Below are 50,612 nucleotides of genomic sequence, written 5' to 3' on the forward strand. Positions count from 1 at the left end.
AATATTCTAAGTATTCCCTAAAAGAATTGGAAGTGTTTCTCAGTCCCAGATTCATATCTTATCATCATTTTTGCAATGAATGACCTTCATGATGGAGACAATATAAGAAGAAAAAGATGGCGTCACGTACGTTGCAACATGTTTTCCCTTCTCTTGATCGTTATCATTTGGTAACCGCATCATTGTCATCACCTAGCTTCATCGAACGTCACCATCTTAATTTGTCACCACATCCATGACATCCACCACCTTGCATTATCACCATATCAAATCATCCTTATCATCCCCAATACACCATCCCACCACATAATTTATTATCACCATGGCATCACATCATCACACAATCTCCAACACCCCCCCCTTCCCCCATCTTCTCCTCACCCTGGAGGAATAAAACAATAAGAATATTTAATTTCTCTCCATGCATGCCTCACCCAACACAGGAGAATGACAAGGCTCCAAAAATCATGAACATTCTTCATCAAAATGATATATACCCACCACATGTTGGCTGTATCGCCAAAGCTGAAAGTCATCAAGCTGGCAATGGTGACCAGTAATCCAAGAACGAGGTGCCATATCATGAACATGGTGTACTTGATGTAGAACTGAGCCACCGGACTCAGTCTGCACAGGGCGTACGACCCGGCCGAGCAAAACACGAAACACGTCAAGAGATTCATTTTAATTTCAGAGGAATATGGGTTTTGTTCACACTGTAGGCCTATTTATTAAGACGAGCTGCTTAGGCTGCATTGTTAGCAGGCACTGCCGTTATGTTGCAACTACTGGGCTTTTGATTAACGGAAAACAGTTAAATGCTACAGCACTGCCACTGACATCACGCCACATCACGCCAGACCGCGGTTTGCGGTTCGTTGCACTTGTCAGTGTTATGTCAACATAAAACCACAAGACAACATAATTTATGCACCACATATAAACAGGTGGACTGTGTGTGCGTACGTGAACCAGTGCAGTGCGCGCATGCAAGCAGCAGGTCGGTCGCGCGGTGATCAGGTCTTTGAAATCATATTCTTCCATAAAAATCGACTGTATGCATATTTCGATGACCGTCGATTTCTTGCAAATTTAATATCATGGAGCTATAAAAAGGATCCACTCAAAATATAACGAAAAAAGACAGATTTTTTTTCTGATTAAATGACCAGCTGGTAACTTGGGTTAAATATAACTTCTGGGGGGAGGCAACCATTTTTCAAGGGGGAGCACTGAAGGCAACTGATATTTATTGTGCATTTCAAGATTTTAAAAGGCGAGGGAAGCTGGGGGGGGGGGGGGGCAGCAGGGGGGCACGGACCTTTTCTCTCTCTCTCCCCCCCCCCCCCTCCTCCTGATGTAGTTGTACGTACCACTGTCAATATAATAACAGAGAATAATTTGGTTGACCCTTCTTTTTAGAAACCAACTAAAAACCCACAGAATTGTTTTCTTTCCTTTTGTTTTTCTTCTTTTGTAACATTTATTTTCTCAGTTTTCAAAATACAAACCAACACATTTACATATTTGTACATGTACATGTAATATTACTTCAGTTTAAAATGAAACAATCAATTTAAACAAAAATAACTTCCATTAAATATTGATTTATAAAAATCCAAACTACGTCCTGTACAAATATGAAAGACAAATTCAAACAAAAAAACAAACATTAAGCATTATTTTGCTTTGATTATTTCCTTACTTTTGTTTCTGGGGAGTACAGAATGGGAAAGTGTATAATTTGTTTTCTGCGATAAAACAACTTTGAAAAAGTTAAGGGGGCTAGCAAGAGGTATTGTTCAGAGAGGGGAAATTGGCTAGACAGCCGTGAAACAGGGTCTGAGAAACTACACACAAACGGGCAGTGTGTGAATGGCCTTAAAGATGCGACCAATTCTGAAAGGCACATATGAACATTGGCAAATTATCCAGAAACCTTATGTACCCTCCTTATGGTTTTGAGCAATTGATTCAAACAAAAAAGCACAAAAAGCAAGTGTTCTCTTCACCTCTAAGGCCCCCCAAAAAAGTCTCCGGTTTCTGGTATGGAGCTTGCCCAAAAAGTGGTGCGGTGACGCGGCTTTTTTTTTTTTTTTTTACCTGATTTTTTTGCCGATGACTGCAAATGGTCCTCGACTAAACTTAGTGCAAATATTATGGGAGTCCAGAGATACCACATAAAGCTTATTCTCGATCACAACCCCCTCTCAAAACACGTTAAAATTGTGCAGCAGCAGGATGCCAGTCAAACCATTAAGTTTGGGGGTTTTGAGACATCATCTTTCATTGAAAAAAAAACTTGTTCATTTTGCCGATGCGCATGATGGCTACAGCGACGCGCACGCATACCAGAAATCGGAGACTTTTTTTTTTTGGCGTAAGAGGAAAGTGAGCATTTTGAGCATGATGAAAAAAGGGATGAATTATTCTTCATAAAAGGTAGTTTTATACACTGTTACTACATATGGGTATACATAGTATTATAGTTCATTCATAAATACCTGGGACAGCTTACCCATTCCTATTGGTCGAGAGCCCTTCAAGTGGGTGGTTTTAAACCACTGATTATACACTGGCTGGTATTCTAAGCCACATAGCGCAGTACACACCGCGTAGATGCCAATCTCCATAAAAGGAGATTTTTTTAGTACTACATGCACGAGGCACATACCATAGACATGGCCAGATGGGTATTTAACAAAACAGGAGTTAAAGCTGTTGAACAAACTAAATCTTTGGAAGATTGTGAACTTTTGACTTGATGTGACTTTTGAAAGATAGGTATTTAGGAATGGGAATAAATATATTGTAATTTATAAAAAAAAATTGGCAGGTATTAAAAAATAATGTTTAAAACCGAACACGGGCCTAGACGTGGATAATGACACTTGCCTTCGGCTCAGGCCATTATCAGCGACCAAGCCCCTAGCGAGTTTTAAACATGCTCGTTTAAAAAAGGCCAAGCACATAGTTATTAAGGGAATAAATGTGTGCTTTGAAGGTTTTAATCACTCTGTTTAAGACCGCTTGGAGTCTGGGTGCTGATAATTACCCAAGCCGAAAGCACATATTTATTCCCATTCATACATACCTTTTCAGTTAAAAAAATCAAAACTTTTCAAAACCCGAATTTGTTCAACAAGTTCAACTCATGTTTTTTGAAACACCCTCTAAATAATAGTGTCCAGCTCACGAATAAGATGTAAACAACTCCTTTTATGGAGACTGGCGCACGCAGAATGCACCTGGGGCGTTGCATTGTGAATTTAGGACTACGAAATACTGACTCACTGGTAGTATTGCGCATGCCTACGTGAGGATTGTGAACTTTCAACCAATAAAACAGTAAGAGGCACTGGATTTGTAGGAGTCCACATCTTATTGTGACACAGGAAAAGTGTTTAAGACCAGCTAGCCATGTCTTTATCATACGTTTAAGACCGGCCACGTGACAGGCTCTCGACCAATGGGAATGGGTAAACTGTCTTAGGTATTTATGAATCCCCTGATGAATACAGTCGAATCTCGTTAGTACAAACTCTATCAATACAAAATTCTGGTTATAACAAACATAAAGCCTTAGTCCCGACTGTGCATTTATGTGCACAATGAATGGGACTGATGTTCCTCTTAATACAAAATTCTGATATAACAAACAATTTGGCTAGGTCCGAACAAGTTTGTTATAACGAGACTCGACTGTACATAAAAACCATTACGCGCTAAGGCAGCAATTGGCGGTTCAGGGAGTAACATGCGGAATTCTAGGCAGTACAGAACTAACAGGTCGATATGTCAGTCGACATTCTGCTACTTCAGCAAGCAACATTAGACTTGTTACTATGTCCCTCCTCACAACAGTTCGCAGGATTTTAGTGCTAAGACAGTTTTTGGGAGGTACAGGGAGTTAACATGTTGTCAAGTCTGGACGGTGTGATTGGTCGTTTTTTCCTTTTCCTTCTATGGGGTCAGCCTCCCCGCTACGTCTTGCCGTTTGTCTTGATGGCTTGCTGCGACTCAGCTATGAGTGCACACGCTTGCTTGTGTTTGGACCAGTGCTGTACCTGACACTCTCTGGTAGCGGAAAAAAAAACAAGAAGAAAATTTTTCAAGTAATGGAATATTCTACTGGTAAAATCTTTTACAGCATCACAAAATAATGTGAACGACACTGAAATGTATTCACAAAATAATACATATAATTGGTAACAAGTTGAGCACAATTTTCAGAATTTTCACCAGAACACATCCATCATCTAGTAATGGTCAAGGAGATTACCGACTAGGAGTTTTGGATCATATGTCTAAATCATTAATTAGATACCATGGTTAATTGGTTCTGTCAGGGACATTACACTGCCTTCCATAATGCTGAAATCGTCCCTCTCAAAACCCTAAGCTCCCAACGAATATCGGGTCATGTCTTTGCAACCCCCTTTATATCATTCTTCATTTGTATTATATTCTTGAAGCACTTGGTTGCCGAAGACTTAGCATATTTTTTGCTTTGCTTACTACTTAAACTCTCTTGGAAAAGTTTTTTAGTTATTTAAAAAATAATGGAGTGGATGCATGAATTTAAGTTTGTAAACTTCAACGGCCACTGGCTAGCTGGCTGATAGAGGCATGGCGACTGAAATCAGTACTGAATCTGATCATGTGAAAGTGATGCGAAATCTTGTGATGATCATGTGATGATCATGTGATGATCATGTGATGATCATGTGCTGATCATGTGCTGATCATGTGCTGATCATGTGCTGATCATGTGCTGATCATGTGCTGATCATGTGCTAGCCATGCATCATCTTACCTTCTGCAGTACCATTCATTCTGGCAGCGTGAGCAGCGTTTGGTGGCAGGCTGTCCACACACTGCACACTTGGGAGGCTCTGTGATGAGAGTCTCCAGTGCGTCCAGACGGTAAGTCTCAGCAAACCTGAACAATTTATCAAAAAAAAGGACAAGAATAATAGTGTTCTGCATTTTCGATTAACTGGTATATTTTTTTCTTAATTGGCCTAATCATCCAAGGAGCAGGGTGATAAGGCCCATTGAGCAGGGTAATAATGATGTAGCGCCTTGAGCACCAATACTGGTGGATACATTCGCTATTATTATAATTATTATTAGATTGTTCAAACATGGAACATTCTGGGAAAACTTCATCTCCCATTAAGACATTCTCTATTCTCATATTTTTAAAAACAAACTCATAACCTTATTCATAAGATGGAATGTTTGCGTCGGGATGATGTAAATCAATATTAGATTTTGCCCCTCACCGACATATAAACACTGTATACTCAGTGTGTTACCTCCTGAGTGACAGTTGGAAAAAAATCACTCGGGTGCGACTCGAACCCACGACCTCCTGCATTTTAGTGGAATTTTTGTGTCGGGGTGATGTAAATCAATATCAGATTTTGCCCCTCACCGACGTATAAACACTGTATACTCAGTGTGCCACCTCCCAAGTGACAGTTGGAAAAAAATCACTCGGGTGCGACTCGAACTCACGACCTCCTGCTTTCTAGTGCAGATGTCTTACCACTCGACCACAGAGCTAACGGGATCGGTTGGCTGGTTCGAATCTGATGTACATAGCAGCGGGTACCGCATTAGCTATTCATAAAATGGATTTTGTTTTGCGTTGGGGTGATGTAAATCAATATTAGGTTTTGCCCTTCACTGATGTAAAAAATTCTAACCTTCTGGCCTGTTCCCGCATGGCTGCTGCGGAAGGATTGAAGACAGTCTTGACTTGGTGCTTGGCGATGGCGGACCATTTGCCCTCGTTGGCTCTCAGGATGCCATCTCGTATCTCAGGGACCTGTTCCAGAACCAGCCCTGTCTTGGAAGAAGGCGGGTCCATCATGGAGAGGTGGCTCAGGTAGCGCTGGAGGTCGCACAGGCTTGGGATCTGGTCCAAGATGACCTCAGAGAGATGCGCTCTCAACTGCACATTTTTGTAAAAGAAAGTAATAATTGCAATTAATGCAGGGAGTCCATAAAGCAGTGTGTTATCATGTAGTGGTTTATCATTTGTACTCATTCAAAATTATTGTTTATCCCAACTCTTGAGGAAATTTTCCAAGAAACCTTTCTAAATCCACTGAATTTTGTTACTTGCACAATCTACTTATTTTGTTCTTTAACTTTCCAGTATCAGTAATTGTGGGCGGACTGTACTTTCTCAAATCCTGCAAAACCTTTCTAACCCTCCCGTTGGATATTGAAAGATCTTCGTGAAAGAAGAGAGATGAGGTTAAGGCACAGATTAGATGTATCTTACAAAACAAAAAAACAAGAATGGAGGAAACTCTTGTTACCTATTGTGTGGCAGATTCTTATTTGTTAAATCTATGGCAAAATGAAATTCAAGAATGTTTTGGAGATACCAAATTTTCTTTACTCAGAAATCAAAACGAATTTAAAATTCTTTCCACATAGAACCCTCTGGTGGAACTGAACCTGGGTCAGTAGATGCTGAGGTGAGGGGTAAGAAAAGAACCAGCGTGCCTACCCTCTTGTTTCAACTGAGTGATCCCTGTTTGCCATTTCCCAGGTTTGCAGCATTGCTAATAATGATATTGCTGGCATCGTGACTTTGAGCGTGATCACTGGCTACATGGCATATGCAGGCTTATGGTTTCTGGCTAGCACCCCTTGAACAAAGACATTGACAAAAACATGGGAACAACCAACATACGGCTGGAAAGCTCAGTTGGTAGAGCACCGGAATAGCAATCCATAGGTCACAGGTTCACATCCCGCTTCAGTAAAAAAAAAACCTGCTAAGATTCTGCAAAGGTAAGAGACTGCACCTTGAGTATCTGTGCTTTGTTGTGGCTGTTGAACTCGTACTTCTCCTGGCAAGACGGTCCTAGCAGGAGGTTGAAGAGAGCGATCCAGACCTGACCCTCAAGCTTGGTTAGTCTCATCCTATCGCTGGGCGGTACCGTGTGCCACTTGCCGTCGATGAACTTCTTCAGCACCCCTGTTGTCATTCAGTAGATAAGAACTGATTTTATAGACAGAGTTTCGTGATGTCCCATTTTGAATTGCATTTGGCTCATGCCTGAGCATTAAAGTATAGTCCATAATTTGTAATTCATGCATTTGTTTGTTTGAAGCAATAAAAGTGCTCAAAATCTAAAGAAGGGTACTGAACAACTAACCTGATGAAGTTTCAGCTCAGCTTCAGCTGTATATTTCGAGAAAAACAGCATTCTAGGATCTCAATTTCAAATCAAAAGTTGCTGAATCATGTTTTGAATTGGGCCTGAATTCAGCGTCCGAGACACGTTCTCACTGAGCCAATTGCAGCTACGCGATGTCGCGCACTGATCCGATGAATTATAGCAACCGCGCGTGCGTGTGCATCATGCCAATGCTTGCACGCACTTCGCCGAATAACAAAACGAACTACTAATTTAAATTTCCTACTGTGCGTCTTAAGAAGCACCGTTGGAAAGGCCTTCTTTCGTTGATTACTTTAAAATGACAGCTTGTCAGAAAGATTAATTTCATAATTTCATGAATTTAGTCCCTTACTATCTTTCACCCAAGTATGTTTTTCAACAACAATTACGCCAGTTACTTTTCGGATAGCTGCAAATGATGGACTATATCTTTAAATCTATATTACTGCACTGCCATAGAACGCAGTGATTAAGATGTCATGAAAAGATCATAGGTGCATATGTCATGTTTACTTAAAGGCATATAAGATCGTTTGCTTTTCATGCATTGTGTTCGTTAATAATAACGCCACTCAAAATCCAAAGAAGATTGTTCAAAACCTAACCTGTTCCACTTTCAGTTCAGTGGATATTACACCTTTTGGAAAAAAGTCTTTACCTACTACAATGGCGACGATGACTTTTGGTACCAAGATTTAGGACCGGGTCAGGTTGGTCCATAGGAGCCCTCTATATTTTGTCAACATGGGTTAATAAAAATATCTCCAACCGGGTTCCCGACTTAGTACTTCACCTCGCAAACACTTTACTTACCATTTCTGTATTTTGTCCACGGAGGATTTTCCATGAGTTGTACCAGCAAACAGGGGAAGTCACTGGTGTTGAGGATTCTGCTTGTGACACTCAGTGACATGCTGAAAATGAAAAACACAATCAGCAACTTATCCATTAGATAATGATTAGAGTGAAAGGTTAGGAAAATGAGATTTGAAATACAGTAAACTCCAGCTAAATCGGCACTCTCGGGACCCGAGAATTGGTGACGACTTACGCGAATGCCGATATACCGTAATTTCCTGCGGATAAGACGCGTCTTATCTGACTTTCTAGACCACAAAAACATTACTGCGCCTTATCTACAGGTGCGCCTTATCTGGTGTCGCTTGAGTTCAAAGTGACGGTCTTTGTGTGAAGAATTCTTTCAATGCCGCAATCAATAATGCGGTCAACCAAGGCTCAACTCTCCAGACATTGTGACCGTATTTTCATTCCAACAATGCCGCGATGTGTTGATCCCCCATGATCGTGCTTTCATTCCAACAATACGCTACTGTAGTCATGCACGGAACATCATGGTCCGGTACCGTACGTAGGCCGTAGTCACTGGTTCCTGGCCCACATCATAGCTTCGATTCTGTAAGCATGCGATGGGAACCAACGAATACTGATGGCACTGCTGCCGCACGGAACATCGTACAGCGGCATGGCTTCGACGACGTGCATCACAAATGCGTCAGAATTACAGGCCTTTTCGTCAAGATTTAGCGTGTCAAGATGAAATAATATCGTGTAAACGATTATGTTGTGCATGCAAATGGCGTGTGTAATATTACTGTGTGTATCGGCGGCTGAAAATGTGATCGGCAATTTGTTTTCTGTGTACGGTGAGTAATTATACTGACACTGTGACAGCTCGGTTACTTCTCCTACGCGGTCTGGGTAAATTTTCCCGTGTCGAAAGTCCAAGTGCGGACAGTGGTCACATTTGACCATTTCTCATTTTACTATCGTCTCGGTAAAACCTTCCAAAAAAAAAAGTCCAGTGCGGACACGGCTTTATTCATCCTCCGAATAGTGTGATCGTTCTAAGGCAACACAATGGCCCCTTTGTGGCGATGTACCGACACCGGGTGACGCCTGGTGTTCTTCTGTGTGCTGTCAAACATGCGTCTTATGCGGCGGTGCGCCTTATCTGTTGGCGTTTGAATTTTTTGGGGTGATTTTAGGGACCTGCGCCTTATCCGCCGCGCGCCTTATCCGCAGGAAATTACGGTATGCTATAAATCGTCATTTTGCCGACTTACATGAATGGTCCTTAGCGCACATGATTCATTGCACTCATTGGCTTTGATTTACCCTGGATTATATCCTTAATGCTTGACTTGAATCCAGCAAAATAATCCTTGAATTGTATCATCACATTTGGGGTATTGATAGTGGAGACCACGATACATATATACGTGCACAGTAACAAATTAAATGCGTGCGTGGTCCGGTATATACCACGCACACATTGACTGCAGCACTAGTCATTCAATAAAACGACCCCCAAAATGGACAGAGTGCATGCGTACAGACTAGAAGGGGGTACTGGTATTGATATGCTCACGATGCATTATGCAATGTTTGCAGCAAAGATCCTATAGCGCCGCGTAGTGGTATGCAGTAGGACACCCTTTTCCGACATCGATGCATGCAGCGATCACTGGCCGTGCGAAACCACTTTTCACTTGACACTTTGCCAACCGCAGCACAGGAAGTCGATGTCAATGCGTGATTTGTTGAATGCCGACTTACACAAAACATTTTGTAATGCTTTTTATGGAAAGAGGACCGAGAATAACACGACGACTTGAGCGAAATGGCGACTTATAAAAGCCGACTTAGAAATAAAAAATTCAATGGAAATGCATTACGGACAATCGCGACTTGAGCGATTTGACGACTTGTACGATGTCGGTTTAGCCGGAGTATACTGTAAATTAATTTTCAGAAATATTTGGGATTTTTTTCAATAGATGGATGCAGAGGCCTTGAAAAACTTATAAGCTCCAGCTAGGACTCCACTGTTACACTCTTCACTTACTTCACTGCTTCCAGCTCCATTACATAACACTCCTTCATCTCTGGAATCCCTGTCTCCTGATAAGGCAGAGCACACTGTCCGAAATGTTAAGGTTCCCCCGGTTCTTTTCAGAACCTCACAAACTCATAGAGAGATTTGTCACATGGTGCTACCGTAAATCTTTATCTTTTAACTTATAAGCTGTCATGTTCAGGTTTGATGTTCGAGAAATTAGTTAAAGAACAATGATACTTTGAAGTTAAAACAGGCCTTTTTTCAGAAGCGAATACAATTTCAAAAGAACATTCCTTCAAGGATGCCATTCATATTTTTACCCTACTCACTCTGAAATGTGATCAGTGATGAATCTGAGAATGGACACGGCCTTGATGCTGACATCAAACTGTAACTTTCTCTCCTGTTTCTTCAACTCCTGTTGATAAAAAAAAAAATATTGATAATAATTTTACATGAATCTTAATGAATGTGCACCAATTTCAGCATTTGCCAATACCCTGCAAAAGTGCGACATCACCTCCTCCCTTACTTCTTGGACAACAGTTCATGCACATTTCACAGCGACGCCTTCTATACATGTACATTTAACACACAAATTCACAAACATTACTTGTAAATTCATGTGGAGCGCTGTGGTCAAGTGGTTACGGTTCTCGACTAACTTGTCGTGGTACGTGAGTTCGAGCCTGACGGGGAACACGGTGCTTGTGTTCTTAGGCAAGACACTTTACTATAATTGCCTCTCTCCATCTTGCTTTATCAGTGGGTACCTGCGAAGGTAGAGACCAGAATGCGCTGATCTCGAGCTGCCGCCAAAACTGGTCTAATATCGGGAGAGTTAATGAATCAGCGCGCACCCATGTCAGAGTGCCCTCTATGGTATCAGCAAACTCCTTAATTCTTCATGGCTAATACTACACCCACCTCCATTCCTCTTTCCTCTTCAAGGCTTGATGCCTTGGTGGGCGTGGCCTCCTCATCCTCATCTTCATCTTCTCCAGATTCCTGTCTACAAAGGCAAAATAAAAAGGAGAAATAAAAGGGAGAAATGTGACACTAGTGAGGAAACGTGTCAACTCATCTCTATCGGCTTATTATTGAAGAGGGACTTTATCATTCTTGAAAGATCTGATGTTCACTTGCAACAGCCATGATACATTCAAGATTGCTCAAATTAGTGAGGTATGGAATTCACCCTCTGCAGTAACAAAAGACATTTTTTTTGCATTTTGAAGGATTTGTCTTTGTTTTTGTCACCATAACGTCGCGTCAGTGCAACAAGGTCTTAAATCTATTCTGCAACAAAGTCGTATCTTGCGCGAATACGCTCTGTGCAACAAGGTGGTATCTCGACGTCCATTGACTTCACATGTACATCCGGGTTATTTTAAGCGAGATAAAACCTTTTGACATTCTGAAACTTGCGTTTTGCATTCATGCTATTTTAGGAGATACAACATTGTTGCATTGACGCGACGGTATGTTCTCACTTAGGTACATTCTCTTCCAAGTTGCTACATGATTGTACGTTTTCAGCTGACAATAAGTTGCACGCACTCAACACCACACATATGCATAACCAATGTACATAAATATTTGATCTTAATTTCTCTTAAGTGTAGGCAAGACAAAAAGAGTAATGCAGAAGTAAACACTAAAAAAGTAAAATAAGGAAACAAGAAATCAAAAAGAACTTGATCAGAAGAAGAGTGACAAGAATATCACTGCAGAAAAGACACAATTAAGACCACAAGACAATTCACATAAGTAAATGAGCAAACAAGACAGAATGTAGAAACAAAGGGATGGGCACACAGACAAGAATGCTGTTATTGTTTTGCCCTAACTATAGCATACTGCAATGGCCCCAACTACAGTTGGAGCAGTTGCTATCTCAACCATTTAGGAACTACCATAAGTATATCCGCTCCGTTCACAAGTACCCCCTCACCGTGAAAGAGAATACAGTTGGGGTGACCGACTGACGCCATCTTGCCTGACTGCAATTCATTTGCCGCGAAGCGCAGCCACTGCGTGTACATAGTACAAATCCCCTGGTGTACGTGCGTCACACACAAGGAACGGTGCGCGTCAACCAGTGAAATGTCCTGCCCATGGGACATCGCTGCTAGGTAAAAGGGCGCCCTCTTTTGTCAAAGCACAGAGCCCATATTTGGGGTAGTTCGAACTATATTTGGGACAATTCAAACGGTGTTGACTGTCCCAACTATAGTTGGGACGCTACTATAGTTGGGGCATAACATTGTCAAGAGGGTTGTATAAGGACAAGTGATGTGGATGTAATGACACAGAAGATGGATCCAAGGTAAGCATCAGGTTGGCGTAGCGGTACTTGCCTCGCCTTCCACCGCTGTGACCTGGGTTCGATACCTGCCTGGGAAAATATGTGGATTGGGTTTTCAGGCCCTACCTGATTCCGTGGGTTTACCTCAGAAAAGTCTTTTCTGGGGTCTTTTCCTCCCACCTTTAAAAACTGTAATTTCATCAAATGTTTTGCTCTTTACTTGGCTCCGCGGGAGACCAGTGGATTCCACTGAATTGGCTACCCAGTCAAAATAAGAAATAAATAATTAAAAAAATTAATAAATAAAAATACAGATTAAGTTACCTTGCAATAAGGTAGGTGATCTTCCTGTAGCAGTAATCAACGATGTCCAAGATACAGTCTCCAGCTGCCTCACACGGCTCCTGATAATTATTACAAACCACAATACAAACAACCATTAGCAACTGAATCAAGGACGACACAATTCTGTTGCCATTTCCTAAACCTTGGCCTCATCAGTGATCTTTACCTTCCACCACACTCCTTTGTTTCTTCCACTTCCCCATCTCCTTGGCTTCATCAGTGATCCTCACCCACCACCACACTCCTGCTGTCCTTCCCCCTACCCTATCCCAATCCTTAGCAGGTGCGATCAAGCTGCCACGCCGGTTAGAGGGCACTATCCAAAAGATGAATGAAATCTAGTCTTCAGAAGTATGACACTGGACTTGAGAAGTTCCGAGCGCACCTCACGCACTCTTCTTTCAGGCAACTGTGCGTGTTTTGGGTATGCTAGGAATTTCTTGGGTCCCAGTGCCAAAGTTCCCAAGACGGTGCCCTCTACCATTGCAGGGGCTTGTCAGGGACCGACTGCAAAAGCTTTATCTCTGTTATGTAGTTTTGTCCAAACCTAATGGATATTCAATTTCGTTTATTCTTGTGATAAATTGGGTAGATTTGTTATATATTTTTCATTGATGGATCTACAGGGGTTTTTAGGGATCTACCAGCCCCCCCCCCCCCACCTTTGGTTGCCAAAAATAGGAAAATCATACAGGACAAAGAAGCACATGGCTTCTACCCCCCCCCCCCCACCCCCTGGCAGCTAACCCATCCCCCCCCCCCTTCAGCTTAAGCTGGATCCGTCCTAACTAGGAATACCCAGCTCTAGGCTCATGGCATGGGCGATTCACCAGTAGAGCTGGAACGATTTATATGACGTAGGTGACAGGCTTTCACTTTGAAGGCCGATATTTCCTGTTTTAGTGAACGTATCAAGTAAACACTCACCAAACTACAGCGCAATCATTAATACACTGTGTACAGCTAAGGATCCACTCAAAATGAGAATACAATTAACTTGAACCAGATAATCTACTGACAAATCTCCCATGTCGAGCTGGGTAATCCAAACTAGATCCGCCCCTGGTATTTCAGATACCTTGTGATAGAGTATCGTCTCCAGCAGGTTCACCAGCGTGGCTTCATGGTAGAGACTCATGTAGAGCGGGACGGTGGTGCGGGGCTCAAAGTCCATTCTCTTGATGATGGAGAAGACCTTCTGTTGCCACACCTCAGTGCACATCAGATCACTGATCAGAACAGGGATCTAGAACAAGGGAGGAAAAAGTAGAGAAGATGTATGCCAGGTATCCGGACACCTGTTTTTGGTGGTTGCATACAAAGTCTACGGGGAGGAGGTGTGACAATTTTCTGGAAGTGTTTGTAAGTCCCAAATTCAGGGTATTTTGTAAACACATTTGCAAATTGGCAATCCATCACTGAGGCTTTACATCGCAAGCAAAAAGGCGCCAGGATACTTCGTTCTACCCAACAATGTAATGGGAAAGATAAGAAAGGCACTTCTGGAGATTATTCTTGTGAAACCTCACGGACCATTAGGCCTGCAACTATTTGTTATTACCTTGTCATGTTGAATCAGCAACTCTTTGATGTATTCATCTTCATTGGCCGCGGCGTGAAGCACTGCCTGCATATTGAGCTTCTCAACATACTCATGTTGTTTTGTCCATCTGTGTCAAAAATGTTGGTTCAAAGCATGTTAAGTCCAGCTCCCACATTTTTTTTTTGTCTTTTCTTGATACCATGACCACAAAAAAATGTATCGTAAACATTTTTCAACAGTTTGCATCTACGCTCTAGCCATTTTTTTTCTTTTATTGGTATTTCCATAGTTTTCCATATATATTTCCATGGTGTAGGAGCGGAACGATAGTATAAGCATGCGTACAAGTGCAAGTACGTACCCCCCGCGGCGCGCTCCGAGCGATCGAACCCGAAAATGACTGCGATCATTCTGCGCGCGTGCTCGTTTCAAGTGTTAGGTTGGCTCAGTGCGGAAAGGGCATATTTTTCATCATTTTTGCCGAAAACAGACAGAATCCACCGATGTTTGTTGGGTGCACATAACGTGAGTATGTCATGAGGTATTGTACGGAGTTTAGGGGCAAACTGTGCAGCGGTTCTGTGGGAAAAAGCTTGGTTGGGATGGACGTTTTTGTACTTAATTAGTTTTTTGTGCTGACAACAATTTTGCGGGGTTCTGAACCTATGAGGCTCCACTACGTGGAGCCTCATAGTTCTAGGAGTACAGTGCGCAGGCGTAAGGTACGTCACAAATCAACCACTAGTCGACTAATGGTCCTTGCCCGAACTTGGCCTTAATTGCTAATGTCAGAATGTACACAACCAAATAGATCATTAAGTATAAACAAGCATTCAATCCCCCCACTGTCCCTCCCCCCCCCCCAAACCATTAACAAACCGTTCAACGTAGCTCCATAAATGTGGCATATTTACTGGACTGCCTCCGTAAACATAGGCCACACATCCACATGTACAAAAAACGTGTCGACTTTGCCAAATTTTGATTTTCACATTTAGGCTTACTTTTTACATTTTTTTTGCTTTAGAAGCATTCTCACCCTCTATATAGGCTAATCAGAAAGTGCTGCCTTTTTCAGATGTCCATTTTTCGTGAAATTTCCAGATACATTTGCACACGTTTGCGTATCAAAATTTCAACATGAAATTTCACAAAAATTAAACATCTGAAAAAGGCAGCACTTTCTGATTAGCCTATATACAGTGTAGAGGGTGAGAATGCTTCTAAAGCAAAAAAAATCTACAAAGTAAGCCTAAATGTGAAAATCAAAATTTGGCAAAGTCGACACGTTTTTTGTACATGTGGATGTGTGGCCTATGTTTACGGAGGCAGTCCAGTAAATAGGCCACATTTAATTATGGGGCTACGTTCAACGATTTATAAACAGTGAAACACGACCAAAAATCAGGAAAAATACAGTTTTCATACCGTGGACTGCCTATATCTTTAATTGGAATGACTTCTAGTGATTCTACATATGCCTCAGCCTCAGATGACAACAAAATGGAGGCTCCATCGGAAGCCATTTCTGGAACACATGAATCAAAACTTTCCGCAGAAGAGAAAAGTGCAGCTGGCCTACCGACGCGTACCCCGTGATCATGGAGACGAGATGTTCATAATCCATCGAGTACAGGTAGATTGTTCGTTCCCCTCTGGTCTTGCTCCCAGAACCATGGTAAGCACACAGCATTTATTTAGTTGTGTCAGTATAAGTAGCAGACTAAGTAATACTAGCCGCCCGCGAGAATTGAGTATTTTGTGGCTATGGCTTCAGATTTTCCTACTGTATGTCCGTCCACAGTGCATCCGTAGCCGTAGACAACAATGTTCGTAATACATCGGTTTTAGTATAAAAACAAAATGGCAGCCCCCGCGGAAGTTGAAGGCGCGAAATCCAAGCGCTCTAAAAACGATGATTTTCTCGACCAGGACTCCGAACAATCAGCTAAAAAACAAAAGATAGATACAACCGGAAGTGGGGATGGTGTGTCTAAAACGCTGGGGAGTTTCGAGGGTTTCGAAATATCAAAAATCCTCTCCCAAAATGCCAAAAATAAATCAGCGATTCTCTGTGGGAAGTTTCAAGGAAGCACCGACAGTGCGGTTGTGTTATTGGAGAAAACACCGTTTCCCGAGCCGGCCCTTCCTTCGCTTTTATCTGCCGATTTAACATTGAACCTGAACCTGCAGAACGATATTTACAGTGTGTATGATGGACTTCCAAAGCAGGAACTGGGTTTCAATGGTAAGATTTTGGCACAATTACTCCAAGATTTTCCCCAGAAACTTTTGTCATGTGTTAGTTACTAGTCCGAGTAACTTGGACCCAACTTATTGCCTTTTTTAACATTTGGACATGGTCTGGCGATATCGCCAGACCATGTCCAAATGTTAAAAAAGGCGATAAGTTGGGTCCAAGTTACTCGGACTAGTTAGTTACTAGTTAGACCATAAGAGCAAATGATTTTGTAACAACATCACGAGATGACATTTCCAGCTTTCTAGGCTCATGACATAGGGAGATTTTTCTGGCGAATCTCCCCATGTCATGAGCCTAGTCCGAGTAACTTGGACCCAACTTATCGCCTTTTTAACATTCGGACATGGTCTGCCGAATGTTAAAAAGGCGAAAAGTTGGGTCCAAGTTACTCGGACTATCATGAGCCTAGAAAGCTGGAAATTTCAAGCTATAACCTAGATTGTGTTATGACTCTATTGCAATTAACCCTAACCTTCCCAAATCCTCCCAAATCCTCCCAAATCCTCTTTGCAAATTGGAGGATTTTTGCAGGATTGAGGCTATATTACTATATAGTATATAGGGCAAAAAATGTGTGGCTGATTTTGGAGGATGCACTATAGTATAAGCTATGTCAAGGTATTCATGGTATTAGGCAGGACCTTTTGTTGTTTATGCTCAGCTGTGCATAAATTGAGGCCAAGATTATACTTGAAATCCTCTGCACTGCTCCAGGATGCCACTACCACTGGCTCTGCCTCAACATATTAACAGTGATTGCTGGATGGTTTTGCAGGATTGAGGCAGTGGTCTACCCTCCAAGGACCACATTTACGAAATAACAGATAATATTGGAGGACTGAGGCTGTACTATTTTTACATGGAGGCAGTTGGAGGATTTTGCAGTAATTAATGTCTATTGAACCAATAATTATCTTTGTGTAGGATTATTAACCATCTATTTATTAAATAATTTAATACCGAAACTTAATTGTGAAATTTGTCAGCTGTTAGTTGTTTCAAGTTAACAGATTCAGAAGAACAAAATGAAAACCCTGATTACAGGTCACAAATTGCAAACACAGGTATTCTCTCTTAATGTGTGAATTGTTAATCAATTGTAATTTTGGGGCTCAGTATTACAATCGGACTGTAAACTTTTTGCTAACTGTTCGTTGAATAGGAATAAAAACAACAGTCATATACCCAGCAACCGATCGTCACATAGAGAAGTACACTGATCAGGATATCACCTTATTGGAAGAAACTTGGGAGGACTACTGCAACGTCACACTGCCATATCTTGAGCAGCAGGTCTTCAAAATTCAGGTATTGGAAAGAAAAAAGACTTGCACTTTAAAAACGTGTGACAGCTAGTTTAAAACTTTTTTTTTTCTTTTAAGGTCTGACTTTTTTTTTGGTCTGACATGAATGACAAATAAATAAAACCAAGCCCCAAAAAACATTGCAAGCACATCAAAATGTCAGCAACAGAAAATGACAGCACATAGATTTTAACACCCCCCCCCCCCGACATCAAATGATGAATAACCCACTGACTAACACTTTTGATTTTGCCCCCCTCCCCCTCCAGACATCAAAAGCTAGATACACTGCTGGATTTTTTGTTTATTAAAATTGTTCTCAAAACTTAAAATTCAGATACTTGCAATACATTGTTTTGTCACTGTAGGCAAATCTGCATAACCATCTTTAAGAAAATGTTAATTATGACAATAAGTTATCCCTTCACATTATTACACATGTAGGTTATTATCAATCGTGGAATTTTACATTTCTTTCTTTCATGAATTATAGCCAGTAATTTTCCTATCCTATCGTTCTCAGTGGGTGTACAATATTCTGGAGAAGAAAGCTGAGGAGGTTGAACGTATCGTCTTTGAGGATCCTGACCCCCAGGATGGCTTTGTCTTGCTCCCTGACATGAAGTGGGACCGGAAACAGATGCAGAACCTTTACTTGGTCGCTATCTGCCACAGGAGGGGCATCAAAAGCCTGCGAGACCTCAACGATACTCATCTGCCATTGCTGAGGAACATCAGAGACAAGTGCCAGGTTGGTCCTCGCTGTCAATATTCAGATTACTAGGATTTCAATTAACAGAATAACCAAATTTATGACTAAGACGAGATAAGTTTGCGGTAGCACCATGTGAATGAATCTCTTTTGTGAGTATGTGTGGTTCCAAGAGATTTATTCACATGGTGCTACCGCAAACTTATCTTGTCTTAGTATCTTTCCACCATGCAAACCTTCAAATCTTAACAAATTTATGACATACATAACTGAGCAGATATATAAATTTGGGCATTACTGAAATGAACTGTTGTCCCATGGTTTCTGGGGCCCTGTTCTTTAATGCTACAGGGTGAACTAAGTTTCAAAGTTACTGGAAGGGATAAGATCCATTATTAAAAATTGATCATATTCTGATAAAGAAAGGGGGCGTCCGAAATTTAAGAAGACATACATCACACTGTACAATATTACCTATGGAAATAGTGCCACCGAAATCTTTATTTTGCTGGAGCCAGTTCTGAAGAATTATATTTAAATTGCCAATTTTAGTCCTTTTTTAACATAATTTTATAAAAGAATCTAACAGTGAAATTTGTTTTAAAATCAAAAGCATCATTTCTGTGAGATACCCATTTGCTTTTTCCCAGGTTTGACAAAATAGGGCCGGATAGCTAAGTTGATAGAGCACTGGAACAGCAATCTGAAAGTCACAGGTTCAAACCCAACTCCTGACCATTCAATTTTCAGCTTAAAAAATGAATAAACAAATAAGTAAATGATTCTTGTAATATTTCATTGTTTTGCAGGAAGCAGTTCTGGAGAAGTACTCCATACGGCCGGACCAACTGAGAATGTACCTCCACTACCAGCCCTCGTACTACCACCTCCATGTCCATGTGACTCATCTGAAGTTCGACGCACCGGGGTCAGGGGTCACCAAGGCCCACCTCCTGTCTGACGTCATCCAGAATATAGAACTCATTCCTGATTACTATCAGAGGAAGACCCTGAGCTTTGTTATTAGGGAGAAAGACGGACTTCTGGCGAGGTTCAGGGAAGTGAGAGGAGAAAAGAAATAGGACTTTCTTGCCAAGTTCTTGTACCCATGAGTTGCACTTTGAGTGCCGTGTGTTTTGTCTGACTCAAGTAAATCCTAAGACACATATCAAGTCTGAGATGCAAGTCACACAACTGACATGAGCCTTAAGAGACATTCAAAAGAAGACTCTTCAGGCAGTTGCCAGTAAATTTGAAAAAAACATACCACTCTTTTTGTGGGATTTGCATTTGTCATCCATAGGCTGACATTTCTTCCCGTTTAGTGTACTTTCTGATCACTGAAATGAGCCAAAAATTTTCCAGCATTTTTAATAAGTGGAGTGCTATCCATGCATTGGGCATGTAGAAAATTAAGTTATAAGTTTGATATAAAACAATTGTTTTTGCCGTACCTGTATACATGTATTCTGGACAAAGCCATAGACAGGGTTTAAAGACAGATTGGGAGGGTTGGGAAAAAAGTCTGGCTGGCCTACTCTCAAGCGCCTTCATGAGCTTCAATATTTGAATATTTATTTATATCCCCAAATTAGGCCTCTTCGTGTGGCATTTTGCTATGTTTTGGTTGCTGGGGCCAAGTAAAAAATAAACCAGTTTCGTTCTCATCCCCGCCCGCTTCCTTTTTTCTAGCTGCCTCTTTTTTTTGGTTAAATTATACATTTGCAATAAATGTTGCACATTATAGTGTCAATACATTGTCTTTTTATTTTTTTTCCCAACAAAATTGTAAGCAATGTAGAAAAAGTTAATGACAGAATTTTGTGTCAACAAAATATTTGAGAAAAGTGAAGAATCCATTCTTGAAAAATCAGCCATCATGGGGACAAAAGAAACGCCCTGCCTCCTTCATTATTTTCAAAAAGGCGGGACATGAAACTACTTTTTTCTGCCTTATAAGGAGATCAGGAGTGTAATAAAAATATATAAACTTTTAAAATATCGTCCGAACACTAATTTTAAAATAGTATATACATTTAGCAAAAGCAGTATTAATGAGTCTATTGGAAATAGACTGATTTAATGATTTGAAATAAACTATACTTATTGCTTTTTAATTGCACTGTTTGCAACGTTTCACATTCGCTATGACATTTCTCACTGTTACTTTATTGGTTGTAATTTTAAGGGCGTCATAAATTTGTGACATTTACTTTGAACTGGTTAAGAGCCTTCTGGTTAAAAAAAAAAAAAATTCAGGACGCAGACACACATTTTCTTCTTGTTGACATCAATATTCTTTTTTATTCCTTTCGCTATAAGAACAAATAATAACGACATCAAAATAATTATTAAATGCCGAAAGCGACTGCCAACATTTATTTCCATCCAAGGTTAGGACAAAAAAAAGTCTCCGGTTTCTGGTATGGAGCTTGCCCAAAAGTGGTGCGGCGACGCGGCTTTTTTTTTCACCAGATTTTTTTGCTTCAAATGTCGGCTGATGACTGCAAATGGTGCCCGACTAAACTTAGTTCAAATATATGGGAGTCCAGAGAGGCTACCTATAAATCTTATTCTCGACCATAACCCAATCTAAAAACACGTTAAAATTGTGCAGCAGCAGGATTCCAGTCAAACCAGTGAGTTTGGCGGTTTTGAGACATCATCTATCATTGAAAAAAAAACTTTTTGCATTTTGCCGACGCGCATGGCTACGGCGACGCGCGCGCATACCAGAAACCGGAGACTTTTTTGGGGGGGGGGGCCTTACCGTCACGTTTCAAGATACGCCTATCCATTATATAATCCACACCTTACGGTTTTCTTAGATAATACTGAAAGCATGAAAACTTATTTTGTTTGGTAATCAAAAAGTAATTTACTTTCAATTACATGTAGTTGATATTGTTCTCAAAATCATTTGCACTGAATCCCTTTAAGTTACTCCGGGTCAGGTCTTGGAATTTGCGGGTTGGGTTATTTACGTTGACAACCTTGTTATGTTCCCCCTGGCCGGGAGGTCCGATAGCCGTCTGATTTGATGGTCTGAAATCGCCGGTGTCAGAAGGTCGATAACAAGCCTGAGAAATGTGCTGAGGCGTTTGGGTGTCTAGAAAACTGTGGAGGAAAAAAAATAGAGTTTCACCACGGAGCAAGTATTCAACGGCCGTTGTTTGTTTAAATTGTCTTGATTTCTGATGTTGAATGTATTTGGAAGTACATGTATATTCGGGTTCAGTTCGTCGTTCCTGGACTGGGTTCACAGCAAAGTTACGTATCCCGCGGGTGAGTTATTTCAGTCAATACAATACTTGGAATGGAATTTTAGATTTTCTATTGCACCTAGCTAGCAAGCACGCACCATGGGTCACGGCCGCTTTTCATGTTGTTGATCATGATGAGCCCAAGGAGGAAGGAAACGTTTCCTTCCTCCATGATGAGCCATATGTATACATTGTGGTCTAAAATTTTCGTGTTTTTTCCCCCAAGGCCAATAGGCCAAAGGAAACTGCTTTTAGGTAATCTTAATTGTCTGAAACTCTAACCGTGAAAAGGCTTGCCAATTATTGCATGCTTTCAGGGTGGGGGGGGGGGGGGGGGGGGGGGGGCTATATAGACTAATCCACGTATTTCGTAATGACTAATGTATATAGCTGCGATTTATTAAAATTGACTGAATTATCTTAACAATTGAATCCTACAATACCAGGACGATATAGGTATTAAATTTTGTGAACCCACACCCTTAACAGCCTTCAAAATCTTGTTTAGCGGATCCTCTTGAATCCAACAAAAAAAAAACCCACAATATTTATACCCCTATTCAGTCAAGCGTCCCTATACCCATAGAAACGGTCAATGGAGGCTTTGGATGAGCATGGGTGAGTAAGCACAATCTTTTTGTCAAGCTATGAGGTTGGACTACCGTGCTTGTTCCCATGGGTTTCAAGCGTCCCTATACCCATAGAAACGGTCAATGGAGGCTTTGGATGAGCATGGGTGAGTAAGCACAATCTTTTTGTCAAGCTATGAGGTTGGACTACCGTGCTTGTTCCCATGGGTTAGCACAATAAATCCTGGCGACCCTTATACATTACATGTAGTACTTTCTGGTTTCTCAGTGGTAACACATACACATGTACCTGTATAAAATTCTAGTCAAATTTTAGTGCAGTTAGCAGCTTTTTGGAATATGTCTTGATAGACTAGGAATTGGTAAGACATTATTGTAGGTGAATCAGGAGAACACTGAGGGAACTTCTGATGATTCTGACGATAAGCGGTGTTGATGGCTCTGTGTCTGGTTCACAAATTTCTATAAAATGGAAAGGATAAATCCTTGTTAGGATTCTCTTTTATCAACTTGTCGTGGCGATGTGAGGTAAGTTTTTTTTTAATTCTTTGTCGGAAAATACCCAAGAGATTAAAAGTGAAGTTATGACATTTAACGAAGACAAACCTATAATTGTTTGTTTGGTTTTCTCTCAACTGTTCCATACTGGTTAAAGGGAATGTACAACATTTGCTTTTGCTGCAATATTCAGAAATAAATGGATTTGGAGGATTAGTTCGTTATAGCAAATATTGTTAAACTGACTTACTTCACGTTTCTGGTTCAGAGATGCTGGAAAGCCCAAGAAAACCAACCATGTTCTTGCAGTCTGATTCCCTGACCCCACTTAAGATAAACAGAGCAATTTATAGACTTTGGGCATTGTAAGGTTATAGAGAATCAGTCTAGCAGGCTTGTACCATTTCACAAATGTGTAAAAACAAATGCAAAGAAAATGCGGAGCAACTACATATGAACAATTAGGAGCAGTTTTTGAAAAAAAAGCCAGTTTTCTCCAACACTGATCGGCCGACCAGCGTTGGGAAAAATACAAGTTTTCTTTAAAATGCCAGCACACCAGGAGCCACGATTTTACAGGATGCTTTGGACTGTCATTCCATAACAGTCCAGTAAGATATTTCGTGATAGTTTGATCATTTCGTTTTTTTGATGTTTGCAAATGTTGTATCTTCCCTTTAATATGCCTAGTGGCTAATTTTTCTCGAAAAAAATGTTTCAATTCAAACCTACACATTATTAACACTTTCTCATTTATACGCACACAAAATGGTGTCACGCATAAAACGTGCATATTTGTTTCCCCTGTGCTATTGTTATCTTTATTTCTATAAGCTCTAATGAATCATAATAATTTCTAAGTATAAATTGTTTTCCCCATGCTTTGAGATAAGTAAAGTAAACTAAAAATGAAAAACAAAATGAACATGAAAACTATAGGTTAACGACAGTTAGTGCGACAAGCAGACATTAATTGTCAGGCTTTTAAAACTGTTCCGTGCAGTTAGTGATACTAAATATAACAAAATTTATACGTCGGCGATTATTGCGTGCAAAGGAATATTTTTTTTTTAGCAAAAGCAAACTAAACGGCTTTCGATTTAGCAATGGACGTGGATTATAAGTATATGGCTTCAGCGCAGTTGTCGGCTAATTCAGAAAAAAAATGATAAAGAAAGTGGCCAAAACTTGAAGGCAGTTTATTTACACCAACATTTGGCAACAAGTTGAGTAATCGCCGATTTTCCTTCAAAGACGTAGACTAACGAGGGGATCTATGGTTAAGTAAACCTACCGCATTTGGAAAATGTTGATGTATGGGACTTTTTATGGAAGGTTTTTGATATTAAATTTAATTTATGGAAGGTAAACCCATGTTTAAGTGTTCACGGTTGTACCAGTCTCAACCATTGGCCACTGAAACCAAATATTGAACACGTTTCCCTGCTATATGTCAGTGTATGTGGTGCAAGACACATAATCCGACTCGATTATAATCGATATCTCGAACACTTTTCTTCATTGCGTGAAATAATCGATGAATCGATGAAGACATTCACTGAGATGACGTCGTAGGGAGAGATGTTCCGTTAGAGAATAAAGTCTGCGGTGTTATCGATTGTGTTCTCAGTTCCTGAAACGATCTGTTATTGTGAAAGAGACAGTAGGCCCTATATGTCGGCTGGGACGGAGAATAATAATGTCAACATGTCAACATGGCAACTTGTGCTGAAGTGGACCAGTTGACGTTCTGGACCTTGGTGCCTGCCTAGAGCTTTAAATTAGCCCCATACTCCAAGTTGAAGAAAGATGACATGGTATATACGACGGTGATACATAGAATGAGGTTCTGGATGACACTGTATGACTCAGGTATGACTGGTATGACTGTCAATCTCTCCTGTGAAGAAGCTTGGTTCAATGAAGCGGTAGGGAAAGATGTTTTCCGGACTTTTCGGCAATATTCGGCAATATTGTCGAGATTGGCGCTTGGTAGAATAATCATTTGGAATGGGCCTTGTGATTACCAAGCCTAAAATAAAACCAGGTTTGCGCTGTGTGAGTTTTAAGTCTGAATTGATTTCGAAGATGCTGTATCTGTCTGCCTGGGGATTTTAGACACTTCTTCGCACTGTAAGTAATCCATTTTGAGAAGATGGAACCTTGTCTGTAAAAAAAAAAAGTAGTATTAAAATGACTGTTGTTTTTTGTTTGCATCTATAAAGGTTTGGAGTCACAACCATCACGTCGAAGTTGGATAAGCTTCAGCTAGCCTATATGACAACTTTGTTTTTAATGATATATCTTTTGGAAATGTAATCATCAGATGATTGGAGAACTTCCTTTTTAAAGTGAAATTATTGCCATGGGAGAAGTGGCAGAGACACGCGAGAGCGGTGGGCGCCCTCTGGCGCCGCTGATTCGCGCCCCAAAGATGACCATCACCACATCGCCACGCCCACCCATCAAGGCGTCATCATCATCACCCCTCGTCGGCGGTGCCTCCTCCGATCTGGGGCGCCTCAAGAGACAGGAGAAGCTGAGGACGGTACTTGCCATGATGGACCGAGGGAGCAAGAAGAAGAAGACACATAATAAGCGGTCAACACGAGACAGGGGGAAGCCAAGGGGCGGGCGTGGTCGCTGCTCGCCGCAGACGTGAGAGGCAGTATTGACGGGGAAGGCCTGCCGTTGATGATGCGAGGCCAGCAGCGGCGTGGGGCTATCATGGACGGGAGGTTACCCACCAGGAGCCCCCGCGTCGATGCCGAGAGGAGAGATGACCCGCCCGAGCCTCCTGTTAGGGTAAGTATATTGTTTGTTTGTTGGGGTGTTGGTGGCGGGGTGTTTGTTTGTTTGTTTGTTTGTCGGGGTGTTTGTCTGCATGTTTGTGCTTTGAAATTCTGTTCCACATTTTAGATTGATCTAAGGGTTGTGAAATTTAAACTGAAACACTTGAGAAATAACTAGGCACAACGCAGCCAAAATTCAAAACTAAGGGCAAGATAATTTATGTTCAGATCTGCCGTTATCATGTCTGCAAATATTCATTCATGAACAAATTGCGAAAAAAGTGGCAAATTGTGTACAATTACCTCATTTTTAAGATTCTACGAATTGTACGTATAGGTCTATAGGACGGTGTTAAAGGCCTACATCGTAATATTTTGCAGTCGGGCTAATGTTTCCTTCTTGTAATATCCCTTAATAAACTCTGCATGATGAGACATATTAACAGTTATTATTGTTATTATTTTAATCCCTGCTTAGCTGAGGAAATTTGGAAAACTGCGCACCATCGCCAAAACCATTGTGCTTCTGATGCGCATGTGCAGGACATACATTTTGACGTAAGTTTTCCAAAATACACGTTTATAACAATAATATCAAATTGCGAAATAGGTTGTTTCCAAGCATTTGACTGTAAACGACTGCCCGATTTCCTCTCTTTCCGAAGGGGGTGAATAATGCTTCCGCTTTTATTTCTTTTTAAAAGTCAATCGATCAATACAATTTACAGAAACTTTTGTTCATAGCTTCGTCCTCTTTTTTCTTCATCCGTGTCAATGCTTGAATTATTAAACTGTGTATGGAGAACATTATTGTGATGTTTTTGACAGCTCTTCTTCATGCAAAGTAAGATCCTTCTACAATCTGAAGATAATATCGGATCTAAAATATAATTGATGATTGAAAATGTAGTTATTGTTGCTGGTTATTTTTGGTAATTAAAATGTAAAACAAATTGTCCCCATTTTTATCCAGGGAGAACGATGCTAAGATGGTGAAGCTATTTAGCGCAATAGACGCTGCACAGGCCGGAGATAAGTACAAAATCAGAGGGGATCTGCTATTCGATGTGACAATGTTTACAGCAAAGAAACAGGTGTTTTGCCCGTCAATGTTTTAATAATTAATTGATTGGTGAATACCAAATGTATCGTCAGACCCCCTAAAGCTACGCGGTCCCTTTTCTACGCATTCACCTTCAATTTGTGTGTGATAACGCGCGCACGTTGCAAGCGTTACCTGCTCAGATTGTGGAGGGTCGAGGATATATCCTTCGCTATCTTTTCATTAATTGTTTTCCTTTCAATTCGAAACTCCAAGGTGTTAGGCAAAATTAAAATATCGTCTTTGAATACATCAAGATTTTGCCAAAACCTTCCTTCTTGGGTATTAAATTAAATGTATTTTTTTTCCTTATGCCTACGCATAAGAATAAATAATTCACTGATATTTTTTTTTATAAGCATTGAATCTTTGTAAAAATGTTTGTACACTTACCAATTTGCATGTTCTGTTTTTCAACAGAACAACATTTCTAGTGAAACCAAGCGTGTATTGGAAACTCCGTCGCCTGCACGCACAGAAAAAGACATTCACCACGTAAGTGTATAGGCCGAATAGTTAAATCCACACATAGGCCTAGCATTCCATATAATTATTACCAATGGATGTCTTGCCCCTTCATACTATCTCAATGTTGAAGTAATATCGCTCATAATTTCGAAAACACGGAACACCATAGGCAAATACAAATTTGCAACAAATTTCAGAACGACTTAGGACATGATCAAGAATAAGGATAACTTGAACGCTTCGTTTGAGATTTACAAAACTTACTCGTCGCGTTCGAAATTATAGAACCAAATGCAGCTCCGATTCTTTGCATTTGTCAAATTGGTTTCGTTTCATTTTCAGCACCATTTTGTTTTTGAAGGTCAGTTTTGTTCGAATGTTAGCTTTAAAGGGAAAATACAACATTTGCAAACATCAAAAAATAAAACTACCAAATCATTTTGAAATACCTTGCTGGACTGTTAGTGAATGACAGTGGAAAGCATCCTGTAAAATCATGGCACCTAGTATACTGTCATTTTCAAGAAAAGTGGTATTTTTGTATCAATTTCCAACGCTGGTCGGCCGACTAGCGTTGGAAAAACTGGCTTTTTTTTTCAAATACTGGCCCCAATTGACCATCGCACTTGTTTGCTAATCGATTACACGACTATGAACGGGTACAAGCCAGCTAGACTGGTTCCCTGACCTTACAATTCCCCAATGTATGTAAACTGCTCTGTTTCTTCTTATATGGAGTCAGGGAACCAGATTACAGGAAAATGATTGTTTTTCTTGGTTTTTATAGCATTTTTGAACCCAAAACCTCGAAAAAGTCAGTGTAACTATATTTGCTATATATTTCCAACCCCCAAATTCCATCCATTTCTGAAAATTACAGCAAAAGCAAATGATGTATATTTCCTTTAAATTGAAAAACAAAGCAGTTCTATTTTATTTCGTGACTGCCCTGATCGAATCCAGCTTTGAAGAAAGGGGGTGATATGGGGGGGGGGGGGGGGGAGTGAAAGCGGGTCCAGGTCCATTAAAGCGGGCCCAGGCCCATCTTAGTTTCATATAATCAGAGACCCTCCCCCCTCCGTCACTGATATTTGAATGTTCTATACACACACATGCTGTTTAAGTCACGTCATTGTATACACATTTATCTAAAACAAAAAGTTTCTTCCACTTTTCAGGTTCAAGTTGAGCTTCAGCAGATGGAGTTCATCACCAAGTACCCGGTACACATGCAGCGCAGCCTGATCCGGGCAGGGGCGTTTGAGAGCTATGAGACGGGCCGCGTCATCATCCGACACGGTCGCCGACCTTATGCGTTCTATCTCGTACTTGGAGGCTCAGGTACGGTTTTCCGTCAGTCATCTCACGGATTATTGTGTAAATCTAATATTTAAAAAAGCATTTTAACTGAAAGGCTTAAATTTTAACATAAAGTGGTGTACTGTACTGTTAGAGTGCCGCCTTTTGGGAGCGGGCATCAGTGTATGTGCACTCTCATAAGTTAGTATGTCGAATCTAGTACGTTGGCCATAAAAGTGTGTCTAAAAGTTTAGAATTCCATAAGTTTTAAACGATAGTTTTACGTACTGTAGCCACGGATTCCAGTGCAGAAAATGTTCAACACTGGTTATTTGACGTATCAATTTGGAAGACGTCACATTTTTATATCAAGTTGTGATTTTTTTTTTATTTCTCCTTTAGCCGTACTTCTTGAAGGCGATCCAGAAAACAGTGGTCGGCCGGCCACCGCCTTGGCGAAAGGACAAGTATTCGGGGTAGGTTTATCACGTGATAGGTTTAACCAATCAGAAAACGTACTCCCAGTCTCCCTTTAAAACTTTCGGACCAGTCGACATCTCCGAAATAGGGCACAATTGTGAATGTTATGCTTATAACTTTGAAAATAGAGAGGTTATGAATTTACTGTTCTTTGTGAATGTGCTTTTTAATTAATTTTTATTTTCAGCATGAAGCAATAATAAGCAGAGGTCGTCACAATGTCACCGTCATTTCCAAAGAGTACATCCAACTGTTAAGCCTCACTGTCAAGGTATGATTTTACTTTTAGTGTGTTCGACTGTTCGTATCTTGGTTTTCTGTTTTTGCAAGAATACAGTTTCAACATTTAGTGCCGAATAGAAATGTTGATGGTCATATGTTTCGTAAAGATAATGCTCATAAGAATTGTTCGCCCACACACCATTTTTTAATTTTTTGTTTTTTTAATTTCGATATTATTTCAAATTTATATTTAAATGAGTCATAATATTTAAGTTCCAAATTTAAAACATGATTATCGCTTATTATTAATGTGTTTCACAATGGACATGGTAAATAATTGTAACAGTATTTTATTAAATCAACGGCGGTAATTGCAGTTATCCCTAAGAATCGAGGTTTATTTCAAAGAAATGTTTTATGTAGCCTAAAACATAATGTTGAGATGCCTATTCGGTATTTTTTTTTGGTCAGATATAATACGCAGTGAAAGTCATGACAGATCAACAAATTGAATTTCTCAGTAGGCCTATCATTATATATTTTTCTCTGTGTATGCTAAGAATAAGAACACGAATCGTTCACTTCATTTGCCCATTGTGTTGTTCTGGATCAAACGAACTGTTATGTGCCAATAACAGATTATAAGTGAATTTTAGCTAACTTGTGTCTTTTGTCGAATGTTTTTTTTTTACCATGGGAAAAGGAGTACTCCCGAATTTTCCTGGCAGGGGGTGTGAGTAACATCAGCGGAGTGGACGGCAGTAGTTTCATCGAGTCGGTCAGCATCTTCAAGGGCTGGCCCTTGCATCTCCTCAAGAAACATCCCAAAAAGTGCCGATTCAATTTCTTCACGTGAGTTTGGGTGATTGAACCTTTGGATGTACTACGCAATTATTGTACAACATTTTACATTTTTTTGTTGGGAGAATGTTTCGGAGGTGGTTTAAAATTTTTTTTTCTCGATCCTTTCATAATTCACCAAATACCCCAGGCTTGCATTCAAGAGGACAGGTAAAGAAAAGAACTCAAAGACCGAATAATGCTTGGCTTTTGGTCACGCTCCTGTAAAGTTGAATTTATTTGCAGCTAATCGTGCCTTCCGGAGTTATACCGGTACATAATATGTCTGAAATTTTAAAACTTTAATAATATTGATCATAAATAAAATCATAAAGGAACTGATGTACACCATTATCTCGTTCAGCACTATTTGACGTAGCCCCATAAATGTAGATCAAATACTTGACTTTCTCCGTATTGTGAGCCACATAATAGGCCTAAACCAATGCATGCACAATTTTCTGAAAAGTTAACAGTGTCCTGAATTTGAAGTATATACCTTGTTTTCACTTGATGTTCGCTTTATAAGCGAATAACCTGGATAATAACCGGGAACAATTGCATTCCGTATCTCCATATAATATGTCGTACCTCTACTTATCCCATAATTTTCAGACAAAATTAGCAGAGAGTTTGTCCAAATATGGTACATTTCTTTTTAAATCGAGGTCATAGGTCATGTAACTTTGCCCCTTTGATTTTTCCTGGTAATTAACCAGTAAACTTGCCTTCTAGCGAATATCAAGTTCAAAAACAGTCTAGATTTCAAGTTCAGGAAACACAACTTTTCAGGATTTATTTATTTATTTATTTATTTATTTATACCTTTATTTATCCAGGGTAAACCCAAACAGCAAAAAGCTGGTTTTCATTAGGGCCCTGCATTAAAATAAACTAATAATATGACTTTTACAAAATCGAAGGCTTGAAATGATATGCACAAAAGATAAAAGAAAAACAAGCAACAATACGGGACTTCAGTACGGACAAAAAACAATCAAACAAAAAAGTATAAAATATCAAACAAACATATATCCCTTAAAAAAATTAAGACGTTTGAGAAGATTCAAGTAAAACAAGAACACATAAAGGATACTCAAACAATATTTAAAAACAAATATACAAGTACTTCTTAAACAAAAAAACGAACATAAAAACAGGATGAGCCTTCAGCCTGTGACATGACATGGAATTTCGAAGGTTTGCTTAGACGTCACACCAGTAACGTGTCCTGCATGTTCTGGTTTCCCAAACAGGAGAGGAACCGTTATCGAACAGGACAGCAACAAAAGCGACTGGATTTACGTCCTCAAATCCGTAAGTCATATACACATTTGTTCTACAATATGTGTGTATACCTGCAGGTGTATTAATAATATTGCTAAAAGAGTTAAGTTGAAAAAAAAATCGTCGGCAAAGTTATTTTTTAATCCCTCTTTGCAATTTAATTAATTGGTTGTTTTTGTTTTTAATTCAAACGTAATTAGAAAATAATGGCTTATGTATTGTTTTTATGTATAGTGTTTAGTTCAAATAAACACATAAAAAAAACCAAGATTTACGGACAAAACTTAATTCAGAATTTTTTTTACAAACAAAACCTTGCAATATAACATTACTTAAGCGTAAAGTTCAAGTAGACCTAGGCCTATATAAGACAACGTTGGTTTTGTAATAAAGCAGATTGTTCTAAATGTATTTCCAAATAGGGTAGCTGTGCTGTTATGAAGAAACTTCACTATGAGGAGCCAGTACCTGCTAAAAGGAAACGAAATCTGCCATGTAAGTTCACAGTACTTGGTTGTTTTTTTAAGTGAATAGTAAAGCCTGTTTAATACGAGCCAATGTGGCCCATCAAGCCAGGGTTTATCTCCGGTTTCCGAGGCATGAAACTGTTACTTCTAATCCCCTTGGATGCTAGTCCATACCGCAGGTTATTCCCAGCTAATGCCGGTACTCATTTTTACTCCTGGGTGGAGAGAGGCAAGTGGGGGGTGAAGTGGCTTGCCCAAGGATACAGCATGTGGCCAGCAGCTGGATTCGAACCCCTGAATGACTCACAAACCCTAAACACTATAGGCTATATACACTCTCCAAACTTTGTTATATTAAAATAATCCCTATAATGGCATAGGCCCATATGATTTTTCGCTTCCTTGAAACCTTTTCCAAGAAAAAAAAACAAATGAGACATCTTTTCCTAATTTTTCGTATTTCTCTATCAATGTTGTCTCCTCATTTTCTGCTTAGCAATTGCACCGCGAGCAGCAGCATCCTTTTCGGTAAGTCACGAAGAGCAACTAGCCAACAAACTCCGAGACATGCAGAGAAAACGTGCCAGAGCTCTCAAGGGGCGGTCCCGGCGCTTCAAGGACACACGGCCCAAGAACATCGTGCGGGTCCCCATGAGAGCCGACCCGTTGTCCACCACGGAGCCGGCAGACCACGCATCACTTTCCACCGTGAATCACGGATCGTCATCACATCTGAACGTAATGAGCGGGCGTGAGGTTCTGCCTGACATCGTGGTCTCCGATCCAAGTCGTCCCACTAGCTCTTCGTCGCAAGTACCCGATGCTTCCACGGAGCACGGCTCGGAGTCGCCGCAGTCGTCGGCTGAGGGAGAGGCTACCGAGGACCGTGAAATGGTCGTTGAGGAGAGGCCTGGATTGTCTACATTTTCTCGGGTAAGACCGATTCCGTTTACTTATCTGTATCTGCACTGCATTTTGGTAAACTACCAACGGCTTCCTAATCATTGAGAGTCTATTGCCACACAAGGTCTGCCTATATCATTTATAGGCGTTTACATAACAAAAAAACTGGTCCGGATCCTAACTCACAAAACTCCAACTTTAAGTAGGAAATTAAACTTTTGTAGGCAACACTGCTGTCGCACTTATTGGGCACGTTACGTTACTTCACATCAATAATGAAAGTTCTGCTAAGTATTTTGAACGCATTGAAAGTCTCACTCTCTCTTGCACAGGCGCAGCCTTTTTCACAGTTGACGCTGCTGAAATGAAAATTAGAGGTAGAGAGTTTATAAATTAACGTTTCTGATGGCAAAAGTACAGAGCTTTGAATGTCAGTATTTTCTTAACTGTTTCCAGTGTTGCAGTCGAGATTTTGTTCCCGAGTACCGAGTACTGCCGAGTACTTAGGTTGCCGAGTACGATACTTTTTTTCCGAGTACAAGTACAGGTCTCCGAGTACGAGTACTTGTACTTCCGACTCCGAGTCAGTGGGTCATTCTATAAATTTGGGGTCCAAAAGTGTGGCATTTTTGGCGTCTCTGTTAATGCAACCGTTCACAATGCGCCTTGAAAATCGGTATACATTTTCCAGTACGCAAAATAATGTTTTGAAGATCACCCCCCATTTGGACTATGGGTACCAGCCGCCCCCCCCCTTTTTTTTGACGTAGTGTCCGGACTAAAACCCGATGATGCGCGTGCCGGATATTTTGTGGCACAGTGAACAAGCCAGTTTCCTCTCAACCAGGAAGTTGACAAGGAAAAACTGCCTCATCCATAATGAGTTTTCCCATCCCATAGTGGTGTGCCATCCGAAGTCTAACATTGTACTTTGGCTGGTCCACTGCACACTGGTCTTGCACTGTGGGCTGATAGAAATAAAAATCATAACTGACGATTCCGAGTCATGGCGGACTGCGGACAATCCCGATTCATCGGCCTGAATGTTGGCGGTCTGGTTTACTTCACCACCCTGGGCACGCTGCGAAGCAACGTGGACTCCACGTTGGGCCGCATGTTCAGCGGCAACTTCCAGAAGAAATGCGAGAAGGACAAAGCCGGGAACTTTCTGGTCGACGCTGATGGGCCTCTCTTCCGCTACGTGCTGGGCTTCATGCGCCATGGCGGTCGGCTGGACCTACCCAAGGATTTCAAAGACATGGACCTGCTGGAATCAGAGGCCGAGTTCTACCAGAACAGGCAACTGACCGAAGCTGTGAAGAAGTACCGGGCTGGTGCCGAGGTTGCGAGGATTCACTTCGTTGTAGGCGGGGAATGCTTCACGGAGCTCCGTTCAACCTTGATGAAGAACGAGCAGTTTGTCAAGTCGCACCTTGGTGGCATGGTCGACGATGCAAGCACGAAGGTGCGGTTCGAGATCAACAAAGATGCCGCCAGCTTTCGCCACTTGTGGCGATTCATCCTGACTGGATCTCTCGATTTCGACATCTCATATGCACAAGAAGAAATTTACGCTGCTGAGTTGGTACAACTTCGAGAGGACCTACCTTTCTACGATGTCGAGGGATTGAGAAATGCGATAGAGGCGCAGCTGTCTGATATCTACGCAACGTAGGCCGGCGATTAGTACTGCATGGTTTCAGATTCTGTTCCCTTCTAACATTTTTGAAGCGAAATTTCACCCGATCGCTGGCCACAATTCTTCACTCCAAATACATGTTGTGTGGACTGTTCATGCTGTATTTTTTAAAGGCCAAAGTAATTTAGGATGGACTTTGATTAAAATAATATCAAAACCTCGCACGAAGAGCGACGGGGAGTAATTTTGGGAATCCCCGTTGACGCAATGCATATTCAGTTCGATTTTCGATTCAATTCTGTTTACTATACCTGAACAGAGGCGTCAAGGTCAAACACACGAGGGACATAATCCACAATTATATAAGGGGACGGAAGTATATGATTTCTGTTTACATAAAAAAATAAAATTAGCTGCTTGGATTTTTGTATTGCTTTATTTTCAAGAGTTTGATTGGAAGGACGGCGCCTCCAGGACGTAACTTTTCGTCATTTTGAAATATTTCCGGAGGTCAAATGTGTACATGTATATCTTTTAAAAAATTAAACCGCATAAGCCAGCTGTATGGGCACATAATGAAGGTATTATGTTGTCATGCTCAAAATCGTTGGGGAATGTGAAAATTACGGTACCATGTCATGGGAATCTGTCGCCATTTATGCATGTTTTAAGGAATTAAATTCAGCATATCTCATTGCTGCGTGTTTTGTTTATTTATTGCTTGATCACTCCTCAACTACAAATCGAATTGTACATACCCGGAAACTTGTTGTTACTTCACGTGCAACCGCACTTTTCCTATTAACCATCAGGCCTTCGTTATAGCTATATTCGTTATAGCTATATAGACCATCGTTATAGCTAAATAGACCCAACCTCGTCCCCAGGGTGTCGAGCAGTACGCGCCCACCACTACCTGCTCTCTCACCCTAGTATTGGATCATTTGCATGTGCAAGATTTTTGTACACGTATGCAAATGAGGAACAGTCTGGTGCCTGGATATGCGTTACACATTAGCGTTTGTTTTTGTATGCGGAGTCTGGGGTAAAAAAAGAGTCAATTCGTAGCAGCGCGAGCACGGCGTGAGTTACGAAAACACGATTTTTGAAATCAAACTGTTACGATCTTATCGAGACAACATGCAGTATCATATTTCATATTAATATGAGCAAATTGGAAAGGAAATTAGTATTTTCGAGAAGGCGTGGACGAATGATCGCGAAAACACGTACTGCACGTTGTGAATAATAGCACCAAGTACACGATAAAAATCCACTACTAGCCAATTGCCGGTATCCAATCAGGATACAGGAAGAAAGTTTCCTATCCAGGGTCTACTATTGGAAACATCGTTGGAAATAAAGTAAGCACTGGGGACGAGGTTGAAATAGACCTTATTTACGAGTAGGCTGTTTTCAATCGTGTTCCTTAATCCGTTTCGTAAACTGTAAACTGTTGATTGGGATGGTACCAGACTATTTTATGATTGGAGTGCGTGTGGCAAGCCTCACTTTCAATTTTTGTTTTGAATTGTGGCTGAACATAAGGGTATTAGAATTATGTTTAATAACAAATTTCAAATTATTCTTCAGAGCAGACTGGTATTAATTTACATTATAATCATTGCTTTTATTTCTACTCGCAACTTCCCAAAAATCAAAAGTTTACCTCGCTTCCAAATTAATATTGCTGACTTGTGAAAGTCTATATGCCTGGAATGGGACTACTCTTAGCTTTATTCTGCACTAACATTACCCCTGACGCAAAATGTCTTTCTATTCAATGAAAAAAAAATCCCAAGAGGGTCGCTGTAGGGGGTGGTTGGAAATCCCCGTTGACCTAATGCTTATTCAGTTAACGATTTTCGATTTCAAATTCAGTTTACTTTTATTTCAACTCCTGAAGAGCAAGATTCGTAGGCCTAAATAAAGCTCATCAGATATGTTGACAAGAAGCCCTCAGACAATCAAAACTTCAGACTGTAGTCAACATAACGGGACACCAGGTGGATATCCTTTAGAGGGTTTATAGAAAAAGCTACATAATAAAAAGGGAGCCTGTCTATCTCGCAAACATAAAACTCAAGCCCCATTGGGTCACAGCCTATACTTATTAATTTAAGGTCGGCAAAAGCGTTTTCATGTCCACAAAATCGTGGCGTCGGCATACATATAATACATGTACATGTATACCAAAACAAATAGCGCCACCAATTATTGTTCGATTGTGTCTAACATCGTTCGTTTTCAATAGCCCCCCCCCCCCAGCGTCAAATTTTTAGTGTCAATAATGGTAGCCCGATTCATATTTTGAATTTTTTGTCAGGGCCCGTTTTTAACTCACACGAAACGCCTTCCCAGAATCAACGAAGGACAACACTCGGAGAAGACGCCGAACCCAGAGACGAATCGCACAGTCGATCAGGAGAAAAGTAAGATTGAACTAAATAAAATTGAATTTCAATTTAAGTAAAACTAAACATTACCCGGGATTTTGAATCATTCCTAGCAGTGCTCGATAGATTTCCAGTGAGTAAATAAAGACATCGATCCGTTTTTGTTTTTAATGTGAGTGTCATGTATACGCTATAATGATTAAAGTGAACATAAGATAATGTGTTGTACATTTGACTGAGGGATTTGAAATTATTATACTATAAGAAGAGTTTTGAATGGAAAACTCTTAGCCTATACGAGCCCCATTTGACAATTCACTTTCGTTAGAACGATCAAAAATGATGATTCTTTTATAACCTTTTAGTTGCCCATTCTAGATATATTGTAAAATTCTGGTGATACCGCTCTTTTTCTTACAGTGAGAGCGCCCTCAAGCCAATCCAGTGATGGCAGCCACACTTCCCACGTTGAAAACCATCAGAACCCGACAATCCAATTGGATGAAGACTCGGATACCGACGAATTGGTAACGATGGAAATATCACTTTATTTGTCATTTATTTTGATGAAAAAAACTTATAATTTAAGTAATGGAGGGCGGACCCCAGGGGTGGTGGGTTGACTAAGAAGGCCGCCACCACTCCGACTTAAAGCTTACATGAGTACCAAAAGACACCGGAATGTTCACAATGACTGACCCGAATGACGTCATCACTGATTATTGCAAATCCTAATTCACTGCTTCATGCCTTTGCTCTTTCTCCCTGCAGACTGCAACGCTTCACCCACCCCACCCCTCTACAAAAATCTTACCCATCATCCACCCCCTGGCCCTTTGAATCGACCACCGTTAGAACGACCGATGATCGATTTCAAACGCTGTTAATGAACACGCTTATCCATTCGCAATGTTGAGGCGGACTGACTTTTTATCTCAAATAATGTGAGTTTTCAACAAACGTTATACGTGTAATCTCTATTGATGCTTATTTTACTTTTTACAGTTGGCAAAAACAACCAGCATAGGGAGAGATACCTTTGTACAAATAGACACATTGGAACCAGGTGCAATTTTCGTAAGTATTATTGATGATGGCATGGTTTTCAGTTCCATGGTTAACCTTCATTCGTAGGCAATGTACAGAAACATTATATGTGCAATGATCGTAGAGTTACGCTACCCACAGTGCCTTAATGACGATAAATGTAGCTCTCTCATTACAAGATAAAAAAAATTAAATATATGTGAAAGAAAAAGGCGCTGCCAGCAGTGATTTTGAATAGGACGGTTGGTACAGCGAACGGTTAACTTGCTGACACCAGTTACAGCAGAAACTGGTAGGAAGCATCTGCTCTACTTGACTAATATTGATTTTAAGTACTGAACTAACTTCTTAAGCACTGTATTGATAGTTGATTTCAGGGTTTGTTTATCGGTTTCTGGCCTCAGGGAGTCTCCGACATGGCCTTCGGCAAGCAGCCTAGTCTTTGCCTCGTCAGCAACGGAGCAGAATGTATCCTTGTCGCTAAGAAGTTCTATGCCAAGCACGCCACAGAGGCCAACCTCAAAGCCATTACAGATCTGGTAAGCTCCAGGCGTGTCTCCTAGCACGTGTGCCTTCCTTTTAGCCTTGCCGCTCATCAATGAACAAGAATTATCGCGAGAACTTTGACAAGAAGTGGCGTCATTTTTGTTGTTGGGGGGGGGGAGGGGGAGGGGGGGGGGGTTATCACGAGGCTCTTAAAAAGTGTTCAGTCCCCCCCCCAAAAAAAGAGCCTCTGAAGCAACACAATGAAAATATACATCAGTCATTGTCTTAAAATAAGATCGATAATTATTGATTTATTTTTCAATCAAATTAACAAAAATCGAATCTCACTAAAACTGAAAAAAGCACGTTTGGTTTGGTGAGAACCAACTGTGTGTATTATTTTTATCATACGATGTTTTATGCTTCCTAACTCCAGCTCCGGCCCTACCCTACCGAGGAGACCCTACTCCGAGATCTACGGGAGAAACTAACGTGGCAGGACCATCGTGCCAAGACGCTATCCGACACGGCGCATAGCTTGAGGCGACAGCGGAGGAAGAGCCTTGCTGGCCTTTAGTCTAGTTCCAAACCAACAGATTGGGACTATGATTCTGAAAAATCGGGGCTTGACGAGGCCTGAACCTTGTCTATATACACTTTATGTGGAGCAGACCCTCGCTTATAGACAACCGTGCCTCTTAACTTTCAGATTTTCATCATTCAGCTTGTTTAATCGCGCCTTTAGCAGCACAAACCGATGCAGTCATTGATAAAAAAAAACATGGCAAACTGTCGTCAACTTAACCGGCCAATAAAGCTGATCAACAATACTTTTCACATAAACCTGCAGTGAAAAATGTGTCACAGCTGCCCTTTAACGGCGAAAATTGCAGTTTTCTGTGCCTCCGTCAGTTCTGAAATCATGATGTTTGAACAGAGTTCAGAATTGACGAAAACATCTTTCCAGTATACCGGTATATATTTTAATGATATACACCGTGGAGACTGCCATGCATGTTTGAGCCAATCGACAGCGTTGGACGCTTTTCTGTTAATTTACATGTACATGCAAAGATGTATCATATAGATGGTGCATGTACAACAATGAGTCCCACTAGCCGGGCATCTTTATTGTTATTTCCACAATCGGCCATTTTGTCAAAGCGATTAAGGTGGTTCTATAGTCATGATTCTGTAATGAAAGCCCGTAGACATATTCAACAATATGCTGAAAGAAAAAAACCCATAAAAATTAATATTTAAATTAAGAAATTAGTATTTATAATTATTATTTAAAAATGCTCAAATTTTATATTCCGATTAAAAGACAAGCCAAGAAGGTACACTTAACATGAGGTCCCGAATACTGTGCTATTCGTTCTCCGTCCAGACTGTGAGCCTAGACAGATATCATGATGTTCAAAGAAAAATAATAATAATAAAAGTATTAGTAATAATTATTTTAAAATGCTCAAGTTTTATATCCATTAAAAGGCAAGCCAAGAAACTTCACTTAAACAAAAATGTCCATCAATACATAGGTCCCGAGTACTGCGCTATTCGTTCTCCTGAGACCGTGTAGAAAAGAATATTACAATATTTTTTTTTTGGGGGGGGGGGGCTCAATTATAACACAATCAGAGCATTTTTTTCAGAACGAATTTTGTACTGTGAGGACGCAACCTTTTAATATGTAGTCTAGATTATTTCCCCTGGGTGCGTAGCGGTCGGGAGTCGTGTTGAAGGAGTATGTCAACCGCTTGTGGTATCATTACACAACAATGGCAGAGAGGTCCCTGCACATGTTTTGTGATGCCTCAGAGCGGCAGTACGGAACGGTTGCCTATATACATGTATACCTGCGAACAGTTGACAGTCAAGGTGGTGTCCATTTTGAGCAAAGACTGACTCCATCTCAATTCAATGTCATCATGATGGCAGAACCTCAACTACCAAGGTCTTAGTGGCCGTTGGGGGCTGTTTCTCTCATGTAACCTATATTGACGACAAGCGAGTATTAAGGGTGGTCAACGTTCAGGTGAACAACACAGTAAAAGCGTCATGTTTCCAGGCTTGTAAAACTGGCCAAGTTCCACGAAGATGAAACATGTGTACTCCTGGTTTGACTAAAGTTTTACTCACACAGATCCCCTTTTCCTTTAGAGTCTCTGTGGCAAGAACTGTGCCTGCGCCAGAGTAATCAAACTTCTGTTTACAGTCATAGCATGTCCCAGTGTTTACAGTTCAGCTTAATTGTTTTTCGAACTTTTTGGCAGTTGTTGACCAAATCAGTTTATACATTAATTTTCTTGTTGAAATACAGGGGGCGTCCATGTTGCAGCTGCGCTGCCTGCCTTGCGAGAGGGCGCGCTTAACTGTCTTGTGATCGTTAGAGGCCACTTTTTGTCACGACCGCCTGACACAATTTCAGGCGACACTGAAAGGTTTTCGGCCCAGATTCATACCTTTATTTACTCCCAATCAGGGTCCATTGCTCAGTGGGGGTCACTTTCGAAAGGGAATCGAAGTTTTTCTCAAAGGGGGATTATTGTTGTTCTAGGCTAATTATTTTCAGTCAATCATTATTAAATGATTTCATTTTTACAACACGAGCTTGAGTAGAATAAACCAGCTTGTTGTGAGCCCCCCAAACCCCCCCCCCCCAAAAAAAATTATCCTATTCTGAAAGTTTTTAATGTTAAAAATTGATAGTTATAAATGGACAAACATTGAATTTGAGTGTGTCGTTCGAGCGCCACGATCCATCCCAGGGGTGAAATTGAGGAAAAATGAAGGGAAAAAACACACACGAAATAATTGGTATTCGGCAGAATGTTTGAAGGTGGCAGAGGGTCCCATGTATACGTTTTTATTTGCCTTTTTAGGTACATGTAAAATCACCTTTACGGTAAAACCTCAGGGATTCCAGATTTCAAAAGGGATTCTTTAAAAGTTCCTGAAATCAGGAACTAGTAATCCTGAAATCAGGCAAAATCCTAAAATCAGGAAAAATCCTGAAAGATCTCACACTTGCCATCCTCGACACGGATCTACTATGTATTAGCATGGTAATAAAGCTAAGAAATTCCCTTCACCTTGTGCCGAGATCCAGTGAGCATAAGATGGATGGTTCCGTTTTTATCGTACACGGAAAAAAATATTGGCCGTGTATAAGATTTCAAGAGTTGCTGCAAAATAATTATTGCTCTACTTGAACACCAAAGCATCGTAAAGAAAAGTATGAGTTAGCATGAGCTATCAGTATTAAGGCTTACAGGTCTATGATTTGTATCCAGAGAAACCGCCTTCTGATAGATGGTGAATCTCATCCCCTGTCAGAACAGGATCAAAGATACAGATACACAAGGCTTCTTCGTCATGGACTTTGACCACGTGACAGTCATGCATATTCATGAGGTAATTGGTGCCGTTCGCGCTATCCGTTTTCGTAGTGGCGTGAACCCAATCCCCACTGGTATCCTGCCACTCGTAGGTTACTTTCCCTGCTATGTAGTACGCACCCTCGATGTGATTCATATAGCACATCCGGGAACATGTCTTCGGATACACCCAGGTGTTGTGAATACCCAGAGGGAAGCCATCTTGTTTGATGAGATATCGCCGGCTGTGGCCGCCTCCCCAGTCGATATCCCTGTCAGTCCCAACTACCTCTGACAGACTTCGCACCACTGCAAGCGATCGGTAGACCACCTGGGCGTCTGGATAGTAGACTAGGAACAGACGCATGCCGCCCTCTGCTGACACTTTCAACTCATAGGTGACGTCCGAAGAGAGCGCCATCACAGTGTCAGGGCAAATCTCCCGTTGGTTTTGACCGCCAGCCTCGACGCATTTCCCCTTCCCGCTAATGCAGTAATAGATGTGGACGCTTTGCTCGCTGTCTGGGGATCTCAGCGCAACGGTAGTCTCGGCCGGGATACGTGCTTCATATGACGTGAACTTGGCATAGTCCTTGTCATTGGTGAGTTGGACGCCGGTGAGGGCGCTATTTGGTAGAGTTATTATGGGTAGATCGGCAGCATAGCTGACTCTCATGATGTATCCTGAAAGACATAGGGGAGATGAAAGCAAAAAAGTTTCATGAATGAGGAAAATAAAAATGCATATCCCCCGTTTTTAACTACTGCAATTATTACTTTACCAGCCTTTGGTATTCAAAAAGAACAACATAGTTATGAAAAAACTCAGTGACCGTCAAAAGAAAGGCTTCCTCCTGGTTCCCCATCCGTCACCATTTATAAAACAATACAATACAAAGGTACATGTATATGAAGTATGTATGACTGTGTTACCACAGTTGGGGAAATGCCCCTACTATAGTCGGAATCTTCCCGATGATCCCCAATACCGATGTTCCCCACTACCAATGTTCCACCAAATCCTTAGAAAAGGGTTAGGGCTCAAGGGCGGATCCAGAACACAATTTTTTTTGGGGGGGGGCCAAAAAAATTTGGGTCCCCCAAAAAAGTGGGTCAACAAAATTACGGCGTGGGGTACGGGGCCCGCTTAAGGGCCCCGAAAAAAATTTGGATTCTAGATGCTCTGTGGTGCGATATGAGGCAATTTCTGACCACTTTAACCAATGTTTTTTTGAGGAAATGATAGTGGTGTACTCATTGCCTGCCTTTATTGCGATGTCACATACAAAAAAAAAAAAAATGGTTTCGTATGGGGGGAGGGGGGGGGGGTGGCCCCCTTTGCCCCCCTCCCTGGATCCGCCCTTGTTAGGGCTAGGGCTAGGGTTATATTGGTAGGGATTTTGGGGAACATCGGTATTGGGGAACATCGGTATTGTGGAACATAGGTATGCACCCCTATATAGTCGGGTCGTACGTTGCTATATTGGGGATGTAAATAGTGGAACCACAAAGTTACGACTCTTTAACGTCTCTCATGACAGAAAATGTTCACTGTAGGTATATATGAGTTAGACGTCCATGAAACTCGTTCACCCTTTAATTGAAATGAAAGTCTTCAAGGATCCGACTCACCTTTATGACCTCGCAACCATACAAAACTCTTGCCTTAAAAGTCAACCAAAAGTAATGCGCAGACCTGCTGCATGTATATCATGCAGTATCATAAACCCGAATTCGTTGGTGCACTTTCGTTATCTCAAGGGCACAGTCCACACGAACGGTACAAAGTTTAACCTCATGTTAGACATAATTACAGTTGCTAAGTTTTTAAAATACGCTTTTGATCAGCTCGCTGGTTTTTATCATTTCAAATATATATCTTTCGCAGACAGTGACAGATGGAACAGAATTTAATAAATCGTATAAATTCCCACGTATTGAATTGTGCTTGTTGCAAGTTGCAACTCCAAAAACAAATAAACGTCCAACAAAAGATAGTTTTAATTGCATACAAATTGTTTAATTCCTTATACATGTATTGATAAATTTACTATCAGCCACAGAAAAATAAGCACATCAGTAGCGGAAAATACGGGGTGAGTAAAAAAAGGAAACCCAAATGTCAGAACCATTTCTTAAATGAAGTTCTACATGTAGCACTTCAAAATACAGAAAACGATAGCCCAATTAGTAAGCTTTCTTAAAAAATTAAATCACCACAATGCATTTGTATAATTTTGATCAAAAATTAGCCAGAATTATGACATTTTTAGGTAAAATTGCGTGACATTTTTACAGCTTGTCCAATGGTGCACAGTTTTCATTCTTTCAATTGATAAATTTGGTCCTTTTTAATTCTAAATGATTGATGATAACCCAAAACTTAATAATAAACACAACGTTCGTGCATCGGCAACTTTGTATCATTTTGACATGCCCGCTAAAAATACCATCACTCTGTAACATTTGGTGTCAGCAAATCCTGTTACAGAGTGAACTTTACCATTGATTATAATATTTGTAGAAACTGTCTACTATTTTAAATTTTAAGTGATTATTGAAGATTTTATTAAATTAAGAGACTAAAGAAGACCAAAAGTGAAATTCAAAGAAGTACAACCAATTTTAAATATTGGCAGATCAATTTGGTGTCATCAAAAAACGTTACAGTGTGATACTTTGCAGCTGCACTCTGAATTTGTCAAACTGTATTTGTCAACAAGTTTAACTAAAAATATATCCTGGATGTTGGCTTGGAATATAGATGCCATTAAATTTTGAATCCTTCTCTTAGAATTTGAAATAAGAGGCAATAAAGGTTTGGTGTCAACACTGACTCCGTTACAGGTGAAATACCTATTTTCAGCTGAAACAATGAAGCAAAAGCACCTGTTTGATTGATGATTGAGTTTTTAGCTAAAATAATGACTAAGTTTTTTAATACAATGAAAACTTTGGCATAGGACAGGTTAAAGTAGAACTACAGTGAAGAAAAGTGATAAAAGTGTTTTTGGTGTTGGTGTCAGCGTTACAGGGGAAATGATTATTATAACAAACTCTGATATTTAAATTTCCAGTCTCAGAAACAAGCATCTGATGTAGAAACCATCAAGCTTATCACTAAATAGAAAGGTTTAAATGGTTTGATACCATTTATTACTATTATTATTAGTTAGTTGTAGGATTGTCACTCTGTAACAGTGACTATTTGGTGTCAGCGTTACAGGTGAAATGTTGGTTAACACCAGGCTTTACTTACAATAACATGCTTTCTAGTGGTGTTTGTAAATCTTCATTGTTCTTCATAGTTGCAGTTTTGGCTGTCAAACTTGCTTTTAGAGAACAAGTGAGTGTTTGTCTTAAAATAATATAATTTCATGTCAAGTGAGAGCTACATTTTTGTAATCATCATAATATGTCAAATTTCCTAAAACTTGATATTTGATTTTCAACAAATGTTGAACAAGGATAATGTTAAAGTTTTTTTTAACTTATATGTGTTGCAAATAATTGCTTAAAAAGCAACATGTCTTTACCATACCTGAACAATAACCTGGTGAGAGCTCTAACAGAAATTAACAATTTGGTGTCACTGTTACAGGTGAAATTTGTGTCCCATATGCCAGTTCATCATGTTGCTACTCTAAAAAGGGTCATGTTACAGAAAAATTGTTTTGTTTTTGACAAAATATAGACCCTAGACTGCAAAAGCATGTGAAGCTGAATTTAATTTGGCTATTTTGAAAATTTGACCCTAATGTCACACACTGGCCTCCACATTAAAAACACCCATTTGTGGGGACATAAACTATGTACGAGGTATTTGTGGGGGCCGAAAATGCTGTGGGGACAGCAGCAAGTCCCCATAACTCTGTCCTAATTTAAACGTCCCAATAACGCGAAGAAGGCCAGGACATTTTTTTGTGATCCGTGGACATAACTTTAAAACGGTGTTTGTGTTCAAAATTTCGTAACTTGAAAAGTAAATAAGTAATTGAATTATGTTTATAAAAAGAAAGCTTATTAATTGGGCTTTCATATTCCAGATTTTGAAAGTGGGACCGATGCAGAAATAATTGGTCCTTTGTTTACTCACCCTGTAGATAGATCATGCTTACTCTTTTCCTGCTAGATTTCCCGCATGTTTGTGACGAAATTCTGAACGTTTAATAATCGAAATATAAATTAATACATTGTATTTGTATATACATGTAATATTACACATGTATATTATTGTAGCTGTAGTTACGAAGGTCCGCTCAAATAAGGACGCCACGGAAACCAAAACAGGAGTCCAAATATGCTTGTTCTCATGAACTTGTTACTAACTAAACCTGTTCTTGCACAACGACTTTACAATATTTCTTGTTTATGACATCAACATAAATGTGAGCTCACTAGGGTTGAACTATAATGAATAAGATACAATTTCTACAAGCTGCAAGTCTAAGTTTATAGAGTAATGTTCCTAATAGTAATAGTAAATTCCAACTGCTACAATTAAAGTTCTTCATTTCAAGTGCAAGGTTTTTAAGAAGTCTAGGGCCTAATAAGTTCCAAGTACTCAACGTTTTTAAGAACTCTATTAAAGTTACAGTTCCCCGAACGCCAAGTCAGTGTACGACTGTGTGGACTCCGCTTTCCCGATGTTATGTACAGTATTGAGGCGAAGATCGAAACGCAAGTGTACAACACACAATACATGCGATTTGCACGTGAATCTCGGGTGCCAAATCACTCATTTTAGCCTCATACTATAAACTAAAACTTCGACCTGTAGTGGCAGTAATAGTGACACAATGAAATGAGAATGTACAGCAATTACACAGTCCGGTCTTCCTAAGCAAAATGTTGGTACGATACTCACACGTTGGTGTGTAGACTGGAAAGGATGATTTTCGCGCGTAAACAATGGCGCATGCATGGCGGGTGTAATGTAACCATTGACCTGTACATTCCGATTTCGTAAAAGCAGTTGGGCGATGTGCCAATATACGGTGCCTCCTAAAAGACACTTCCCTACATTATATTCCAAAAAAATATATCAAGTATCACATTCAGACACAAGTTAAAAGGACCTTTTATCTTATATCATAATGACCGTTTTTAAGGTTAAAAATTGATAGTGATGAATGGACAAACGGTGGGTTTGTCGTTCGAGCGCCACGCCCCTCCCTAGGGGTAAGATTGAGTAAAACTGAAAAAGAAAATACGAAATATTTAGCATTCGGCAGAATGTTTTAGGCCTATAGGGGTTGTCGAGCGCCCGATAGCAAGGTCTATGGTTTTATATACGTTTTCATTTGCACAAGGGAGCCCTTATACAATACCCATTTCTTTTGTTCAATATAAACTTTAAAAGTACATGTAAAAACACTTTTACGTTAAAACCTCAGGGATTCCAGCTTTCAAAAGGGTTCTTTGAAAAAAATGCTGAGGCGCAAATTACCGTTTTGTGTGCCTCTTTTAGTTCTGAAATCGACGTTGGAGAGAGTTCTATACTGACGGGAAACTCGTCAGATCCTTACACATCAATTACACCGTGGAGGCTGCCATGCATGTTTGGACCAATCAACAGGCTTTTCTGTAAATTTGCATACTGCAAAGTATATCAGACGTTCGTCAAAAGGTTGCTTTACAGTCATGATTCTATGAAAGCCTTGACAGATTTAAATTATAGCTTTAAAAATCATTATTATTGGCTTGAAAATTGGGCAAATAATGTAAGTAACCATTATTCACAAATACGCAAGACAGTTAACCCATTCCTATTGGTTGAGACCGTCACGTGGCCGGTTTTAAACGGTTGATAAAGACCGGCTGGCTGGTCTTAAACACTTTTCCACTGTCACATGAAATGAAGACTCCTTTGAAATTTGGGGCCTGTTGTTTACCGTTTTATTGGTTGAATTGAACGTTTACAGTGCACACGCGTTTGTTTATGGTGTAAATCGAGGACACGCACGTGCAACATCATCGACGAGTCGAGGGCAGAATCCGAATCGCGAGGACTCCTCGGTTGGTAAAAACCAATGAGTGCCGTTGCGAAAAAGTACAAATAAAATAAAAGGGAAGAGGAACAAAAGAAACCCCCCCGAGTTACACCATAAACGAACGTGCTTGTACGTACGTAGGCATGCGCAATACTACCAGTGAGTCAATATCTTCATAGTGCTAAATTTCACTACACCGGCACAGCTGCGTTCTGCGCGACATCGCGCATTACGCGCGACATCGCGCATTACGCGCAACGCGTGCGCCAATCTCCATATAAGGAGTTGCTTATACGACATGGACACTACCTTAATATAGCTACCGGGGTATTTCGAAAACATGAACTTTTATTATGACCAGATCATAGTATTTTTCGGAAAGAATTGAACTATTGGACGTAAGGTTTATTTTGACATAAATTTGTAACCAACAAAAATTTGGAACCACGTACAAAGTATTAAAAAAAAAAAAACTTGAAATATAGTGAAGCAAACGCCCTTTTTCGCACTTTATGTGACATGTTAATTTGTGGCCTCAAAACCGGTATATCCATCCTTATATAATAATTATAATAGGCAAGTTTACAAGCCACTTAAAAACTTTCACTTCAACAGAAATGTCAATCAATAATGTTCCCGAGTTCTTCGCTAAAAACACCGATGTTTTAGCCTTTATTACAACAAGATCAGAGCATTTGGGGGAAAGAATTGTACTATCAAGACGCAATTTAGATTTGACATAAATTTGGAGCCACCTAGAATAAAAAAAATCAACTCAACATATTGTGAAGCAATGCACTTTATCGCACTATGTGGGACATGTTAATTTGTGGCCTCAAAACCGGTGTATCCATCCACGGTCAGGATCTGTTTTTCCTTTCCCGAGAGGACGGGGTACAAGATGCAGATACAGTCAGAAATGTTCGCATGATTCTCCAGTATATGGCTGTCGTGCTCATTCAGAAGATAGTTCGTTCCATTCTCTGCATCAATTCTCGAGCTCTGGTTTACCCAAGCGCCGCTGGTATCCTGCCATTTGTAGGTCACACTCCCTGACGTGTAGTACACGCTCTCTATGTGGTGCTGATGGGCCAGTTTAGATGACGTCATCGGGTACAATCTCGTCTTGTGAATACCCAGGGGAAAGCCATCTGGTTGCAGCAGGTACTGCCAGCTGTGCCCGTTCCCCCAGTCGACGTCTCTTTCGCTGCCGTCAATCTCTGACAGGCTTCGCACCACTGCCAGCGAGCGGTAGGCCAACTCGACGTCTGGATAGTAGACTACGAAGACCCGCATGGCCCCCTCATCTGACACCGTCAGCTCATAGGTCACATCGGATGACAGCGCCACCACAGTGTCCGGGTAGACGTCACGCTGGCCTCCATTCGCAGTCGCCTGACACTTCCCCCTTCCACTGATGCAGTAATAAAAGTGCAGGCTACTCTGGCCGTCCGGCGATCTTAAACAAACGGTACTCTTGGCAGGGACTCGCGCTTCGTAACTTGTGAAATCGCTGTAATCTTTCTCACTGGTTAGCTGAACACCGCTGAGGGCGCTGTTGGGAAGAGCCATTTCTGGGAGCTCGTCAGAATGCGTGATCAACATGTTGAAAGTTAAGCTGCAGGCACAAAAAAAACATTGACGAGTTTATATGTTCGTTCTTCGGATTGAAAGGAATGAAATTTTGCGTTAGTACATAACCTTTTTGCATGGCTAATATAGGCTACTTCCTCATAATTTCATGATTCCAAAATTATTTTATTAAATACAAGTTCAAAGACCATGGAATTGCATCGAACGGTTCGAGTGTCCCGGTGTTCGTTCCGCCGTCAGCACTGAAATAAAACTGTGAAAAAATAACTCACCTTAATAACATGCGTGTATAGTCTATACATAAAGCTGTATACTTCGTACTAGATGACCGAATGTTAACACAGACGTCTGCTGACCTGATGATACCGTTGACGAACTTTGTACCATCATGTGACGAACCGATCTGGATCAAAGTTCACTTCTCAGAATAAAATTGGCCAGCTGAAATATGAATTTCTGTACTTAACGATATTTTGTCAATATACATGCCTGCAGGTAGTCTAGCTTAGGGTGAGGGGCGTCGTGAAGGGGCACCCCCCCCCCGCCAATCCGGGGTTCCTTGCGAGCCCTCCCGCGGCCCTACCGGTGCCCCCGTTCTGAATTTTGGGAAGGCAAAATTTAAGTTTTGTTTTTATCATTGAAACCCACTAATTGGCCCATTAAAGGGAATAAACAACATTAGCAAACATAGGAAAACAAAACCCTATAATTTTTACGAAATACCTTACCAGAATGTTTGTAAATGAAAGTCTAACATTATGGCACCTGGTGTGAAGTCATTTTCAAGAGAAGTAGTATTTTGTACAAATTTCCAACGGTGGTCGGCCGACCACCGTTGGAAAAACCTAACTATTTTTCAGTTACTGCTCCAAATATATTATTTTTGTTCAGTCCAAATTTTGTTTGCTATTGGTTACATGTTGATGAACGGGTGCAGGCCAGCCAGACTGGTTTCCTTACCTTACAATTTTCCGGCATCTATGAATCTATTCATTTCATCTTTAGTGGAGTCAGGGAACCAGACCACATGAACATTTTAGTTTTTCTTGGTTTTTCTAGCATTTTGAAACACAAAACTTCCAACTTGTCAGTGTAACAATATTTTATCTATTATACTAGCCCCTCAAATAGTTCATTTCTGAAAATTTCAGCAAAAGCCAATGATGTACATTCCCTTTAAGTAACCTCTTTGGAAAAAAAAAAGCTGTCCCCATGTAGCGAATGTACCCCTTGCAAATTAGTCCCCAGTGAGGCTTTCGTTTTTGCTCGACTCGACTCGACTGGGAATAATGTGGCTCATTTTGTTTGGATCAAATTCAGTTTA

At 40.5% G+C, this 50,612-nt stretch overlaps 6 protein-coding genes and 1 pseudogene across 8 annotated transcripts in view; 3 read left to right on the plus strand and 4 right to left on the minus strand.

Annotated features, from left to right (window-relative positions):
- LOC119736360 (1-acyl-sn-glycerol-3-phosphate acyltransferase alpha-like) overlaps nucleotides 1–874 on the minus strand; it is a 5,654-nt gene extending 4,780 nt beyond the window's left edge. Inside the window, exon 1 of the mRNA XM_038210370.1 lies at nucleotides 502–874. Within this exon, the coding sequence (XP_038066298.1) occupies nucleotides 502–683 (182 nt within the window). The 5' untranslated portion in view covers nucleotides 684–874. The remainder of the gene's footprint in view (nucleotides 1–501) is intronic.
- A 2,744-nt stretch (nucleotides 875–3,618) lies between these two features.
- On the minus strand, nucleotides 3,619–16,819 carry LOC119737148 (zinc finger MYND domain-containing protein 10-like). Of its 2 annotated transcripts, none has more exons than XM_038211268.1 (11): nucleotides 16,744–16,819; nucleotides 14,283–14,391; nucleotides 13,800–13,967; nucleotides 12,701–12,780; nucleotides 10,996–11,080; nucleotides 10,398–10,486; nucleotides 8,022–8,122; nucleotides 6,831–7,003; nucleotides 5,715–5,962; nucleotides 4,817–4,942; nucleotides 3,619–4,077 (listed from the first exon to the last, which is right to left on the minus strand). In XM_038211268.1, the coding sequence occupies exons 1-11, from the start codon at nucleotides 16,815–16,817 to the stop codon at nucleotides 3,984–3,986; spliced, it is 1,347 nt and encodes a 448-aa protein (XP_038067196.1). In that variant the 5' UTR covers nucleotides 16,818–16,819; the 3' UTR covers nucleotides 3,619–3,983. The 2 variants fall into 2 exon arrangements, with proteins under 2 accessions (XP_038067196.1, XP_038067194.1); XM_038211266.1 differs by lacking the exon at nucleotides 16,744–16,819 and adding an exon at nucleotides 15,693–15,937 and having other exon boundaries at nucleotides 3,621–4,077.
- Nucleotides 16,101–20,661, plus strand: LOC119737149 (m7GpppX diphosphatase-like). The gene is made up of 4 exons (XM_038211269.1): nucleotides 16,101–16,512; nucleotides 17,690–17,835; nucleotides 18,355–18,582; nucleotides 19,353–20,661. The coding sequence occupies exons 1-4, from the start codon at nucleotides 16,128–16,130 to the stop codon at nucleotides 19,623–19,625; spliced, it is 1,032 nt and encodes a 343-aa protein (XP_038067197.1). The 5' UTR covers nucleotides 16,101–16,127; the 3' UTR covers nucleotides 19,626–20,661.
- Nucleotides 20,662–25,123: 4,462 nt separating this feature from the next.
- Nucleotides 25,124–39,921, plus strand: LOC119737150 (annotated as a pseudogene).
- On the plus strand, nucleotides 33,360–35,087 carry LOC119737151. Its single transcript, XM_038211270.1, has one exon. The coding sequence runs from the start codon at nucleotides 33,761–33,763 to the stop codon at nucleotides 34,427–34,429; it is 669 nt and encodes a 222-aa protein (XP_038067198.1). The 5' UTR covers nucleotides 33,360–33,760; the 3' UTR covers nucleotides 34,430–35,087.
- Nucleotides 39,922–40,994: 1,073 nt separating the features above from the next.
- Nucleotides 40,995–46,632, minus strand: LOC119737152. 2 transcript variants are annotated; one of them, XM_038211271.1, is made up of 3 exons: nucleotides 46,570–46,595; nucleotides 45,799–45,860; nucleotides 40,995–42,386 (listed from the first exon to the last, which is right to left on the minus strand). In XM_038211271.1, exons 2-3 carry the CDS (start codon nucleotides 45,812–45,814, stop codon nucleotides 41,602–41,604), a joined length of 801 nt encoding a protein of 266 aa, XP_038067199.1. In that variant the 5' UTR covers nucleotides 45,815–45,860; nucleotides 46,570–46,595; the 3' UTR covers nucleotides 40,995–41,601. The 2 variants fall into 2 exon arrangements, with proteins under 2 accessions (XP_038067199.1, XP_038067200.1); XM_038211272.1 differs by lacking the exon at nucleotides 45,799–45,860 and having other exon boundaries at nucleotides 46,570–46,632.
- A 1,453-nt stretch (nucleotides 46,633–48,085) lies between these two features.
- Nucleotides 48,086–49,606, minus strand: LOC119738561. The gene is made up of 2 exons (XM_038213468.1): nucleotides 49,561–49,606; nucleotides 48,086–49,313 (listed from the first exon to the last, which is right to left on the minus strand). The coding sequence occupies exons 1-2, from the start codon at nucleotides 49,569–49,571 to the stop codon at nucleotides 48,518–48,520; spliced, it is 807 nt and encodes a 268-aa protein (XP_038069396.1). The 5' UTR covers nucleotides 49,572–49,606; the 3' UTR covers nucleotides 48,086–48,517.
- Between the last annotated feature and the right edge of the window lie 1,006 nt (nucleotides 49,607–50,612).

This window comes from Patiria miniata, unplaced genomic scaffold (assembly GCF_015706575.1).
Source record: "Patiria miniata isolate m_02_andy unplaced genomic scaffold, ASM1570657v1 HiC_scaffold_3, whole genome shotgun sequence".
NCBI classification, from domain to species: domain Eukaryota; kingdom Metazoa; phylum Echinodermata; class Asteroidea; order Valvatida; family Asterinidae; genus Patiria; species Patiria miniata.

Excerpts from the sequence above, each read along its gene's own strand:
- LOC119737148 (XM_038211266.1), bottom strand. The coding sequence starts at position 15,790 with ATGGCTTCCGATGGAGCCTCCATTTTGTTGTCATCTGAGGCTGAGGCA. Across the intron at positions 14,392-15,692 it reads AAAGATATAGGCAGTCCACG|ATGGACAAAACAACATGAGT; the intron begins GTATGAAAACTG and ends TTTTTGACACAG. Across the intron at positions 13,968-14,282 it reads TGCTGATTCAACATGACAAG|ATCCCTGTTCTGATCAGTGA; the intron begins GTAATAACAAAT and ends CCCTTGTTCTAG.
- LOC119737149 (XM_038211269.1), top strand. The coding sequence starts at position 16,128 with ATGGCAGCCCCCGCGGAAGTTGAAGGCGCGAAATCCAAGCGCTCTAAA. Across the intron at positions 16,513-17,689 it reads GCAGGAACTGGGTTTCAATG|GAATAAAAACAACAGTCATA; the intron begins GTAAGATTTTGG and ends TTCGTTGAATAG. Across the intron at positions 18,583-19,352 it reads ACATCAGAGACAAGTGCCAG|GAAGCAGTTCTGGAGAAGTA; the intron begins GTTGGTCCTCGC and ends ATTGTTTTGCAG.
- LOC119737151 (XM_038211270.1), top strand. The coding sequence starts at position 33,761 with ATGGCGGACTGCGGACAATCCCGATTCATCGGCCTGAATGTTGGCGGT.